Source organism: Triticum aestivum, chromosome 4B (genome assembly GCF_018294505.1).
Source record: "Triticum aestivum cultivar Chinese Spring chromosome 4B, IWGSC CS RefSeq v2.1, whole genome shotgun sequence".
Lineage (NCBI taxonomy): Eukaryota > Viridiplantae > Streptophyta > Magnoliopsida > Poales > Poaceae > Triticum > Triticum aestivum.
The window spans coordinates 34,986,510-35,058,598 of record NC_057804.1 but is presented as its reverse complement, the minus strand read 5'-3'; the positions used below and the strand labels follow the sequence as shown (position 1 = coordinate 35,058,598).

The 72,089-nt window shown below is 47.4% G+C and overlaps 2 protein-coding genes and 2 pseudogenes across 2 annotated transcripts; 3 read left to right on the top strand and 1 right to left on the bottom strand.

Annotated features, from left to right (window-relative positions):
* Nucleotides 1-46,804: 46,804 nt before the first annotated feature.
* LOC123094337 (uncharacterized) lies at nt 46,805-47,782 on the bottom strand. The gene has a single exon (XM_044516366.1). It carries the CDS (start codon nt 47,780-47,782, stop codon nt 46,805-46,807), a length of 978 nt encoding a protein of 325 aa, XP_044372301.1.
* Nucleotides 47,783-59,868: 12,086 nt separating this feature from the next.
* Nucleotides 59,869-62,268, top strand: LOC123089928 (uncharacterized; annotated as a pseudogene).
* A 2,283-nt stretch (nt 62,269-64,551) lies between these two features.
* On the top strand, nt 64,552-66,006 carry LOC123094336 (chemocyanin). Its single transcript, XM_044516365.1, has 2 exons — nt 64,552-64,822; nt 65,486-66,006. Exons 1-2 carry the CDS (start codon nt 64,648-64,650, stop codon nt 65,683-65,685), a joined length of 375 nt encoding a protein of 124 aa, XP_044372300.1. The 5' UTR covers nt 64,552-64,647; the 3' UTR covers nt 65,686-66,006.
* A 3,022-nt stretch (nt 66,007-69,028) lies between these two features.
* Nucleotides 69,029-70,005, top strand: LOC123094335 (chemocyanin-like; annotated as a pseudogene).
* Nucleotides 70,006-72,089: the final 2,084 nt, after the last annotated feature.

The following is a 72,089-nucleotide window of genomic DNA, read 5'->3' as shown; positions in this document are numbered from 1 at the left end:
AGTGGCGCGACTTATGCGCATGCCCATTGAACAATCCAGTGTAGACGGCGGTTGATAGTATATGGTAATTTGCCTCCGTTTGTTGAAAGAAAAACAGGCTACCCAAACTGTAACTTGCCCATACTCAATAAACAGCTCATGCAGACAGGTGCGGCCCGGTATGTTGATGTAGAGCAGACTGCGGGGGACGGCGGCCTGTGCATGCGTTATTGGATAATCCGTATGGTCCTGACGAGTTGACGCGGACTGAATCGTGATATAAACCGGCATGGGTTATCCAATAGCTCAGCGGTATAATAATCCCTTTTTGCAATAGACAATTTGTCCTACATTGGAAAACTTGCAAGCCAGAGTAATTTTGCTCTTTTTAAAGAAAGCAATATATAATATGAAAATATAGTGGGTGTATTTCACCTGATATGTTAGCCAGAAAATATCCACCGCGGAGTTTGACGATCACCACAGTGAAGCTGAAATCCATCATGAGCAAGTCGGCCATGTGAGCAGACAGTTGAACCGGCCGCGGTGTTGTAAACCGGTGCGGACGAGCAAATTATCCTCTGCATTGTAAACCGGTGCAGACACATGAACCGGTGGCCAGGGCAGACGGACGAATCGTCCGTGGTGTTGCAAGGTGGTGCGTTGATGTAACCCGGCCCGCGATACGCGTGTCCGTGAATGGCATAAAAATTGTCCCGTGTAAAAATATTACAGGACAGAGTAATTGTTCTTTGACAAAAAATAATAAGTGTTTAATACATAAATTTAGATGAATACCACCTGATGTTTGGGCGGACAATACAACCACCGCAACATCAGAAGCGGCTTCGGAGTGATGAATCAGGCGCGGCCTTGTAAGCCGGCACAGCCGAGCCAGTTGTCCTCCGCGTTATAAACCGGTGCGGACGCGTGAACCCGTGGCAAGGGTGGACGGGCGAGTCGTTCATGATGTTGTAAGGTGGCGCGGATGAGCAAGTTGGCCGGCGCGTTGATGTAAAACGGACCGCGATACGTGTGTCCGTGAAGCTATGCGGCACAGCCGAACGTGCCTTCGTAGTATAATACCACCCCTTTTTTTTAATAGCCTTCCTGCATAAAAATATTACAGGCCAGAGTAATTGTCGTCGGATGAATTAATATGTACTTATAAAATACATGAGAAAAAAAACACCTGGTATTTTTTGCCGGATGAATACGGACAGTGGATAATGCTGGATGAATAATTAACCGCATATACACTGAGGCGTACGTCTATCTCCATGTAGCATTACCACCCACTTGGGTTGCTTTTCTCTTTTCCTACTTTTCTGATTAATGATTGCCCTTGATTGTCTCTGAATGTACTCGCAAACATTATGAACACGGGTATAATAGAACAACGATGGTTCTGAAATATATTATGCTCACGACGTCAGACACAAAAGATAATAAAAATACTGATGCACACAAGCATGTTATTTATGAATGTGCAATAACAAGCAGTATTAAAATTATGAGATAATTAACAAGCATGCCACAGTCAGGCGTCTTAGCGAGCCCACATAAAGGGCTTTAAAAGAAATGCCGCAGTCGGGCGTCTTAGCGACACCACATAAAGGGCTTTAAAAGAAATGCCACAGTCGGGCGTCTTAGTGACACCACATAAAGGGCTTTAAAAGAAATGTCATAGTCGGGCGTCTTAGAGACACCACATAAAGGGCTTTAAAAGAAAATAAATATAGTGAATAGCCAGGAGGTAAAACCATCCCAGGGATAGTCACTATTTCAAATGATATAAAGGGGTTAGTCCGTAATAAAAATAATAATCATAATCATCATAAGCCACAAGTCACAATCCATGTTCCGGATTAACAGTTTTCTCCTCCGAAGACCGACACTAAGACCGACACTTGACCCGACCCAGACTGTAGTCCTTAACCATGGACACGACTATTCGAATAGGTTTAATCTCTGCAGAGGGTGTACTCTTTACCCACGAGTAACGGATTCCTTTAGTCCATCAAGACTAATTCCGTCTATGGTCTTTTAAATGAAAACACACCTGACTTGCACACACTAGCTTAACTTACCGGTGTCTGGAATCACCCACGACACTGTTAAGCAAAACTCTAAGTGGGGAGGCTACAACCTCGATTAGCATGGGATCACAAAATTTATACCGCGCGCAAAACTGGGGAAGCTACCCCCTCGGCTACAACCGAAACACCCATGCCCCCTGACCGGATGACTGGCTTTAATCCATGGCCATGGTACCCTCATCCCGGCCCCTCTGTACGGTGTGTGCTAGAAAGGGGTTGACAAATTACTGAACCGTACCCTACCTATGGCAGGGACAAGTGGTAGCACGAAACAAGTGTGGGGGTTACTGGAACAAGACTCGATCTACGGTTGACTCAAGAGGCTTATAGTTTCCTGCATGACATGTATAACAAATATATTTCAACCAATACAATCAACACACATTATATCTTACTATGCCATACCGGACATACCCGTCCCGACAGAGACCGACGACAAGCTCATGCCTACCCAAGGCAGAGGCTTTCCCGGATTCCCTTCCGGCATGCATGCAAGATACATGAGGATGATTACCATCACAAGTATACTCATTTCCAACAGCATGGAAATCACTATTATGCATCCATGCAAATGATCATATCACATGAAATAACAAGTCCTTCGAAATGAGGTGGTGTTATAAATGTGTCAACGAACACACGAAAAATATTATGCCGGGGTTCAGAATGTTTGCCTTCAAGGTGTGGAGAGGTGGGGGGTGCTCTCCAAAACTTTTGAAAGCTTTCTGCCTCTCTCCAAAATCCTATTTTGAAAATATTGGAATTAACACACATTTTCAAAACAGCACAAAAAAGGTGTTTGAAAATTTTCCAAATAAATCTTAAAATAAACTAGACAGAATTTGAGAGATGTAGAAAAAAAATCAATTCATTTGAAGTTATATTTAAAAGATATAGCCAGTCAAACATTTGGTCAAAATGTGTTTTTTTAAAAAAATAGAAAAGGAAAAATGGTTCAAACGGGATTACGCTTTCGCGCAGAGGAGATGTACTTGAGCTTTTACGCCTCCACTTATCCAGCATGGACCGCGCGGGGAGTCACTGACAGTGGGTCCAGGGGGGGCACTAGTCAGGTTTGACTAGTCCCCACTCCCTCCCCTTCTCTGCCCGATCAGAGGCGGGACATCCGGCGATCGTAACCGGCGAACGGAGGTTCTTCGCGGGCATCCGAGTGCAGGGATGGATCCGCCACTCCTAGGTGGTCCTTCCGGTGGTCGTAGGGTCGCCGGGGGTGGAGGGAGTCGCCGGCGGCGAGCTCCGCGGCGGAGGGGAGGCTTCGGTGGATTTGGGGATTCCGGCCATGGTGGTTCCTAGCTGTGTCTGGGAGGCTAGGCAGCTCCGCGGGTTCAAGTGGAGTCGGACGGTGGCGTTTGGGAGGGCAGGGGAGGTCTTGGTGCGTCGGAACTGACCGGGACGAGGCAGTGGCCGAGCTGACCGGAGAGGTTGAAGACGGCCTCCTCGCTTCGATTGACGACTAAGGGGGTACGAGAAGGACGGCGTGAAGCTGCCTGGGTGCTTGGAGGAGTCCGGGGACCTCCCTTTATAGCACGTCCAATTCGGTTCGCGGCGGCCGTGGATAAGCTCGTCGGCGAACCGCCCTACTGTACTGCAGGGCGACGTGGCGGTGGCTGGCCGGCTCCAGGAGCTACCGACGAACGCTCCACTATCGAAGGAGGCGAGCTGGCGCGCTGTGGTGGTTTGGGCGGTGCTGCCCATGGCGGTGGCGGATGCGGCCGCAGGCGTGCCGCCAAGGAGCTTGCTGGCAACACTGCAGGGGGCGAGGAGGCGGTCGGGGCTCTTGGCGCGACGTGGCGAGTGGGAAAGGATCAGGATGAGCTCGGGGAAGCTTATCCAGGGGCGCGCTGGCTCGGGCGCGAGCACGTGCAAAACGCGTGCTCTGCTCGTGCTCCGGGCGTGCACGGCGACTGCTCGACGAAATGCCAGGATGGCCAAAACTGCTAGAGAGCTAATGCAAATCCACAGGCCTGGGTTAGAGATCGTTAGCAGGCTACTTGACAACTTGGTTTGGACAGATGGGAAAGTTCACAACACAAACTTACAATCATGCCAAATCTGTCCATGCCCACAGGGTGTTTGACAAAATGCCAGAGGCATCTAGGCAGGTCTTGGAGTGGTCAAAAATTCCAGATGGTGGTCTCATTAGGTGAATAAAAGGGTGGTGAGGTTAGTTGGCAAAATACAGAAACTTGTTAGTGCAAGTTTTGCAAAAACTCAATTCTGGACAGGAGACAAATGGCATCACTTCATGAACCAAAAATGATCCAATGGGTGCATGCTCCTGGACGTAGGGGTTTAGTATGGAGGACTACAAGTAGGTAAAAGAATCATGGATAAAGGAGCAACTTAAAATATAGTTGCTGTACAAATCATCAAGTTGAACCAGAGTGGAAAAGAGGTTGATTCACTCAGATTTTTCAAGGGATAACACTGGGTTTTTGCAAAAGTTAATTAACATACTCATATTGACATCCCAAAATTTTGGTGGAAGTTTTAAAGAAATATTTAAATAGGTTGTAGTGTAAAAGTGCCCACTGGACCAGATTTGAAAATTTGGGATAGAGCTCAAAATATTAAATGAAAGAAATATCTCTTTGCATAAAAGTGATTTAGAAACATCACATGACATCTCCAAATTTTGGTGGGATTTTTAAAAGATTTTATCAAATGGTTGTAGTTCAAAAAGGACCACAAACCATAGGAAAAACCATTTTTAAAGGAATAAAGATCAGGGAAATAATTTATAATTAATCCCTCTGATAAAAGAAAAGTTTTATTTGAGAGGGTAAGAGAGTCCAATAAAATTGAGAAGTATTTCACTTGAGGTAAAAACTCCATGATGATAAGAAAGGAAATGTTTCAAAAATCAAAAGTGAGTCCAGAAAATAAGAGTTTTAATTTCCTGGCAAAATTTTAATCAACAAAACCAGGTTAAAATTTTGGGGTGTCACAACACTACCCCCCTTAAAAGAAAATCTCGTCCTCGAGATTTGTTAAGAGTTGTTTTGAAAATATCTATCCCGTGAGCTGGAAACAAAAGATTTATTCATAGCACAAACTTGCGTCGTCGAGGTTGGCAGCTACGCCCGGGATAAAAATGCAATCGCGCATCAACATACTCATGCATGACTTATAACAAAAATAGGGATGCACATGCAAACAGTATTTAATTATGGCGATATAGGATCACATAGTTACAAGGCGAGGACATACTAAGACTCGGTACTACTCGAGCGACTCAGTCTACCTCGTTCATATCTAAGCGGGCTTGCCTCGCGGACGTCGAGGTTTCTCCATGGTTTTCACCGTCGTGATCTACTGGAGGGTGTTGAGGGGCTACAAGGTCGGGGTAGCGATGATGACCATCTCGGGGATTGTTGGCCACAATCCCGTTGGAGCATGTTCCCAAAAGGCGACGAAACACTTCTGGGATCATCAAGGTATTTTGGTTGATGGCCGGGGATGTGCTGTGTTGAGGCTAGCGTGCCCTTTTTATAGAAAAAGGGAACGGAGTCTTCCTTCGCACGCTTGCGAATAAGACAAATTATTTGTCGGTCACCGGCGCGTGATCGACAGGCTAGGCTGATAGGTTGGGCACCGACTGCCAAAAGTGTCGGTGTCACTGTGTGGCTATCCTGCACGGGAAGCTTGGCTAGGGTTTTGGCTAGGGTCTGGTGGGTTGGTTTTCCTAGGTTTTTCGACCTGGCTAAGATAGGATTAGCCAATGGTCAGCCTGGCTCTGATACCAAGTTTGTCGCAACTGGTTTTCCGGGTATTAATTTCCAGAAAAAGGCCGTTGTGCTCACCAGCCCCAGGATTACTGTTAGCTGATGAGGCACCATTGATACAGAAATTCCAAGCAAAGTACAAAATATGTAGTACAAGACCATTCTGGCCTATGAGTACAACAAATGGTTTCTAGTGTTTGATGGTGGAAGCGGGTTGTGAATCGTCAGTGTCTATGGGACTCCATTTCCCACAGGAACAGCTGACTAGGCTAACTCCTATCTTCGCGAGGCTGCTATCACCGTTGCTTAGGTTCCGGAGCTGTCCGCACGGTCGCTCCTCTCCGTGCAAGAAAATCTGGTCAAGACAATAGCCAGGGACAAGCCAGTGAGTACTTTGAATGTACTCGCAAACATTATGAACACGGGTATAATAGAACAACGATGGTTCTGAAATATATTATGCTCACGACGTCAGACACAAAAGATAATAAAAATACTGATGCACACAAGCATGTTATTTATGAATGTGCAATAACAAGCAGTATTAAAATTATGAGATAATTAACAAGCATGCCACAGTCGGGCGTCTTAGCGACACCACATAAAGGGATTTAAAAGAAATGCCACAGTCGGGCGTCTTAGCGACACCACATAAAGGGCTTTAAAAGAAATGCCACAGTCGGGCGTCTTAGCGACACCACATAAAGGGCTTTAAAAGAAATGCCACAGTCAGGCGTCTTAGCGACACCACATAAACGGTTTTAAAAGAAATGCCACAGTCGGGCGTCTTAGCGACACCACATAAAGGGCTTTAAAAGAAAATAAATATAGTGAATAGCCAGGAGGTAAAACCATCCCAGGGATAGTCACTATTTCAAATGATATAAAGGGGTTAGTCCGTAATAAAAATAATAATCATAATCATCATAAGCCACAAGTCACAATCCATGTTCCGGATTAACAGTTTTCTCCTCCAAAGACCGACACTAAGACCGACACTTGACCCGACCCAGACTGTAGTCCTTAACCATGGACACGGCTATTCGAATAGGTTTAATCTCTGCAGAGGGTGTACTCTTTACCCACGAGTAACGGATTCCTTTAGTCCATCAAGACTAATTTCGTCTACGGTCTTTTAAATGAAAACACACCTGACTTGCACACACTAGCTTAACTTACCGGTGTCTGGAATCACCCACGACACTGTTAAGCAAAACTCTAAGTGGGGAGGCTACAACCTCGATTAGCATGGGATCACAAAATTTATACCGCGCGCAAAACTGGGGAAGCTACCCCCTCGGCTACAACCGAAACACCCATGCCCCCTGACCGGATGACTGGCTTTAATCCATGGCCATGGTACCCTCATCCCGGCCCCTCTGTACGGTGTGTGTGCTAGAAAGGGGTTGACAAATTACTGAACCGTACCCTACCTGTGGCAGGGACAAGTGGTAGCACGAAACAAGTGGGGGGGTTACTGGAACAAGACTCGATCTACGGTTGACTCAAGAGGTTTATAGTTTCCTGCATGACATGTATAACAAATATATTTCAACCAATACAATCAACACTCATTATATCTTACTATGCCATACCGGACATACCCGTCCCAACGGAGACCGGCGACAAGCTCACGCCTACCCAAGGCAGAGGCTTTCCCGGATTCCCTTCCGACATGCATGCAAGATACATGAGGATGATTACCATCACAAGTATACTCATTTCCAACAGCATGGAAATCACTATTATGCATCCATGCAAATGATCATATCACATGAAATAACAAGTCCTTCGAAATGAGGTGGTGTTATAAACGTGTCAACGAACACACGAAAAATATTATGCCGGGGTTCAGAATGCTTGCCTTCAAGGTGTGGAGAGGTGGGGGTGCTCTCCAAAACTTTTGAAAGCTTTCTGCCTCTCTCCAAAATCCTATTTTGAAAATATTGGAATTAAAACACAATTTCAAAACAGCACAAAAAAGGTGTTTGAAAATTTTCCAAATAAATCTTAAAATAAATTAGACAGAATTTGAGAGATGTAGAAAAAAAAATCAATTCATTTGAAGTTATATTTTAAAAGATATAGCCAGTCAAACATTTGGTGAAAATGTGTTTTTTTTAAAAAAAATAGAAAAGGAAAAACGGTTCAAACGGGATTACGGTTTCGCGCAGAGGAGACGTACTTGAGCTTTTACGCCTCCACTTATCCAGCATGGACCGCGCGGGGAGTCACTGACAGTGGGTCCATGGGGGCCACTAGTCAGGTTTGACTAGTCCCCACTCCCTCCCCTTCTCTGCCCGAGCAGAGGCAGGACATCCGGCGATCGTCGCAGGCGAATGGAGGTTCTTCGCGGGCATCTGAGTGCAGGGATGGATCCACCACTCCTAGGCGGTCCTTCCGGTGGTCGTAGGGTCGCCGGGGGAGGAGGGAGTTGCCGGCGGCGAGCTCCGCGGCGGAGGGGAGGCTTCGGTGGATTTGGGGATTCCGGCCATGGTGGTTCCTAGATGTGTCTGGGAGGCTAGGCAGCTCCGCAGGTTCAAGTGGAGTCGGACGGTGGCGCTTGGGAGGCAGGGGAGGTCTTGGTGCGTCGGAACTGACCAGGACGAGGCGGCGGCCGAGCTGACCGGAGAGGTTGAAGACGACCTCCTCGTTTCGATTGACAACTAAGGGGGTACGAGAAGGACGGCGTGAGGCTGCCTGGGTGCTCGGAGGAGTCCGGGGACCTCCCTTTATAGCATGTCCAAGTCGGTTCGCGGCGGCCGTGGATAAGCTCGCCGGCGAACCGCCCTACTGTACTGCAGGGCGACGTGGCGGTGGCTGGCCGGCTCCAGGAGCTACCAACGAACACTCCACTGTTGAAGGAGGCGAGCTGGCGCGCTGTGGTGGTTTGGGCGGTGCTGCCCATGGCGGTGGCGGATCTGGCCGCAGGCGTGCCGCCAAGAAGCTTGCTGGCAATGCTGCAGGGGGCGAGGAGGCGGTCGGGGCTCTTGGCGCGACGTGGCGAGTGGGAAAGGATCAGGATGAGCTCGGGGAAGCTTATCCAGGGGCGCGCTGGTTCGGGCGCGAGCACGTGCAAAACGCGTGCTCTGCTCGCGCTCTGGGCGTGCATGGCGACTGCTCAACGAAATGCCAGGATGGCCAAAACTGCTAGAGAGCTAATGCAAATCCACAGGCCTAGGCTAGAGATCGTTAGCAGGCTACTTGACAACTTGGTTTGGACAGATGGGAAAGTTCACAACACAAACTTACAATCATGCCAAATCTGTCCATGCCCACATGGTGTTTGACAAAATGCCAGAGGCATCTAGGCAGGTCTTGGAGTGGTCAAAAATTCGAGATGGTGGTCTCATTAGGTGAATAAAAGGGTGGTGAGGTTAGTTGGCAAAATACAGAAACTTGTTAGTGCAAGTTTTGCAAAAACTCAATTCTGGACAAGAGACAAATGGCATCACTTCATGAACCAAAAATGATCCAATGGGTGCATGCTCCTGGACGTAGGGGTTTAGTATGGAGGACTACAAGTAGGTAAAAGAATCATGGATAAAGGAGCAACTTAAAATATAGTTGATGTACAAATCATCAAGTTGAACCAGAGTGGAAAAGAGGTTGATTCACTCAAATATTTCAAGGGACAACACTGGGTTTTTGCAAAAAGTTAATTAACACACTCATATTGACATCCCAAAATTTTGGTGGAAGTTTTAAAGAAATATTTAAATAGGTTGTAGTGTAAAAGTGCCCACTGGACCAGATTTGAAAATTTGGGATAGAGCTCAAAATATCAAATGAAAGAAATATTTCTTTGCATAAAAGTGATTTAGAAACATCACATGACATCTCCAAATTTTGGTGGGATTTTTAAAAGATTTTATCAAATGGTTGTAGTTCAAAAAGGACCACAAACCATGGGAAAACCATTTTTAAAGGAATAAAGATCAGGGAAATAATTAATCCCTTTGATAAAAGAAAAGTTTTATTTGAGAGGGTAAGAGAGTCCAATAAAATTGAGAAGTATTTCACTTGAGGTAAAAACTCCATGATGATAAGAAAGGAAATGTTTCAAAAATCAAAAGTGAGTCCAGAAAATAAGAGTTTTAGTTTCCTGGCAAAATTTTAATCAACAAAACCAGGCTAAAATTTTGGGGTGTCACATTGGGCCACCGGGTCTTGTCGCTCCTCTGACCCGTCTGCCGGATTGCTAATGAATCATAAACCACCAGGTCGAAACGGGTCGCTAGTGAATCGTCAAGTCTCAGCAGGGTCTCAAGTAAACCGCCAAGTCCGTCCGGGTTATACTTCCGGCCATTTTACGCCGCGGGGTATATCCCTGACAGACTCCGTTTGATATTCCTTTTCTTCGAAATACTAAAATAGGAAAAAAACAGCAATACGGGTTGGGCCACCGGTTAGTAGGTTAGTCCCAAAAATTATATAAAAGTGTAAAATAAAGCCCATAAACATCCAAAAGGGGTAATATAATAGCATGGAACAATAAAAAATTATAGATATGTTGGAGGCGTATCAAGCATCCCCAAGCTTAATTCCTGCTCGTCCTCGAGTAGGTAAATGATAAAAAGAAATTTTTGATGTGGACTGCTACCTAGCATAATTCTCAATGTAATTTTATTCATTGTGGCATGAATGTTCAGATCCAAATGATTCAAAATAAAAGTTCATATTGATAAAAGAAATAGTAACACTTCAAGCATACTAATCAAAGTAATCATGTCTTCTCAAAATAACATGGCAAAAGAAAGTTCATCCCTATAAATTCATATAGTTAGGCTATGCTTCATTTTCGTCACATAAAGATGTTCCCAACTTCTATACCTCCGATGACAAGCCAAGCAATTGTTTCATACTTAAATAATCTCAAACTTTTTCAACCTTCACGCAATACATGAGCGTGAGCCACGGATATAGCACTATGGGTGGAATAGAATATGATGATGGGGATTGTGTGGAGAAGACAAAAAAGGAGAAAGTCTCACATTGACGAGGATAATCAACGGGCTATGGAGATGCCCATCAATTGATGTCAACATGAGGAGTAGGGATTGCCATGCAACGGATGCACTAGAACTATAAATGAATGCTCAACAAAAAAAACTAGTGGGTGTGCATCCAACTTGCTTGCTCACAAAGACCTAGGGCATTTGAGGAAGCCCATCGTAGGAATATACAAGCCAAGTTCTATAATGAAAAATTCCCACTAGTATGAAAAGACAAACTATGAGACTCACTAAATTAAAAACATGGTGCTACTTTGAAGCACAATATATGAGACTCACTACATGAAGAACAAGGTGCTACTTTGAAGCACAAGTGTGGAAAAAGAGATAGTAACGTTGCCCTTTTTATTTATTTTCTTTTTTTCCTTTTTTTCTTTCTTCCTTTTTTTGGGCCTTTCTTTTTTTTGGCCTTTCCTTTTTTTCTTCTTTTTTTTATTTTTGGGCAATGTTCTAATAATGATGATCATCACACTTCTATTGATTACAACATATGAATTACAACTCAAAACTAGAACAAGATATGACTCTATATGAATGCCTTCGGCGGTGTACCGGGATGGTGCAATGAATCAAGAGTGACATGTATGAAAAATAATGCATGGTGGCTTTGCCACAAATACGATGTCAAGTACATGATCATGCAATGGCAATATGACAAAAATAGTGTATGTCATGATGATGATGAACGGATTGGTGGAAAGTTGCATGGCAATATACCTCAGAATGGCTATGGAAATGCCATAATAGGTAGGTATGGTGGCTGTTTTGAGGAAGATATAAGGGGGTTTATGTGTGATAGAGCGTATCGTATCACGGGGTTTGGATGCACCGGCGAAGTTTGCACCAACTCTCAAGGTGAGAAAGGGCAATGCACGGTACCGAAGAGGCTAGCAATGGTGAAAAGGTAAAAGTGCGTATAATCCATGGACTCAACATTAGTCAAAAGAACTCATATACTTATTGCAAAAATTTAGAAGTCATCAAAAATCAAGTACTACGCGCATGCTCCTAGGGGGATAGATTGGTAGGAAAAGACCATCGCTCATCCCCGACCGCCACTCATAAGGATGCACAAGTCAGGTACACTTCATGTTTCAAATTTGTTACACAACTTTAACCATACGTGCATACTACGGGACTTGCTAACTTCAACACAAGCATTCTTTGAATTCATAATCACCCAACTAGCATGACTTTAATATCACTACCTCCATATCTCAAAACAATTATCAAGTATCAAATTGATCATAGCATCCAATTCACTTCCTATGATAGTTTTTATTATACCCAACTTGGATGCTCATCATTCTAAGACCAACTTTGTAACCATAGAAAATACCATGATGTTCTAAAAGACTCTCAAAAAGATATAAGTGAAGCATGAGAGACTAGTAATTTCTATAAAATCAAGCCACCACCATGCTCTAAAAGATATAAGTGAAGCACTAGAGCAAAAACTATCAAGCTCAAAAGATATAAGTGAAGCACATAGCAAAGTCTAATAGATTCGAATCAAATAGGCTTCTCCCAAAAGGTGTGTACAGCAAGGATGATTGTGGTAAACTAAAAAGCAAAGACTACTATAATACACGACGCTCCAAGCAAAACACATATCATGTGGCGAATAAAAATATAGCTCCAAGTAAAGTTACCAATGAACGAAGACGAAAGAGGGGATGCCTTCCCGGGGGCATCCCCAAGCTTAGGGTTTTGGCTATCCTTGAATATCTTGGGGTGCCTTGGGTATCCCCTAGCTTAGGCTCTTGCCACTCCTTATTCCATAGTCCATAAAAGCTTTACCCAAAACTTGAAAACTTCACAACACAAAACTCAACAGAAAATCTTATAAGCTCCATTAGTGAAAGAAAACAAAACCACCACATAAGGTACTGCAATGAACTCATTATTTATTTATTTTGGTGTTAAACCTACTGTATTCCAACTTCTCCATGGTTTATAAACTATTTTACTAGCCATAGATGCATCAAAATAAGCAAACAACACACGAAAAACAGAATCTGTCAAAAACAGAACAGTCTGTAGCAATCTGTAACTAACGCAAACTTCTGAAACTCTAAAAATCCTACCAAAATAGGAAGTCCTGGAAAATTTGTCTATTGATCAGCAGCAAAAAGAATCAACGCAAAAGCACGTTCCTGTAATTTAACAAAATTATATTCATGCGCGCAAAGTTTCTGTTTTTTCAGCAGAATCAAATCAACTAACATCATAGGTTATCCTATAGGTTCTACTTGGCACAAACACTAATTAAAAGATAAAAACACATCTAAACAGAAGGTAGATGCAAGATTTATTACTAAACAGGAGCAAAAACAAAAAACATAAAGAAAAATTGGGTTGCCTCCCAACTAGCGCTATCGTTTAACGCCCTTAGCTAGGCATAAAAGCAAAGATAGATCTAAGTAGTGCCATCTTTAATTTTCAGTTTTTTAGCGGAGTCATGCTTGAATCCGGGAGGTTCTATCCGTTGCCCTTCATATTCATAAATTTTTAGATCTAAAGAATCCAACCGCTTATTGCAAAGAGTAATCAACATATTCATGCAGTGAAGATTTCCGCTAACACTTTTAAGAGGCTCAAAAGACTTTTGCAAAAAAATTGTTACTTCGCAAATCTTTCCAAAATCTTGGGTTTCTTCTTGGGTAGGATGTGGTCCTCCCTTTTGAGGTAGTGTTCCACTATTCCCTCTATAATTTCATGAGCAATACTGGGATCAATTTCAATAAAATTTCCCTTGGCAATGCAATCCAAGAGTTGTCTATGCGTCATATTTAGCCCAACATAAAAATTGCGAAGAAGAATTCTAAAGTTCACCTCTAGGGTGCACTTGCGATAAGATATCATCATTCTATACCAAGCATCTTTTAAGTTTTCTCCTTGCCTTTGCTTGAAGTGAAGAACTTCAAACTCGGGAGACATAGGAGCGGATAAGGAACTAGCCATAATGACGGGGCAAACGAACCAACACACGAGCAAACAGAAAAAGGCAAGCGAAAAGAGAGGAGGAGATTGGGAAAGAGAGGGCGAATAAAATGGCAAGGGTGAAGTGGGGGAGAGGAAAACGCGAGGCAAATGGCAAATAATGTAAATGCGAGGGAGATGGGTTTGTGATGGGTACTTGGTATGTCTTGACTTGAGCGAAGACCTCCCCGGCAACGGCGCCAGAAATCCTTCTTGCTACGTCTTGAGCTTGCGTTGGTTTTCCTCGAAGAGGAGAGGGTGATGCAGCAATAGTAGTGTAAGTATTTCCCTCAGTTTTTGAGAATCAAGGTATCAATCCAGTAGGAGGCTCCTCAAAAGTCCCACGCACCTACACAAACAAACTGAGAACTCGCAACCAACGCGATAAAGGTGTTGTCAATCCCTTCACGGCCACTTGCGCAAGTGAGATCTGATAGAGATAGTATGATAAGATAAATATATTTTTGGTATTTGATAATATAGATGCAAAAAGTAAAGATGCAAATAAAAGTAGATTGGAAGCAAATATGATAAGAGATAGACCCGGGAGCCATAGGTTTCACTAGTGGCTTCTCTCAAGATAGCATAAGTATTATGGTGGGTGAACAAATTACTATCGAGCAATTGATAGAAAAGCGAATAATTATGAGATTATTTAGGCATGATCATGTATATAGGCATCACGTCCATAACAAGTAGACCGACTCCTGCCTGCATCTACTACTATTACTCCACACATCGACCGACTCCTGCCTGCATCTAGAGTATTAATTTCATAAGAACAGAGTAACGCATTAAGCAAGATGACATGATGTAGAGGGATAAACTCAAGCAATATGATATAAACCCCATCTTATTATCCTCGATGGCAACAATACAATACGTGCCTTGCAACCCTTTCTGTGACTGGAATAAGGACACCGCAAGATTGAACCCAAAGCTAAGCACTTCTCCCATGGCAAGAAAGATCAATCTAGTAGGCCAAATCAAACTGATAATTCGAAGAGACTTGCAAAGATAACTCAATCATACATAAAAGAATTCAGAGAAGATTCAAATATTATTCATAGATAAACTTGATCATAAACCCACGATTCATCGGATCTCGACAAACACATCGCAAAAAGAGATTACATCGAACAGATCTCCACAAGAGAGGGGGAGAACATTGTATTGAGATCCAAAGAGAGAGAAGAAGCCATCTAGCTAATAACTATGGATCCGTAGGTCTATGGTAAACTACTCACAACTCATCGGAAGGACAAGGATGTTGATGTAGAGGCCCTCCGTGGTCGATTCCCCCTCCGGCAGAGTGTCGGCGAAGGCTCCAAGATGAGATCTCGCGGATACAGAAGGCTACGGCGGTGGAAATTGTGTTTCGGGTGCTCCCTGGATGTTTTCGGGGTACGTAGGTATATATAGGAGGAAGAAGTACGTCGGTGGACGCCCTAGGGGCCCACGAGACAGGGGCGCACCCTACAGGGGGGGGGGGCGCCCTCCTATCTCGTGGGAGCCTCGACTGCTTCTTGACTTGCACTCCAAGTCCTCTGGATCACGTTCGTTCCAAAAATCACGCTCCCGAAGGTTTCATTCCGTTTGGACTCCGTTTGATATTCCTTTTCTTCGAAATACTGAAATAGGCAAAAGAACAGCAATACGGGCTGGGCCTCCGGTTAGTAGGTTAGTCCCAAAAATGATATAAAAGTGTAAAATAAAGCCCATAAACATCCAAAAGGGGTAATATAATAGCATGGAACAATCAAAATTATAGATACGTTGGAGACGTATCACACACGAGTAGCTCCAGCAGGTGCGCTATAAAAGCAGCATGCGCGAGCAGCCGACGCTTGCCATATGTTGCATTTTGGACACGAGATGATATTTCAAACATCAAAACAAAGACATGGCATAATTTAAATCACCCAAACAAGTTCATGACATAAAAGTTCATGCCCACAAGTTCAAATTCATGCCCACACCATCATCCAACCAAGTTCAAAATCCGAACCAAGTTCATGACACAAAAGTTCACACGAACGAATGGCCCATCAACAATCAAGCCTCGTCCTCGTCTTCATCCTCATCTTCCTCCGATTCATCCTCCTTCTCCGAAGACGATTCTTTCTCCTCCACTTCATTATCGCGTGCCGCATCATCATGTGAAACTCGGAAGGTGTTGGCAAGATCTTTAACTGCATCATGCGAAGGTGTGTGAGGCACACCGGAAGACATTCAGCCCATGCCGCCCGGAAGTGCTCCCATGCCTCCCATAAGGCGAAGCCAAAGCTACCCGAGCTAGGGTTTGCGGCAGCGGTGGAGGGGTCGCGGGTGTAGGAAGGGGTGAGGTGTGTGCCGGCATGGTCGTCCATCAGGTCAATTCGCCAGCGGCGGCATGGGCGGGGTGAAGGTGGCGCGGCAGAGAGAGTGCGGCGCGAGCGCTCGAGTTTGCGGCGCGCGGAAGCGGGCCACCAAATAAACAGTGCGCGATGGCATTCAGACCACGCGCTGAACTCTATATGTCGCGCGCGCGCTTATTGCACGTTCGCTGAAGCCTGGATATTGATTGCGCGCGCGCTAAAAAGCACAAATTTGCGACGCGGCGCTTATTTAGCACGGCTGTTGGAGATGCTCTTCAAGGAAATATGCCCTAGATGCAATAATAAAGTTGTTATTTTATATTTCCTTATTCATGATAAATGTTTATTATTCATGCTAGAATTGTATTGATCGGAAACCTTGATACATGTGTGAATACATAGACAAACATTGTGTCCCTAGTGAGCCTCTACTTGACTAGCTCGTTAATTAAAGATGGTTAAGGTTTCCTAACCATGGACATGAGTTGTCATTTGATAACGGGATCACATCATTAGGAGAATTATGTGATGGACAAGACTCATTCATTAGCACAACATAATGATCGTTCAGTTTATTGCCATTGCTTTCTTCATGTCAAATACATATTCCTCCGACTATGATATTATGCAACTCCCGGATACCGGAGGAATGCCTTTTGTGCTATCAAACTATTGGGGAACGTAATAATTCAAAATTTATCCTACGATCACGCAAGATCTGTCTAGGAGATGCATAGCAACGAGAGGGGAGAATGTGTCCACGTACCCTCGTAGACCGAAAGTGGAAGCGTTTAGTTAACGCGGTTGATGTAGTTGAACGTCTTCACGATCTAACCGATCGAAGCACCGAATGCACGACACCTTTGCATTCAGCACACGTTCATCCCGATGACGTCCCTCGAGCTCTTGATCCAGTTGAGGACGAGGGGGAGTTCCATCAGCGCGATGGCATGGCGACAGTGTTGATGATGTTACCGGTGCAGGGCTTCTCCTAAGCACTACGACAATATGACCGAGCACTACTAGAATCAGGAACTTTGCCGTCAACCGGTTATTTCCCATCAGCTAACTGATGGCAAAGATGGTCTTTGCCATCAGCTTGAGGAAAACGGACGGCAAAGAAGCAGGTGACGGGAAAGAAATTGTTTTTCATCCGCAATATCTTTGCCGTCAGGTAGCTGATGGCATAGAACCTTTGACGTCCGCTAGCAGACAGCAAAGAGGCAGGGTGGACCACTGGCGATAGCCACCTAACGACCACTTTATTTGACATCCGCTAGCTGATGGCAAAGAATCTTTGTCGTCCGCTAGCAGACGGCAAAGAAAGTGGCCTAACTAACGTCCCTTAGCTAGGCTCTTTGCTGTCTGCTAGCGGACGGCAAAGAGCCGTGCCCTATCTAACAAAACGCCTGTTGGGGAACACATTAATTTCAAAAATTTCCTACGATCACGCAAGATCTATCTAGGTGATGCATAGCAATGAGAGGGGAGAGTGTGTGCACGTACCCTCGTAGACCGAAAGCGGAAGCGTTAAGTAACATGGTTGATGTAGTCGAACGCCTTCGCGATCCAACAAATCAAGTACCAAACGCATGACACCTCCGCGATCTGCACACGTTCAACTCGGTGACGTCCCTCGAACTCTAGATCCAGCTGAGGCTGAGGGAGAGTTTCGTCAGCACGACGGCGTGGTGATGGTGATGATGAAGTTACCGGCGCAGGGCTTTGCCTAAGCACTACGACAATATGACCGAGGTGGAAAACTGTGGAGGGGGGGACCGCACACGGCTAAAAATCAACTTTTGTGTCTTTGGGGTGCCCCCTCCCCCCGTATATAAAGGAGGGAGGGAGGAACGGAGGAGGCCGGTTAGGGGAGGAGGCGCGCCATGGGGGGGGGCAATCCTACTCCAAGTAGGATTTGGCCCCCCTTTCCTATTCCAACAAGGAGAAGGGGGAAGGAGGGGGAGGAGAGAGGGAAAGGGGGGACGGCCCCCCTAGTCCAATTTGGTTTAGGCTTAAATTCATGTATTCAATATCTAGTAGAAGCACACATGTCCTTATTTGTTTTTCGCCCTTCTCTGTTGTGGATGAGTTATCTTGTTGTATGTTCACAAGTTACCAATGTATCATAAGAATATGTGTGCAACTATTAATTCAATAGATATGCATCCTTTATGCTCACTTTTTTCTCTTTGTTATTCTTGTGTGTCAGGTCACAATGCCAAGGAAGCGCAAATTGGATGATGACTTTGAGGAGGTGAACCCCTTAAAGAAGCATAAGCCTCCCGCATATCGGAACAGGGCTTCTCCTAGTGTTCTTGTGACTGCCTGTAAGGACATGTCACATGAGAGAATGTCCGCGATTAATGACATGGATTTCACTAGTCTGCGGAATATCAAGTGTGATAATCTGTTCAACCGGCTTTCTCAATGGCTTGCTGGTCTATACTGTTGGGGAACGTGGTAATTTCAAAAAAAATCCTACGCACACGAAAGATCATGGTGATGCATAGCAACGAGAAGGGAGAGTGTTGTGCATGTACCTTCGTAGACCGAAAGCGGAAGCGTTAGAACAACGTGGTTGATGTAGTCGTACGTCTTCACGATTCGACCGATCCAAGTACCGAACGTACGGCACCTCCGAGTTCAGCACACGTTCAGCTCGATGACGATCCCCGAACTCCAATCCAGTAGGGTGTCGGGAAAGAGTTTCGTCAGCATGACGGCGTGGTGATGCTGATGATGTTCTACGAACGCAGGGCTTCGCCTAAGCACCGCTATGATATGACCGAGGTGGAATATGGTGGAGGGGGGCACCGCACACGGGTAAGGAACGATCACGAAGATCAACTTGTGTGTCATGGGGTGCCCCCTGCCCCCGTATATAAAGGAGGAAGGGGGGAGGTGCGGTCGGCCCCTGGAGTAGGACTCCCCCCTCTTGCCTTGTTGGAGAAGGAAGGGGGAAGTGGGAAAGAGGAAAGGGGGGCTCCGCCCCCCCTTCCTTGTCCTATTCGGACTAGGGGGGAGGGGGCGCGCGGCCTGCCCTGGCCGGCCCTCCTCTTCTCCCTTAGGGCCCATGTAGGCCCATTAACCCCCCGGGGGGGAGGGTCCGATAACCCCCCGGTACTCCGGTAAAATCCCGATTTCACCCGGAACGATTCCGATATCCAAATATAGGCTTCCAATATGTCAATCTTTATGTCTCGACCATTTCGAGACTCCTCATCATGTCTGTGATCACATCCGGGACTCCAAACAACCTTCGGTACATCAAAAACTATAAACTCATAACATAACTGTCATCGTAACGTTAAGCGTGCGGACCCTACGGGTTCGAGAACTATGTAGACATGACCTAGAACAGTTTCCGGTCAATAACCAATAGCGGAACCTGGATGCTCATATTGGCTCCTAAATATTCTACGAAGATCTTTATCGGTCAAACCGCATAACAACATACGTTGTTCCCTTTGTCATCGTTATGTTACTTGCTCGAGATTCGATCATCGGTATCCAATACCTAGTTCAATCTCGTTACCGGCAAGTCTCTTTACTCGTTACGTAATGCATCATTCCGTAACTAACTCATTAGCTACATTGCTTGCAAGGCTTATAGTGATGTGCATTACCGAGAGGGCCCAAAGATACCTCTCCGACAATCGGAGTGACAAAACCTAATCTCGAAATACGCCAACTCAACATGTACCTTTGGAGACACCTGTAGAGCTCCTTTATAATCACCCAGTTACATTGTGACGTTTGGTAGCACACAAAGTGTTCCTCCAGTAAACAGGAGTTGCATAATCTCATAGTTATAGGAACTTTGTATAAGTCATGAAGAAAGCAATAGCAACATACTAAACGATCAAGTGCTAAGCTAACGGAATGGGTCAAGTCAATCACATCATTCTCCTAATGATGTGATCCCATTAATCAAATGATAACACATGTCTATGGTTATGAAACATAATCATATTTGATTAATGAGCTAGTCAAGTAGAGGCATACTAGTGACACTAAGTTTGTCTATGTATTCACACATGTATCATGTTTCCGGTTAATACAATTATAGCATGAATAATAAACATTTATCATGATATGAGGAAATAAATAATAACTTTATTATTGCCTCTAGGGCATATTTCCTTCATATACGATCCTCATTCCTGTGAGGTCGTTGTACCTGGTCGTAGTCTAAAAATTTACCCAAACTCGCCCTAACTGACCAGCTCCTCCATTCACGTCTTATAGACTAAGACAATCCACAACTATCTCATGGTTGTTTTGATTTCCATTGAAATCATTTAACCTACAATTGCTTAATTTTCTATAAATTATTACAAAAATCATAATTATTCTACAATTAGCTTGAATGATACCATAAATTGTTTCAATGAAAACAAGGTTCAGTAAATTGAGTCTCCACACTCTTCACATGAAATGATGAGAAACAATGTACGAGTATTCATGGAAATATATATGCATGAATCACCATGCACAAATAAAATGTGTATATATCATGTTATAACCTGATTTGTCACCTCGTGACTCTACGATGGGACGCAGCATCAACAAGAAACTTGGGCCAAAGAGGGACATAGTGAGGCCATGTCTGTCAACGGGAAGTGAGTTTTGTGCTTGTGGGGCCAATGGTCAGCCCCTGTGATGTGTGTGTGCGTGCGTGCATGTACGGTGGAGGTCAGAGCCCCCCTGCAAAAAAAAGGTGCATGATGAGCTGTAAATGTGATTCGAGTACATTTTACCAATTAGTACATAGACTTTTATTTTAATTTGACTGGAATGTTTGATTGGAATATCAAATGATATTTAGGAATGATCCAACATATTTATATGACTTTATGGGGTTTTAGAAGCATTATCATTGACATGCACGGCGGACTCCCGGCCATGTTTTCTGTGAACATTGTTGGTTGGCCTCCCGCACATCAGGCACAAATGATCGGTATTGTCGACCGTTATTTTGTGTTAAAAAAGATTAGATGGTGGTAGTGGGCAGGTGTGTTGGACAGAATAAAAGGATGGAAGCAAAGGAATCGGTGTTACGTTTGATGGCTAATCTACATGAGCTTTATTCGTCCGCGTCGTTAGTCTTAAGACCAAATTCGAACATGATTCCCAGCTCTTATGCCCTTCCTCTTACTTCATACATATACATAGGAGGATTTCACTCATGTTGCCATTGTTGGCGTTGGAACTATAAGTCCAACGCCATTCATCTGTTGTTTATTGTGATGTATATATTGGAGGGCTATAGTTGATGGACGCATGGCAAAGAAAATATCATAAAATGAAGGCGACAAAGTCACTGATTTGTGTCGTCCCGAAAATCGATGAAACGGGTAATAATGTTAATTAAATCCACTCTTTATTATGTATAGGCTTTCGGTTTATTCATGATGCTACTTGTAACATTTCCTTTTATTGGATATGCATGATGTTTTATCATTTCTCTTTGTTATGTTCCTTGTAGAAAAAGAAAGTATAACGATTATTATTTCATTTGTTATGTTCCTTGTATAATTTCCACTCCTATACCTTTACTAAGATAACACTGTGACTACCTGTGGTTCATGCATATCGTTATTTGATGTGATATATTCCCCCCACCTTGGCATGTTTGATATATGGGGAAGTCCTCTTTTTTCTTCTAGTCTAACTAGGAAATTACCCGTGCGTTGCTACGGGGTATAATTCCAATGGTTATTGTGAAAAAAGATCAGATATGCACATGTGTGATCTTCATGCATATTCCACATCTATCTTTCCCTATCCATTGCCTCTTTCGCTTTTGGGACATGTAGATTGTCTGTTATTTGACATGGGTGCATTGTTACTGCAAGGAAAATTAATAATGTTTTGAAACAAGAAAAAAGAATTGCAGGTGCAGGAAACCATGTACATTGTTATCTTATTTATCAATAAAATAACATCTAACTTAAGCATAATCTATGAATGTTTCATATTTCTATATCAGGACTTCGTTGTCATTTCTATGCTTACATTTGTTAATACTTTCTTTTTTACTACCATTTAATAAATTTTAGCGGAAAGGTACCATGCAATTCTATTTCATATTGTTCTTCAACTATACAATGGTTGTATGCATCAAAGTATTATACTGATTTTCTTATTTAAGCAAGAAAATTCAGAAAAGAAATTGAGGGAGGCAGTCCAACATTGTTCATATGGTTAGAGCATCTCCGGCCGTTGTGCCACCGGGAGGCGTTTTTTCGGCCTCCTGGGGTTGCCCTGGTGAAATTTATGCACTGGGGGTGAAAACTTTTCCAGTAGTCCTCCACCCAGCCGACACATGCGGAGAGAAAAAGAGAGAGAGAGAGGAGAGATTCCTTTTTGGATGCACATGAGTGGTCCTAACAGAAAAAGTGAGGAGAGAGGCTGACAGGTGGGGTTTTGGCATGCAAAAAGTAGCACCGGCGGCCCCATGGGGGCTGGGTTTGGCCTGAGGTCGCCGGGGCTATTTTTTCCAAATCCGGCGCAAAAAGACGTCTTGGGGGCATGGCTGGGAGTTTTTTGTACGGTCGGTGCTAAAAAAAGTGTTTGGGAGGGCGTCCTGGGGGTGCGGCTGGAGATGGTCTTACTTGAAAAATCCAGGGCACAATATTTGCTAATATTCTTCTGTATCATTTTGGCCATGTAATAAATTTTGTCGAAAAGTTACCATGCAATTTTATTTATTATATTATATTTGAACTATCCCACGGTTGTATACATCAGATTATTATGTGCTGATTTTCTTATTTAGGCAAGCAAATTTAGAAAAGAAATACAGGGAGGCAGTCCAACATAATCCATGTGGTTACCTGGAACGAGTAGAAAACCAAAATGCATGGCACACACTGATGAAGCTATGTACCTAGGGTAGGGTCATGGGCCTGTCAACCACTCGACAGTCAGGAGATCTAAAGTCACTCTGCATGCAAACGGTCGGTCATTGAGTAGCTTTTATGGTCATCATAGCACTCGACAGCCAGGAGATCTAAAGTCACTCTGCATGCAAACGGTCGGTCATTGAGTAGCTTTTATGGTCATCATAGAACTTTATTTATGGCGTTCCCAGTAACGCCTGATCTTTATTTGTGTCGATTCGCGACGCTGCAACCTTCAGTCGAGCAAGGTAGTCAACCACACCAGCAACATGAGACTCCAGTCGGAGCACGTTCATAGCAGCTTCATCCTTCACAAGAGACTTAATGGGGTCCAAGCTTGTCTCCACTCGACTGGTCTCCTCCTCGAAGTTTTGGCAGAATTCTGTAAACACAATTCAAAGATAAACCAGCAGTTCTGCGATGAGTCGATGATAACAAGTCAGTCGGGTAGGGGAGGTTACCCTCAAGCATGATGAATAACTTCCTGGCGAGCCCTCCCAGATAAGCCTCCAGATCGTTCTTCTTCCCCACCAGTTCACTAGCCTTGTCATTCAGAGCTATCTTATCATTCTTCAGACGGCTGATCTCCTTGTTGGTCGCATCGGGAGCAGCTTTCAGATTGGCATTCTCCTCTTCAAGTTTACCGACTGAAGCCAACTTTTCTTCCGCAAGTTTTGTTTTATCCAAAGCCGCCTTCTGTGCCTCGGCAAGTTCATGGTCCTTCTTCTTCAGAGCCTCCTCCATTTCACCTGCAAAATGACAATGAGATCAGAATCAAGAATGGGCAGAAAGATAAAGACAGTCGTCAAGTTCTCACCAGCCATGCCTTTTGCTTCGTCTTTTGCCTTCTGAAAGTTCTCCTGAGCAAGCTTCAAGTCAAGGTTGAGATGGATCTGTTTGTTTTCCAATTCAGTATAGCGAGCCACAAGCTCGCAGGATTTCTGCAAAGTGTCAGTCGATAGACATCAAAGATAGGTTACTTCCGAGTGACTAAGAGAAAAATCGTAACATTTCTAAGACTACAACCGAATCAAAATATTCAACAGTAGTCTCGGGGACTACACCCAGTGGGTGCACTCAGCGTGCCCCCACTGGTTCTACCGACTTGGTCCGATCATTCGACCGAAAGGGACAAAGAGGTTATGATCCTAAACCATAGCTAACTGTTAGCAGTCAGCCACGGTCTCATCATGATCTACCAAAAAACAGGTTCTTCAGACCTTAGTCGACTGCCAGCAGTCGACCATGGTCTAGGGGACCACACACAGTGGGTGCACTCAGCGTGCCCCACTGGTTCCAAGATTCCATTCGACATGGTCCGACCAGACCGAGTGAAGAAGTTAGAGTGAAGAAACGCAAAATACAAAGACTACAGTCGACTGCCAGCAGTCCACCATAGTCTCGGGGACTACACCCAGTGGGTGCACTCAGCTTGCCCCTACCAATCCAAAAATTCAATCGACACACCCAGTGGGTGTACAGATACAAAGATCTTCGGAAAGAGAGTCTTCAGATAGCATATCCTAACAGAACAAGTGGTGACCAACTAACCTGGACGTTGCTCTGAAGGGCTGAGCTAGCATCATAGGCCGCTTGGCTGGCTTTCTGGACCAACTTCACCTACTCCATCATAATCCCCGCCTGGCGTATAGCCTCCTTAGCAGCACCCACTTGGTCCTCTGGGACGTGGTGTGTAGCGAAAAGGGAGGGCGGGGCAACAGTCGAAGATGAAGGCCGAACACTCGTCAGCGGCACAGCGAAGGACACGGAAGTCCGAGTGATAGTGCCACCCTCCTGAATCGGTGTCTCAGGCACTGATGCAATCCGAGTAGTCTTGCCAGCCGGCGCCTTTCTATTCCTCCTCGGCCTCAGCGGTGCCTCGTCGTCATCATCAGGGAGATCAATGACATGAGGAGGAGCTAAGGGAAAAATCTAAAGTTAAAATCGAAAATCCAATCAACCAAAAGTGAAATTACAGAGCCCGTACCAAGGTTGGAGGTGGCAGCGTATTCCATTTCCTGGTCTTCGTTCTTGGTGGAGGTCTTGGAGGTAGCAGCACTGCGGATTTCAAAAACCAGTCGATTAATCAATGAGTCGACCAAGAGTCTGTCCATGCTAAACGAGAAAACACAAGTTCTGCTGTTACCCGGAAATGGTGGGAATGGTCATTCTCATCTTGGGCAAGGCCTTCGGCGGCTTTGATGACGCCGCTTGTGGATGCTTCAGCAGTTTTTCAGTCGGCGCCGGAGAAGCCGCCTGAGGGTGTTTTGACGGCTGCCCAACAGGCGCAGTCGCTTTTCCACGCTCTCTCGCGGGGTCATGTGTGAGCTTGGATCGTCTTTCCGTGTGAGGACGATCGACTTCCTCCTCCTCCTCTTCACTGGAGCCGTCGTCATCCTCTTCACCCTCACCATCAGATTGCCACTCCTCCTCACTTTCACCTCTGCTCGCCTCTCCCTCCTCAGCCTTTTCTTGCACCCCGTTGGGCATCGAGTACATCTCAGTAATGGTCTAGAAGACAACAAATAAGACAAAAGTCAGTTGACTGATTTTAGGCAAACAGAATGAAGAAAACAAGGTCACAGTCGGAGATGCAGAATTGGACCTGGTCTACTTCGTATGATTGGTCGAGTGGAGGAATCCTCCTGGCTCCTCGGGGGTTGTCTTTGTTCCCTGTGATACTCGACAACCACCCCTCCAACGTAGCCTCTTCGACCTCCTCCGGGTGAATCCGAGTGGTGTCATCGAGACCCGAATACATCCACATCGGATGGTCACGAGCTGGGAGTGGTTGGATACGTCTCCTGAGGAAGACCTCTAACAAATCCATACCAGTCACCCCATCGCGGACAAGCTGAACCACTCGACCAACCAACACTTTGACTTGTGCCTTCTCTTCCAGTGTCACTTTCAGAGAAGAAGGTTTTTCTGCTCGATTCAGGGAGAAAGGGGGAAGACCCGTCGCCTGTCTTGGAGTCGCCTGGTCTTTGCAGTAGAACCAAGTTGATTGCCACCCGCGGACTGAGTCAGGAAGAATCATAGCTGGAAAAGAACTTTTGCTCCTCATTTGGATCCCAAGGCCCTCGCACATCTGAATCACTTGCATCCTATCGTCACTCGACTTGGCTTTCTTAACCGACTGAGAACAACAAGTGAAAATGTGCTTGAAGAGGCCCCAATGAGGACGGCAACCCAAGAAATTCTCGCACAAAGACACGAAGGCAACAAGATACACGATGGAATTTGGAGTAAAGTGATGAAGTTGCGCTCCGAAAAAGTTCAAGAAACTCCGGAAAAAAGGATGAGGGGGTAGGGAGAATCCGCGGTCGACGTGAGTGGTGATAAGGACACACTCACCCTCGCTAGGCTGCGGCTCGATCTCATTCCCCGGGAGGCGCGCAGATTCGTGAGGAATGAATCCCCCCTCGCCCAGGTCATCAATGTCTTCCTGACGAATCGCCGAGGGCATCGAATCGCCCTGGATCCAACCCGACGGCAAGGCGGACCTTGAGGAAGATCCACCCCGACCGGACTTCCTCGCCTTCGCCTGCGACATCGCCTTCTTCACGCACTCTAGGGCCGCCGTCTTCTCCTTCACCATCGCCGCAGACGAAGCTCGAACAGACCAACGACACCGGGACGAGAGCAGAGGTGACGAAGGAATTCGAGAAGAAAGGGAAAAATGAAGGCGCATTGTTCAAAAGCCCTAAGCTAGCGGCTTATATGGAGTTGCTTCCGAGTGACTGACCTATGGGCCCAGACGATCCTATCAAATCCCGCAATAGTCGCGTGTGCGATACATGGCGAAAAAGGTGGCATGTAGATCGAGGCGTCTCCGCCCTATCCCATCCAATTACTATGGCCTCCTCCGCCCCGTGCGCTTCCCAAAATTCAAATCCCGTGAAATCCGCGAGCAGCAGAACAACTTGTCAGACGAAGGATCTCCTTCACACCGTCACTCGGAGCTCTTCAAGTAAAGAAACTCACTCGAATGAAACCAAGAATGGATCAAGGCGACTGAAAAAGAAGTTGGTGTCGTTACTTAAGTTCATGGATCCAGAACAAGATATACTCATATCACGAAAAATGGGTCGGAAGAATTCTCGTCTCCTTCCCCACTCAAACCTCGATCCATTCGGGGGCTAATGATGAAGTTATGTACCTAGGGTAGGGTCATGGACCTGTCCAAACTACCCTCCCCAAGGACATCTCTAGAAGAAACCACCTGTCAATCGACTGAGAAGTATTCCACTCGACGGACTCGAAGACACTCGTCCATGAAGCCAACCACTCGACAGCCAGGAGATCTAAAGTCACTCTACATGTAAACGGTCGGTCATTGAGTAGCTTTTATGGTCATCATAGCACTTTATTTGTGGCGTTACCAGTAACGCCCGATCTTAATGTACCTTAAACCCCACATAACTGAGGGTCGGAGAGGTCTGGCAGACTCTATATAGGCCACCCCCCTCCTCAGTGTAAAGGGTTCGCACCCCTGTAACTCATACACACATAATCCAGTCGACCGCCTCCGGGCTCCGAGACGTAGGGCTGTTACTTCCTCCGAGAAGGGCCTGAACTCGTAAACCTCTTGCGTATACAACTACTCCATAGCTAGGATCTTGCCTCTCCATTCCTACCCCCTACACTACTATCAGACTTAGAACCACGATAGTTGGCGCCCACCATGGGGTCGGTGTCTTAGCGACTTATTGGAGAAGTTGCGATTTTTCCGATCTCCTTCATCATGGTTTCGGGCGGAGTTTTGGTTGAGGGCCGCGAGATCCGTCTCGGCGCGCTCATGTTCATCCCCGACGACTCCGCTTGGCTTCAGGAGGCTCCGCTCGACATCGACACACTCCCTGTCCGCGGGGCGACGCACTTTCGGGCGTGCGTCTGCGGCGTACTCCTGCGGCAATCGTCGACCCACTATCGGTCGGCCCCTGTGTCGTCCTCCCTCCCTGTTTCCCGCCGGCGCAAGCGTTCCGGTCGGTCGAGGCTTCAGCGGTGGGTGAAGCATGTGGTGGCTCGCCAGTCGGCCACCCCCCAAGTCGCGGCAATCGAGCCCGACGAATCTCTCTACGGCCTGTTCGACTGGCTCCGCAGAGACTACATCCGAGTGCGACAACAGTGATCCAGCGGCGGAGGTTCTGATGGTCGGTGGACCATGCAGTCCTCCCGGCTTTCCCCGCACCAACGGAGGCGACGACGGAGGCGATCCGTCGCATGCCCACGAAGAATATCTCCCCAAGCCCCTTACTTTGCTGCAGAGGGAAGAACTTCGCCGCTGGAACATGGATGCGCTGCACACTCCTATCATTGGAGAAACCCCCGAGGCTCGTGCCTTAGAGGACACGCGCTTGGCCAACTTGGCTAAGCGCACTCGAATGGAGAACCTCCAGCGAGCACTCGACGAGCGTGCGCGGCAACGGGTTCCAGAATCCAGTCGACGTCAACTCTTTCCACCACCGACTCAGGTATATCGAACTCTGATTCAGAATTTAGCAGCTGCAGCCCGTATAGCAGAGTCGATTCAGCCTTCCCAGTCAGAGGCTGGCAGAGGCTTGTTACAGATCAGAGCATTACTCCGGGCAGGAGGAGATCAAAATTCAGCTGTATCGCAGTCGCGGAATAGGATACACAGCAGATCCGTCACTGCAAATACAGTCCAGTCGGCCCATAGCCCAAGATTGCCCCCGAGGCGTGAGGGACGTGGAGATCAGCGTGATCAGTACAAGAACCATGAGCAGTATGATCACCGACTCGATCATGATGATCGACGTTGAGTGCCCACCCCTCCCCCAAGGAGTGTATCATACGCGCCTCGACAGCAGGATGACAGACGCCATCATAGTGTTGGGCGAAGGATTCCAGTCGACCCCAGGGAACCAGGCTTTGATGCGAGATCCATTATCGTTCAAGGTTTGTTCGACAGGAACAGAGCTCACCGAGAAGGTCATGACAAAGATGTACGCACCAGCAGTAGAGTACACGTCTCAGGACCAGAGTGTTTCAGCAGAGCCATGAGGGCCGCGGTGATTCCTCCCAACTTCAGGTTGGCGACTGGAGTCAGTAAGTTCACTGGTGAGTCCAAGCCTGATACTTGGCTTGAAGACTACCGAGTGGCTGTTCAGATTGGCGGCGGCAAGGATGAAGTGGCCATGAAACACCTGCCTCTTATGTTGGAGGGCTCGGCCAGAGCATGGTTGAATCAGTTAGCACCCAGCAGCATTTACACTTGGGAAGATCTTGCCTGAGTGTTTGTCAGAACATTTGAAGGAACTTGCAAGCGACTAGCAGGGTTGACAGAGCTGCAATCTTGTGTGCAGAAGTCGAATGAAACTTTGAGGGATTACATCTAGAGATGGATCATGTTGCATCACACGGTAGAGAATGTATCTGATCACTAGGCAGTCTGTGCCTTCAAGGAAGGCGTTAAGTACGGAGAGCTAAACCTAAAATTCAGTCGAACCGGAGACATGTCTCTGAGTCGAATGATGGAGATTGCCACCAAGTATGCCAATGGTAAAGAAGAGGATCGGCTCCGGAGTGGCAAGCACAAGTCAGTCGCCCACGAAACCGAAGGATGGAACTCCAGTCGGAAGCAAAAGCGGAAAGCCGAGCCAACTGCTCCTGGAGAAGCCTTGGCCGTGACTCAAGGAAAGTTTAAAGGGAAGCCCAAAGGGTCTTGGAACCCTAAGAAGGTGAAGGACAAGGAAGGGAATGACGTGATGGATTTGCCGTGCCACATCCACACGAAGAAAGATGAGGAGGGTAAACTCATTTACCCGAAACATACCAGTCGACAGTGTCGGCTCTTGATCCAGCAATTCCAAGGGAAACAGCCCAAAGATAAGGAAAAGGAGTCGAACAAAGTTGAGGACAAAGAAGATAGTGATGATGGATATCCCCAGGTCAATTCCACCCTGATGATTTTTGCTGATGTTGAAAGCAAAAGTCGATTGAAAGTTATCAACCGAGAAGTGAATATGGTTGCTCCGGCGACACCCAGTTATCCGAAATGGTCTCAGACTGCCATCACATTCGACCAGTCCGATCATCCGACACACATAGCCACCCCTCGGAGGCAAGATTTGGTGGTCAACCCAGTCGTCGAAGGCACTCGACTGACTAAATTTTGATGGATGGTGGCAGTGGCCTAAATATACTATATGCAGAGACGTTGAAAGGGATGGGCATTCCGATGTCCAGACTCAGTAACAGCAACATGAGTTTCCATGGAGTCATTCCTGAAAAGAAGGCTGAGTCACTCGGCCAAATTGCTCTTGATGTGGTTTTCGGTGATTCCAAGAATTACCGCAAAGAAAAGTTGACATTTGAAGTTGTGGATTTCAAGAGTGCTTATCACGCTATTTTGGGCAGGCCAGCTTATGCACGTTTTATGGCTCGACCATGTTATGTGTACCTCAAATTGAAGATGCCTGGTCCCAAAGGTGTGATCACTATTACTGGCAATCGGAAGAAGGCAGAAGAGTGCTTTCAGAAAGGCTCAAAGATTGCCGATGCTCAGATGGCAGTGGTAGAGCTGCAGGAATACCAGAAAACTGCAGACCCAAGTGATTTGTTGCGAGCCAAGAAGCCCGCTACGGAATCAGCGTTTCAGTCGTCCGGTGAGTCAAAACCGATTCACATTCACCCGACCGACCCCAGTACTGCTCCGACTCATATCTCTACAACACTCGACTCCAAATAGGAAGAAGCGCTCATCCAGTTCCTCCGTGAGAACTGGGACATCTTCGCATGGAAGCCTTCTGACATGCCGGGTGTTCCCAGGGGGCTGGCTAAGCATCGTCTACGAGTCGACTCAAAAGTGAAACATGTCAAAGAACATCTTTGACGGTCCGCCGTCCAGAAAAGAAAGGCCATTGGCGAGGAGGTGGCTCGGCTCTTAGCAGCGGAGTTTATCCGAGAGATTTACCACTCCTAGTGGCTCGCCAATGTTGTCATGGTCCCCAAGAAGGACAAGTCACTTTGCATGTGCATCGACTTCAAACATATCAATCGGGCCTGCCCGAAAGATCATTTTCCTCTCCCCCGCATCGACCAAATAGTCGACTTGACTGCGGGATGTGAGCGCCTGTCTTTTTTAGACGCCTATTCCGGTTACCATCAGATCCATCTGTATGGACCCGACGAGATCAAAACAGCTTTCATCACTCCATTCGGGTGCTTCTGTTATGTCACCATGCCATTCGGCCTCAAGAATGCCGGAGCCATGTTCATGAGGATGATTCAGAAGTGTTTGCTCACTCAAATCAGTCGGAATGTGGAAGCATACATGGATGATATTGTGGTCAAGTCACGGAAAGGTTCCGACCTGCTGACTGACCTTGCTGATACATTTTCCAACCTCAAGAGGTATGACAAGCTTAATCCATCAAAGTGCACATTCGGAGTTCATGGCGGAAAGTTACTCGGTTTTCTCGTTTCCGAACGAGGAATCGACGCCAATCCAGAAAAAGTTGGTACTATACTCCGAATGAAACGTCCTGTGCGTGTGCACGATGTCCAGAAGCTTACTGGTTGCTTGTCCGCTTTAAGTCGATTCATCTCTCGTCTCGGTGAAAAGGCATTGCCTCTTTACCGACTGATAAGAAGTCAGACCAGTTCGAGTGGACTCATGAAGCTGATGCAGCGTTTACAGAGCTAAAAGCCCTGCTCTCCACCCAGCCAGTGCTTGTTGCCCCAATCAGCAAAGAGCCTTTGCTGCTTTACATTGCAGCCACGGGACAAGTCGTCAGTACAGTACTTACGGTCGAGCGGGAAGAAGAAGGAAAAGCCTTTAAAGTTCAGCGCCCAGTATATTATGTTTCTGAAGTTTTGACCCCATCAAAGCAAAGATACCCTCATTATCAGAAGCTTGTATATGGGATTTATATGACCACGAAGAAGGTTGCTCATTACTTCTCTGACCATTCCATTACAGTCATCAGCGACGCTCCATTGTCAGAGATTCTGCACAACAGAGATGCAACTGGTCGAGTGGCAAAATGGGCGATTGAACTCCTTCCCCTAGATATCAAGTTTGAGGCAAAGAAAGCCATCAAGTCCCAAGCAATAGCAGATTTCATCGCCGAGTGGATTGAATAGCAACTGCCGACTCAAGTTCACTCGAAGCACTGGACCATGTTCTTTGATGGTTCTAAGATGCTGAATGGTTCCGGTGCTGGGGTAGTGTTGGTTTCCCCCCGAGGAGATAAACTCAGATATATGCTCTAGATTGACTTAACGAAGCAGAATACGAAGCACTTTTGTATGGGTTGCGTATGGCCATTTCACTTGGCGTTTGTCACTTCATGGTATATGGCGACTCAGATTTGGTGGTTAATCAAGTGATGAAGGAGTGGGACATCAGAAGTCCGGCCATGACTGGTTATTGCAATGCAGTGAGAAAGCTAGAAAAGAAATTCGAGGGGTTAGAGCTTCATCATATACCCCTACTGAAAAATCAAGCGGCTGATGATTTGGCAAAAATAGGTTCCAAGAGAGAAGTCGTTCCCAGTAATGTGTTTTTGGAACACATCCACACACCATCAGTTCAAGAGGATCCTTTCACTGAAGAAGCCCCGCAGCCAAAAAGTGCCACGGATCCGACTGAAGTTGAAGTTCCAGTTGTGGTCGACCCGATCATGGAAGTTTTAGTCATCACTCCCGACTGGACAGAGCCGTACATCGCGTATATCCTAAGGCAAGAGCTCCCAGAGAATGAAGAAGAGGCTCGACAGATCGTTCGTCGATCCAAGGCCTTTACTGTGATAAAGGGACAGTTGTACAGGGAAAGCACGACTGGAGTCAGCCAGAAATGTATAACACCAGAAGAAGGTCAGATAATCCTTGACGATATCCACTCGGGGACCTGTGGTCATCATGCATCCTCTCGGACCATTGTGGCTAAAGCATACCGAGCAGGGTTTTACTGGCCAAGAGCAAATGAAATGGTGAAGAAGATAGTCGGCAAGTGTGAAGGATGTCAGTTCTATTCCAATATGTCACACAAACCCGCCTCAGCCTTGAAGACCATTCCACTCGTCTGTCCATTCGCTGTTTGGGGATTAGATATGGTTGGACCACTGAGAACTGGCAGGAGCGGCTTCACCCATGTACTGGTGGCAGTCGACAAGTTCACTAAGTGGATTGAAGCTAAGCCTATCAAGAATCTTGATGCCTGCACTGCTATCAGCTTCATCAGAGAGTTGATATTCAGATATGGAGTTCCGCACAGCATCATCACTGATAATGGGTCAAACTTCGATTCTGACAAATTCAGAGCCTTTTGCGCTTCTCAAGGCACGTGGGTCGACACGCTTCCGTCGCTCACCCCCAGTCGAATGGACAAGCAGAAAGAGCAAACGGCCTAATTCTCAAAGGACTGAAACCCCGGTTGATGCGTGATCTCAAGCACGCAGCAGGCGCGTGGGTCGACGAACTTCCTTCAGTTCTTTGGGGATTGAGGACCACTCCTAATTGCTCAACTGGGCGAACTCCATTCTTTCTGGTCTACGGAGCTGAAGCAGTTCTGCCGAGTGACCTGCTTCGCAATGCACCCCGAGTCGAGATCTACTATGAAGATGAAGCAGAACAAGCCCGGCAGGACGCAGTCGACCTTCTAGAAGAAGAAAGAGAGATGGCCATAATCCGATCGACTATCTATCAGCAGTACTTGCGTCGATTCCATGCCAGAAACGTGAAGAGTCGAGCCTTCCAAGAAGGAGACTTGGTCCTCCGAGTGGATCAACAGAAACCGCACAAGCTCGCTCCTACTTGGGAAGGCCCCTTCATCGTCACCAAAGTTCTCCACAATGGAGCATACCGTCTTTACAATGTCGATCGCCAGATTGATTAGCCACGAGCTTGGAATGCGGAGCTGCTCCGCCCCTTTTATACTTAAGTACTCACTCGGATGAGATGTAATAAAAAGTACCTCCGTAGTTTGTTTATCAAAGACAAGAGTGTTATAATTTTCCCAGTGATTGTTGTTGCTTTTGTTTACGTGAGAAACCCTCCCACTCGGAGGCTTAGCTACGAATCCGTTTTGCCTAAGTATCTAAAAATCCTACCAAGTGGAGAGCAAACCTCCCACTCGGGGGCTTAGCTGCGGTCCAGTACTCGCCTAAGTATTTGAAAATCCTACCGAGTGGAGAGCAACCCTCCCACTTGGAGGCTTAGCTGCGAATCCATTTCGCCTAAGTATCTAAAAATCCTACCGAGTGGAGAGCAACCCTCCCACTCGGAGGCTTAGCTGTGAATCCGTTTCGCCTAAGTATCTAAAAATCCTACTGAGTGGAGAGCAACCCACCCACTCGGAGGCTTAGCTGCGAATCCGTTTCGCCTAAGTATCTAAAAATCCTACCGAGTGGAGAGAAAACCTCCCACTCGGGGGCTTAGCTGCAGTCTAGTACTCGCCTAAGTATTTGAAAATCCTACCTAGTGGAGAGCAACCCTCCCACTCGGAGGCTTAGCTGCAGTCCAGTACTCGCCTAAATATTTAAAAATCCTACCGAGTGGAGAGCAAACCTCCTACTCGGGGGCTTAGCTGCAGTCCAGTACTCGCCTAAGTATTTAAAAATCCTACTGAGTGGAGAGCAAACCTCCCACTCGGGGGCTTAGCTGCAGTCCAGTACTCGCCTAAGAATTTGAAAACCCTACCGAGTGGAGAGCAAACCTCCCACTCGGGGGTTTAGCTGAAGTCCAGTACTCTCCTAAGTATTTAAAAATCATACCGAGTGGAGAGTAAACCTCCCACTCGCAGGCTTAGCTGCAATCCAGAACTCGCCTAAGTATCTAAAAATCCTACCGAGTGGAGAGCAAACCTCCCACTCGGGGGCTTAGCTGAAGTCCAGTACTCGCCTAAGTATTTAAAAATCCTACCGAGTGGAGAGAAAACCTCCCACTCGGAGGCTTAGCTGCAGTCCAAAACTTGCCTAAGTATCTAAAAATCCTACCGAGTGGACAGCAAACCTCCCACTCGGGGGCTTTGCTGCAGTCCAGTACTCGCCTAAGAATTTGAAAACCCTACCGAGTGGGAGAGCAAACCTCCCACTCGGGGGCTTAGCTGCAGTCCAGTACTCGCCTAAGTATTTAAAATCCTACCGAGTGGAGAGCAAACCTCCCACTCGGAGGCTTAGCTGCAGTCCAGAACTCGCCTAAGTATCTAAAAATCCTACTGAGTGGAGAGCAAACCTCCCACTCGGGGGCTTAGCTGCAGTCCAGTACTCGCCTAAGTATTTGAAAACCCTACTAAGTGGAGAGCAAACCTCCCACTCGGGGGCTTAGCTGTAGTCCAGTACTCGCCTAAGTATTTAAAAATCCTACCGAGTGGAGAGCAAACCTCCCACTCGGAGGCTTAGCTGCAGTCCAGAACTCGCCTAAGTATCTAAAAATCCTACCGAGTGGAGAGCAAACCTCCCACTCGGGGGCTTAGCTGCAGTCCAGTACTCGCCTAAGTATTTGAAAACCCTACCGAGTGGGGAGCAACCCTTCCACTCGGGGGCTTAGCTGTAGTCCAAGTACTAGCCTAAGTATGAAATCCATTCCAATCCGCAAGGACGACGAGGTGCAGGTCGACTGCTACCTTCTCCTTCGGAGCTGCGCCACGAATACAACGTGCGCTCCATTCCGATCCGCAAGGACGACAAGGTGCAGGTCGACTGCTACCTTCTCCTTTGGAGCTGCGCCACAAATACAACGTGCACTCCATTCCGATCCGCAAGGACGATGAGGTGCAGGTCGACTGCTACCTTCTCCTTCGGAGCTGCGCCACAAATACAACGTGCGCTCCATCCTGATCCGCAAGGACGCAGGTCGACTGCAATCTGTGCTCCATCCCTACCTGCAAGAATGATGAAGTGCAGGTCGACTGGATTTTCCACCTCATAGCTGCATCTCAAGAACTAAAGTATATTCCGAGTGAAGAACAAAGTTCGCTCGAAGGCAAATGCAAGCATATTCAACGATAAGCCAAGTTCAGATAACATCCTACAGATTCAGAAGTGCTCAGGCGTCAAGCCTGTAAAAGTTTATCGGTTACAAAACCACTCGGCATTCCGAGGCAAATTTAAGGCGAAGCATAGAAGTTTTTCTTACTCCTCGGGTGGAGGACTGGAAGGCGCGACAAACTGGTCCAAGTCAATTCCGTTAGCGATCCGAGTGGCAGCAGCAATGAAGGTGTCACATCCCTAGTTCTGGTATGCACTAGGCTAGCCTTCATGTGAGCATCATGTTTAAATTCTAATGAAATTTGAATTGAGGAATTTTCAAAAGCCTTAGAAGACCTCTAAAAATAACCAACATTTAAATATCATCAAATGAGTCCAAGAAAATGTTCCTGTTATTCTATGAAAATATTGGCAAAATGTAAAAGCCAAACCAATATTTTTGGTATCTCAGAAACATTTATTTTGGGCCTTTGAATTAATTCAATAACTATTTGCATTGGATATATATTTCTTATATAATTAATATATGTCCAATAATTCTGGAACATTTTATGTGGTTTGGTATATTTTAGTTCTAGCCATATAATTAATTTCAGCATTTTATCAAGTGGTTTAATATTTTTACTAAATCAAAACAAAACAGAACAAAATAGAAAACGGAAACAAATAAAAGAGAGAGGGAATTTTTACCTGGCCTCACCTGTGTAGCCCACCAACCGGCCCAACACTGTAGCTGACCGGCCCAGCCCACCACCGCCACCTCCCCTGTCGTCTTCCTCCTTTGCCAGGAGGACGGGCGCGTGCCCGGCGCGCGAAGCCACGCGCCGCGCCACCTCCTGCTTCCCGCTGCTTCCTCGACGCGGCTGTGAATGCCACGACACCCCCGGACCCTCTGCACCTCTCCCCTCTCTCGCTGGACCTCCTCCCCCTCCTCTGTTTCTCCTCCCGCGAACACCCGAGCGCGCTCGTCGCCACCGTTCGCTGCCGCCGTGTCCACCGTATCCACCTCGCTCCCCCGATCGGCCTACGAGCTCGGCCTGGTCCCCCTCTTCCTCCTCACCAAGCCGCACGGCGCCAGAAGCCCCTGGACGCCGCCAGCGCCGCCATCTCTGTCCTCGGGTGCCGGAGATCCCCGCCGACGTTCCGCCGGACCCCGTGTCTCCCCTGCCTCTCCAGCAGCACCAGAAGAACCGCGGTGAGCCTCTGCACCGTTTCCCCCATACCCCGTCGCCTAATTCATCCTACAGCCGCCGTTTCCACCGAAGCCGTGAGCTCCTCGCCGCTGGCAATGGTGCAGACGAGGCCATGGGCACTGCAGCCCGTATCCGAGCACACCAGCGTGCTCGGCGCGCCTCCAGGAACCTGCAGCCACCAGTAGCTCCCCCTCCCATGCCCTCTAGCACCGTACTCGATCGCTCCCGAATGCCGGCCGCCGCCACGAGCTCGACTCTGGCGAGCTCGTTCGACCCCAACCCCTCCTACTTGGCTCTCTGGATGCGCAAGAGCAAGGGCTATGCCCTGGTGCCCTCAGTGCGCTAAACCGACGTCTCTAGCGCAAGTCCGGCGTGCCCCCGCCGTGTTCTGTGGTCGCTGCCGGCTGGTCTCCGACGTGCTGACATGGCGACATCATTAGGGGCTAATGACCCTGCTAATTAAGCCCTCTCTTACTGATGTATGGGCCCCATGCCCTTAATTAATCTTTGTTATTTTCTATTAAGTTTAACTAACCACTTGGGCCCCACCCGTCAGCTTTGACCATGCTGACATGGTTGTTGACTGGCCCCACATGTATGTGACCCAGAGAGCACTGTGTCACTGACCAGTGGACCCTACTGGTCAGTTTGACCTGGCCGACCCAGTTGACTGCTGACATCACAGTGACGTCATGCTGACGCAGTAAGTCATTTTCTGGATTTAAGTTAATTCAGGAAATTCCAGAAAATAGTGCTAACTTCTAAAAAAATCATAGCAATTCAACCTTAACTCCAAATCAAACAAATTATATATGAAAAATGATCAGAAAAATCCAATCTATCCATCTGTACCATTTTCATGCATGTTATAACAACTTATACCTGCTGATCAGGTCAAATCAATTAAATGGCATTTAAACTCTCACATATGGAGTTTGAATTTGAACCTAGTGTTCAAACCAACCCCATTTAACTTGTTGCTAGATGCATTAGGCCAATCAACAGCATATTGCCATGTCATATTCATGCATCATATTGTTGCATGGCATTGATTGTGTTTCTCCTTTGTTTGTCGGTGTTTGTCCCCTCTCAGTAGACGATGTACCGACGATGAGTTCGATGGCACCGATGAAGAACTATATTATCTTCAGAAGTGCCAGGCAAGCAAAACCTCCTTGTTCATTCCGATACAATCCTACTCTCTCGCTCCTGCTCTCTTTTATTGCATTAGGACAACAATGATTCATCTGTTACTTGTTGCGGTAGCTGAACCCCTTTATCCTTTGCATGACCTGTCATTGCCACAGTAAATAGATGAAACCCACTAGCATGAGTAGGAGTTGTTTGAGCCCTGTTGTGCCTACTCATTCATGCTTGTTTGTCATGCCTGCTACTGCTTAGAGTTGAGTCAGGTCTGATTCATCGGGGATGAATCAGAGGTGTGTGAACATGTCCTACTGTTGAGAGCTAAGTGTGTGAACACGATTTGGTAAAGGTAGCGGTGAGAGGCCCTGTAGGAGTACATGGTGGGTTGTCTCATTGCAACCGTCCTCAGGAACTGAGTTCTGTGTTTGTGATCCATGAACAGCTACTACCACACATTGGGATCCTTAATTGACTCTCTCGACTTATTAATCAACATGATCTCTGTCCAGGAGTTGCAACTAGTTTCTGGTGTTTGTAGGTAGTGTTAGTAGTCTACCAAGTGGCACCCGGTACAGGTGGGCTTGGGACAGACTAGGCACAGTGGCACGGTGTACCAAGCATAGATCCACCTGTCGAGGTGGGCTTGGGAACTCTGCACACATCATTTGGGGCCGTGAGCGACACCCCGGCCGGATCTCCTTGCGGATGGAACCCGAATAGGCGATAAACCTGGACAAGAGACTTGTGTGGTTAGTCAGGTCGTGGCCGACACCCTCGCTGGGCTTCCGCTTGAAGGTTGCCGAGTACATGTCGTGTAAACGGCGGTAAGTGGTGAGAGCGTGTGTGAAGAAGTACACCCCTGCAGGGTTAACATTATCTATTCGAATAGCCGTGTCCACGATAAAGGACTTCTGGGTTGCCTGTACAGTTCATAGACAAGTGAAAGTGGATACTCTAAAATACGCAAGATAAGCGTGAGTGCTATGGATGGCGTTCTCGTAGGGAGACGGGAGCGGATCCATAGTGGTGTATTGATATGGTGAATATGTGGACTCGTGTGCGCCACCTCAAAAGAGTTACTTGCAGTCGTAGTTCAGGATAGCCACCGAGTCAAAGCTGGCTTGCTGCAGTTAAACCCCACCATCCCCTTTGTTGATAATGATGCATATGTAGTTAGTTCTGATGTAAGTCTTGCTGGGTACATTTGTACTCACGTTGCTTAATTTATGTTTTTGCATAGAGACTTCATCTCGCTAGTAGTACCGCGTGGACTTCGACGTTTAGCTTTTTACCTCAGCTACGATCTTGTGCCCTCGGCAGGATCTGGTAGATAGTCAGGCTTCTCAGCCTTTTTCATTTGTAGATGTCTGTACTCAGACATGTTAAGCTTCCGTTTGTGCTTTGACTTGTATGCTCTGAATGTTGAGTCATGAGACTCATGCTTGTAATATCTCGCTCCTCAGAGCCTATTGAATAAATACTTGAGTTGTAGAGTCATGTTGTGATGCCATGTTGTATTTGCACATATCGAGCATATTGTGTGTATGTTATTGAAATGCTTGGTATGTGTGGGATCTGACTATCTAGTTGTTTATCCTTAGTAGCCTCTCTTACCGGGAAATGTCTCCCAGTGCTTCCACTGAGCCATGGTAGCTTGCTACTGCTCCGGAACACTTAGGCTGGCCAGCATGTGTCCTTCTTCGTTCCTGTGTCTGTCCCTTCGGTGAAATGTCACGCGATGAATACCGGAGTCCTGTTAGCCCGCTACAGCCCGGTTCACCGGAGTCTTGCTAGCCCAGTGCTACAGCCTGGATTCACTCGCTGATGACCGACACGTTTGATGTTGGGTCATGGATGCCTGTCCCTGTAAGTTTGTGCCACTTTGGGTTTACGACTAGCCATGTCAGCCCGGGCTCCTTATCATATGGATGCTAGCGACACTATCATATACGTGTGCCAAAAGGCGCAAATGGTCCCGGGCAAAGGTAAGGCGACACCCGTGGGGATACCGTGCATGAGGCCGCAAAGTGATATGAGGTGTTACATGCTAGATCGATGTGGCATTGAGTCGGGGTCCTGACAGAAGGTCTCCATGAAAGATTGGAAGTCGTGCTTCTTGGTATTGGCAACTTTGATGGACGCCAACTTTTCCTCTCACGCATCCTTGCAGTGAACACGGACCAGGGACAGAGCAACGTCAGCGCTGCACCTGGCAGAAGACTTCTTCCATTCTTGCACTCGACCTGGAACTTCATTCAGTCGAGCCATTAGAGACTCGAGGTCATTTTGAAGCATTGCTCCTGGCCAGAGCATCGTGTCGATTTGCGACGCTGCAACCTTCAGTCGAGCAAGGTAGTCAACCACACCAGCAACACGAGACTCCAGTCGGAGCACGTTCATAGCAGCTTCATCCTTCACAAGAGAGTTAATGGGATCCAAGCTTCTCTCCACTCGACTGGTCTCCTCCTCGAAGTTTTGGCAGAATTCTGTAAACACAATTCAAAGATAAACTAGCAGTTCTGCGATGAGTCGATGACAACAAGTCAGTCGGGTAGGGGAGGTTACCCTCAAGCATGATGAATAACTTCTTGGCGATCCCTCCCAGATAAGCCTCCAGATCGTTCTTCTTCCCCACCAGTTCACTAGCCTTGTCATTCAGAGCTATCTTATCATTCTTCAGACGGCTGACCTCCTTGTTGGCCGCATCGAGAGCAGCTTTCAGATTGGCGTTCTCCTCTTCAAGTTTACCGACTGAAGCCAGCTTTTCTTCCGCAAGTTTCGTTTTATCCAAAGCCGCCTTCTGCGCCTCGGCAAGGTCATGGTCCTTCTTCTTCAGAGCCTCCTCCATTTTACCTGCAAAATGACAATGAGATCAGAATCAAGAATGGGCAGAAAGATAAAGACAGTCGTCAAGTTCTCACCAGCCATACCTTTTGCTTCGTCTTCTGCCTTCTGAAAGTTCTCCTAAGCAAGCTTCAAGTCAAGGTTGAGCTGGATCTGTTTGTTTTCCAATTCAGTATAGCAAGCCACAAGCTCACAGGATTTCTGCGAAGGGTCAGTCGACAGACATCAAAGATAGGTTACTTCCGAGTGACTAAGAGAAAAATCGTAACATTTCTAAGACTACAGCCGAATCAAAATATTCAACAGTAGTCTCGGGGACTACGCCCAGTGGGTGCACTCAGCATACCCCCACTGGTTCTACCGACTTGGTCCGATCATTCGACCGAAAGGGACAAAGAGGTTATGATCCTAAACAATAGCTAGCTGTCAGCAGTCAGCCACGGTCTCATCATGATCTACCAAAAAAACAGGTTCTTCAGACCTTAGTCGACTGCCAGCAGTCGACCATGGCTAGGGGACCACACCCAGTGGGTGCACTCAGCGTGCCCCCACTGGTTCCAAGATTCCATTCTACATGGTCCGACCAGACCGAGTGAAGAAGTTAGAGTGAAGAAACGAAAAATACAAAGACTACAGTCGACTGCCAGCAGTCCACCATAGTCTCGGGGACTACACCCAGTGGGTGCACTCAGTGTGCCCCCACCAATCAAAAAATTCAATCGACACACCCAGTGGGTGTACAGATACAAAGATCTTCAGAAAAGAGAGTCTTTAGGTAGCATATCCTAATAGAACAAGCGGTGACCAACTAACCTGGACGTTGCTCTGAAGGGCTGAGCTAGCATCATAGGCTGCTTGGCTGGCTTCCCGGACCGCCTTCACCTACTCCATCATGATCCCCACCTGGCGTATAGCCTCCTTAGCAGCACCCACTTGGTCCTCTGGGACGTGGTGTGTAGCGAAAAGGGAGGGCGGGGCAACAGTCGACGATGAAGGCCGAACACTCGTCAGCGGCACAACGAAGGACACGGAAGTCCGAGTGATAGTGCCACCCTCCTGAATCGGTGTCTCAGGCACTGATGCAATCCGAGTAGTCTTGCCAGCAGACACCTTTCTATTCCTTCTCGGCCTCAGCGGCGCTTCGTCGTCATCATCAGGGAGATCAATGACATGAGGAGGAGCTACAGGAAAAATCCAAAGTTAAAATCAAAAATCCAATCGACCAAAAGTGAAATTACAGAGCTTGTACCAAGGTTGGAGGTGGCAGCGTCTTCCATTTCCTGGTCTTCGTTCTTGGCGGAGGTCTCGGAGGTAGCAGCACTGCAGATTTCAGAAACCAGTCGGTTAGTCAATGAGTCGACCAAGAGTCTGTCCATGCTAAACGAGAAAACACAAGTTCTGATGTTACCCGGAAATGGTGGAAATGGTCATTCTCATCTTGGGCAAGGCCTTCGGCGGCTTTGATGACGCCGCTCATGGATGCTTCAGCGCTTTTTCAGTCGGCGCCGGAGAAGCCGTCCGAGGGCGTTTTGATGACTGCCCAACAGGCGCAGTCACTTTGCCACGCTCTCTCACAGGGTCGTGGGTGAGCTTGGATCGCCTTTCCGTGCGAGGAGGATCGACTTCCTCCTCCTCCTCTTCACTGGAGCCGTCGTCATCCTCTTCCCCCTCACCATCAGATTGCCACTCCTCCTCACTTTCACCTTCGCTCGCCTCTCCCTCCTCGGCCTGTTCTTGCACCCTGTTGGGCATCGAGTACATCTCAGTAATGGTCTAGAAGATAACAAACAAGACAAAAGTCAGTTGACTGGTTTTAAGCAAACAGAATGAAGAAAACAAGATCACAGTCGGAGATGCAGAATTGGACCTGGTCTACTTCGTATGATTGGTCGAGTGGAGGAATCCTCCTGGCTCCTCGAGGGTTGTCTTTGTTCCCCACCCCTCCAACGTAGCCTCTTCGACCTCCTCCGGGTGAATCCGAGTGGTGTCATCGAGACCCGAATACATCCACATCGGATGGTCACGAGCTTGGAGCGGTTGGATACGTCTCCTGAGGAAGACCTCTAACAAATCCATACCAGTCACCCCGTCGCGGACAAGCTGAACCACTCGACCAACCAACACTTTGACTTGTGCCTTCTCTTCCAGTGTCACTTTCAGAGAAGAAGGTTTTTCTGCTCGGTTCAGGGAGAAAGGGGGAAGACCCGTCGCCTGTCCTGGAGTCGGCTGGTCTTTGCAGTAGAACCAGGTCGACTGCCACCCGCGGACTGAGTCAGGAAGAATCATAGCTGGAAAAGAAATTTTGCTCCTCATTTGGATCCCAAGGCCCCCGTACATTTGAATCACTTGCGTCCTATCGTCACTCGACTTGGCTTTCTTAACCGACTGAGAACGACAAGTGAAAATGTGCTTGAAGAGGCCCCAATGAGGACGGGAACCCAAGAAATTCTCGCACAAAGACACGAAGGCAGCAAGATACACGATGGAATTTGGAGTAAAGTGATGAAGTTGCGCTCCGAAAAAGTTCAAGAAACTCCGGAAAAAAGGATGAGGGGGCAGGGAGAATCCGCGGTCGACGTGAGTGGCGATAAGGACACACTCACCCTCGCGAGGCTACGGCTCGATCTCATTCCCCGGGAGGCGCGCAGATTCTTGAGGAATGAATCCCCCCTCGCCCAGGTCATCAATGTCTTCCTGACGAATCGCCGAGGGCATCCAATCGCCCTGGATCCAGCCCAGCGGCAAGGCGGACCTCGAGGAAGATCCGCCCCGACCGGACTTCCTCGCCTTCGCCTGCGTCGTCGCCTTCTTCGCGCGCTCTAACGGCCGCCGTCTTCTCCTTCACCATGGCCGCAGACGAAGCTCGAACAGACCAACGGCACCGGGACGAGAGCGGAGGTGACGGAGGAATTCGAGAAGAAAGGGGAAAAATGAAGGCGCATTGTTCAAAATCCCTGAGCCAACGGCTTATATGGAGTTGCTTCCGAGTGACTGACCTGTGGGCCTAGACGATCCTATCAAATCCCGCAACAGTCGCGCGCATGATACGTGGCGAAAAAGGTGGCGCAGAGATCGAGGCAGCTCCGCCCTATCCCATCCAATTACTGCGGCCTCCTCCGCCCCGCGCGCTTCCCAAAATTTGAATCCCGCGAAATCCGCTAGCAGCAGAACAACTTGTCAGATGGAGGATCTCCTTCACACCGTCACTCGGAGCTCTTCAAGTAAGGAAACTCACTCGACTGAGACCAGGAATGGATCAAGGCGACTGAAAAAGAAGTTGGTGTCGTTACTTAAGTTCATGGATCCAGAACAAGATATACTCATATCACGAAAAATGGGTCGGAAGAATTCTCAACTCCTTCCCCACTCAAACCTCGATCCATTCGGGGGGCTAATGATGAAGCTATGTACCTAGGGTAGGGTCATGGACCTGTCCAAACTACCCTCCCCAAGGACATCTCTAGAAGAAACCACCTGTCAATCGACTCGGAAGTATTCCACTCGACGGACTCGAAGACACTCGGCCATGAAGCCAACCACTCGACAGCCAGAAGATCTAAAGTCACTCTGCATGCAAACGGTCGGTCATTGAGTAGCTTTTATGGTCATCATAGCACTTTATTTGTGGCGTTACCAGTAACGCCCGATCTTAATGTACCTTAAACCCTACATAACTGAGGGCCGGAGAGGTCTGGCAGACCCTATATAAGCCACCCCCCTCCTCAGTGTAAAGGGTCCGCACCCCTGTAACTCATACACACATAATTCAGTCGACCGCCTCCGGGCTCCGAGACGTAGGGCTGTTACTTCATCCGAGAAGGGCATGAACTCGTAAACCTCTTGCGTATACAACTACTCCATAGCTAGGATCTTGCCTCTCCATTCCTATCCCCCTACACTACTGTCAGACTTAGAACCACGACACACACCACGAGCAAGAAACGTTTCTTGTATCCTCTTTCTTCAATAGCACAACTACTGCAGCCAACGATCCTGCTGCCCCTCACCTTATATCTCTCGTTCCTGTGCCTAGCAATGGCGGGGCATGCAGCAAAGCCGCAACAGCCAACGAACTTGCCGCCCCTCACCTTGTCCGACAAGGTTCCTGCTGCTACCATGCAATACTTGTCAGCTCTTATGATTGGGCCCTGTAAGGCTCTTGCTTCTCCTTCATTAACAACATACATGCATTGGCAAGCAGCTAGTAGCAAAACTGAAGGCTCACACAGCTAGAATTGCAGCAGCAGTTAGCCTTTTTGCGGCAGTGGAGTCATCGCGTCATTGATGGCTGTGGCGATGAAATCATCGCCCAGCAAGCAGTGCGGTCTGCGGCATCTGGAGATCTGCTGGTGACGAGTGTGGGGAGGTAACGGATTGGAAGGGGGAGGTGGCGCTGGCGGGAGGGCATGCTGCCAGGCACCATCACCGATCTATCCTCTGCTACTGGCCGTAAGTGACGTTTGGGCGATCCTCCTTCTCTCGATTGGAGGTCTGCATTGCCAAAGTGCCAGTCGTAAATAGGATCCGGAAAACACATGAAGTTTTCCCTATTCATGGAGGAGGCTCCATGGGAGAGGATCACGAGGAGTTTGTGATTACAGGCTACGGTGAGAAGATTGGTTGGAGAGCAAGGGTAGGGAGTCAGGGTTACCAGGCCATTGTTCATCGCTGCCGCTCCTCCTTGTCGAGCTCCAGCAAGATAATGGAGGGCGTGGGCGAGCAGTGCTCAACGGCGAGAAAGAGAGATCCCATGGGTGAGAGGAGAGAAGTAGTCGTCGGCGGTGGCGATTCAGGAACAAGGGATTTGGGGAAGGGAGTGGGAGGTGGGAACATGACGTGTGTACGTGGGCTGTTTACTTTCCTGCTTATTTTTTCGTGCGGGGCTGGGTGAGAAGGAGGTCCGATTTTTTCGGTTGTTGGGATCGTGCCTCTCGCGCGAGGCGAGGTTATTTTTTATCGATCGATCTTGTAGGGGGAGGGGAGGGAGGAGGTCGAACCATCACAAGGACGGCAGATTGTCCTTTAATAATAGAGATGTCACTTTCTATAAATCTCGACTCTCCCGACTCTGGCGTCACACCCTCACGGGCGACTCGAGAGGTTCCCAACCCTAGCCGCCAGGTCCTCTATCTCGAGCGCGGGCCTCCTGCAGCTCGGGGAGATCCCCACACCGAGCGGCCGCGTAGCATAGCCCCGCCGCCGCCTCCCGCGGCTCCTCGGGGCAGTCGTGGTGCGCGTCGATCGGCGCCGCCTCCTGCGTGCAAAAGTTCAACCGCTATCAATCAATACAACTAAATCTAGAAACCATATCTGCTGTGGCCATATGGCTGCAGCTAAACTGTGCTAGAGTCTTCTGTCCGTCCTGACTGAAGCCGGCAACTACCGTGCGCGGCTGCGTCCTGATGAATCCACCGCCCACGTCGTGCTGCTCCTCCTCGATCGCGGGGGCGGCGGACGATCTTGAGTTGTTGATGCACGCACACAAATCGATAGATCATCCTTCCTTCACGTACTGCATGCTACTCCATGCATGCATATATATCTGCTTCAGCCGCACAAGCATGCATGCCTCACCCGGACTAGCTCCTGGGCGTATCCTGCTCTTCTCCGTGTTTCTTCTCCGGGAGATCCTCTGCGTCTGAGCTGTAGTTCCGAACATGTCCAATCCTCTTGAAGGCCTTGCGATCGGCCAGATCATCGCCGCCGTGGAGCACCTCGTCGTCGGCATGCGCGTTCCTCCGGTACCTGTCGTCGGAGCTCCCTGGCCCGGCTCGCGAGAGCTCTATGGCAGCCTTGGCGGCGGCCGCTGCCGTGGCAGCCGATTCGAACGCGGCCTGCGCCGCCTCTTCCACGTCTTTGAATGTCAGCTTCGAGGCGGCCTTGTCTCCCTCCGGCTGGTTGGCCCGCGGCGTCGCGTGCCGCCGCTCGTCGTCGTCGTGCCTCTTCTTCCTGTGGCCATGGTGGGAACGGCCGTCCGAATCCTCGTGGCCGTAGGAGTCGGCGGCGTCGCTGTGGATGCGCACGGGGATGTCCTTGTCGGCGCCGATCTCAAGGAGCACCATCTGGCGGCTCTCGAGGCTGGGCAGCGCGGTGGAGAGCCGCTGCACGAGCTTGGCGCTGACGCCACAGCCGGCGCGCAGCTCGGCGGCGCCGGACGCGAAGCCCCGGCCGAACCTGGCGGCGAGGAGGGCGCGGGCCTCCTGCAGCTCGGGGAGGTCCCCGCAGCGCGCCGCCGCCTCCCGCAGCTCCTCGGGGCAGTCGCGGTGCGCGTCGTCGAGCAGGGCCGAGCGGTCGGCGAGGAGCGCGCAGTAGGCGTCGAGCAGGAGGAGGGCGTCGAGCGTGCCCCGCTCCCGGATGACCTGCTCGGCGCGGAGGAGGGCGCGGTCCGGGTGGCCCTGCCGCAGCAGCTGCTCCACGTCCCCCCGCGCCTGCGCGCACCGCACCTCCCGGTGCGCGCGCACCACGGCCATCCGCTTCGTGGCGAGGTGCAGCAGGGACTTGAGGCGCGCCGTCTGCTTGGTGGTTCGGCCCAGCAGCACGTCCAGCGTCCTCCCCATCGCCGCCGGTCGAGTCGGTTGGCAACCGCTGGCTGGGCGTGCGGCGTGCTGCTGACGATGGCTGATCGAGCGGAGGGCGCGAGGTGCGTGGTGATCAGGTGGTTTTGGGCTGGTGTTTTATACTACCCCCGTGCGGCGCGGGGTGGCGGGGAGGGGAGGTGTGAGTCGGAAGGAGAAAAATAATTAATTCGGACGCGGGAAGGAGTTGCTTTTCTTCAACTTGTACTACGAAGCTTGGGTGCATGAGCATGAAGAAAACGGCCAAGTAGGCGTGTGGAACATTTTTCTTTTCTTCAACTTGTGAGACACTTTTCGAGTCATGCTCCTCCTCCACGAGTAGTCTCGCTCGCACAAGCGCACGCAGTCGTCCGGCGCTGGAATCTCCAAATCAGCACTCGACCGGCTGCGTGCGTGTGCTCGCGCTTTACGTACAAGTGGCAGGTAGGACTATTCCGGTGCGCCTGATTCCTGTTGCTGATAATAAGAGAGTGTTGTTCCATTCGGAGCGTTGATCCGGCCCAGACAGACCCAAGTGGCCGGAAACCATCGGTCACAAGTCAAACTTCTCCAACGCGAAACGGTCACAACTCACAAGCCCTGACAAGTCTTTCTCTTCTCAGGTTTGCCTAAATTTACACCATCTTGAACTAAAACCACGACCAGTAATTTGAAACGGAGGGAGTAGATCGATAAGCTACTAGTAGCACAAGCAATTAAGTATATAGACGTGTAGTTCAAGAAGAGAGAAAAATAGGCATGTAATGTTCAGTCACTTGTGCGATTTTTGGTTGGTCCCTTCTGGGTTGTTTGGCACTTGTGCCCTGAGCTTTGTATGCCGCTCTTTGTATTTTGATCACACGTAGTTTTCCTGCATGGGTTGAAAATGTACTAATAGTGTGTTCCACTTGATTCAAAAAAAAAAGAGGTGTATTCCACTTTGCTGTTTATCAGTCAGCTACAGGCGATCATCCATGCAACTCATCAGTCTGTCCCCGGCACAGCACCGTGCTCCGTGCTGCGCTACTGGCTCGCTTGTTGTCTTAATGGAAACTAGTAGTATTAGATCAAGAAAGTTCACCAGCTAGCTGTTCAAACCTTTGACATATGGAAGTCAGAGGTGCAGCATTGCCATCTTTGGAGACTTGATTTGGTTTTGCTGCTAATGGATCCTTCTTATTCTTGATGACTTGCATGAACAAGTGCGCTTGCAGATGGTGGTCACAGTACTGAAGTATAGATGAATAAAGAAACGGATAAATAGGCATGTGGATTAGGGACGGCTATTAAGGCAGGGCTAATATGAATCGAAGAATTGGTCACGAGAGCAGAGTATAAACAAACCGCAAAAAAATAGATACGGCACAATTATTAGACTCAAAGTAAACATGTAGGGCGGGTTTTCTAGTTAAGTACATTTCATAAACTGTGGGCAGAAAATATCTTGAACCAAGTCTTTTCGGTACACAACCTGTCTTCTGAGATTATAATAATGTACTACTCCCTCCATCCTAAAATTCTTATCTTAGATTTGTCTAGATGCAGATGTATCTAACACTAAAACGTAACTAGATACATCTGTATTTAGACAAATCTAAAACAAAAATTTTGGGACGAATGGAGTAATTCTCAAACGCAATAAAGTTGTACTACTGTACTTAGGACTTTCTTGATGCCCCACAGTGTACATATGCTAAAAATGCCACATACGAAAAAGTTCATGTGGCAAAGCAGTTAAATCAAGGAGGAGAGAGAGCACTTAGGGCATCTCCAACACCGACTCTCAAACCGTCTTCGAACGTTTTTTGTCATCCAACGTGGTCCTGCATTCGTCCGCAGGCCGTCCGGATGTGTTTTCCCCCATAAATCGGAGACAATGGGAGGGGGGCAGTGGTTGTCGGACTCCGGACCGCTGCCGTGTCCGCGTCTGGATAATTAAATAATAATAAAACAGCAAAACCAGAAAAACAGAAGAAAAATAGGAAAGAAGAGGGAAAAGGCGTAAGAAAACAAATGATAAAAAGTGAAAAGATCAAAGCGAAGCCTCATCTATACCTACTAATAAAGGAAGGTGATGTTTTTGGTTATGTCTGTCATGACATTTGCATAATACCCCTAACCTACTTGGTAAACAACCTGCAGTACTAATTTAATGAGTTTGAATTGTTTTGAAATATGCGGAGAATATTTGTAACAACCTTGACAGTTATTTTTGTATGCGATCATCCAAATGCATGTTGAAAATTTTCGGATAAACACAATGATTATTTTTAAATATACAATGGACCTTACACTATGGACATTTTTTAAAAGTCTCCATGGATAAAATAGTTAAAACAGGAAAAAAATTGTAAAATATATTAAGGAAAGATAATAGAAATTAGTACAAATTATTTAAGAAACGAAGGATAAAGTAAAAGAAAAAGGAGACAAGCTCACGAAGAAAAACCTGCTTGTTTACGGAAAACAGATTGGCTAGTCGGCCCTCGGCCCGGGAAGACCTGTGTCTGAGGCCCACGGCCTACTTATGGCAGCTTCACTTCAGGAGGACGGTTCTAGGCAGAAGCAACACCCTCGCCCGCGCGCGAGCTCGACCTCACGCTAATTTATGTTTTCGTATTTTCGTTAATTATTAAAATGAATATATTTAGATATTGGAATTTTATTACAAAAATGTTAATCATTCATATGCTAAATGTTAAACATATATAAGAAAAATGTTTATTATGTATACGAAAAATGTGCAATATGTATAAAAAAGTAGACATCAAAATATATATCTGAAAAAATGTTAATTATGTATTTGGAAAATTTTGAACATGTATAACATAAAACAATTCTTGAACATACAAAAAATGTGAAATCTGTTGGAAAAAGTGAACATAAAAAATATAACAGCAAAAACTGTTAAACATGTATTTGAAATTTTTAAATAAGTATAAAATATTCCTACTGTATACGAAAAATGTAAAATGTGTACAGAAAATATATCTCAGATTTCTTCAAAAAGTGTTAACCATGAATATTTAAAAAAATATAAACCGATATAGAAATTGTTCGTACTGTATACGAAAATGAGTAACATAGATTAAAAGTTATAAATATACACATATATTTACAGAAAATGTTAAATATGTGTATATAAATGTTTTCGATGTATACAAAAAATGTACATTGTGTATGAACAAATTTTTATTGCCATAAACAATGCTCGCCATGTATTTTAAAAAATGTTGGACATGTATTAAAAAAGGTGTACAAAACATGTATTTAAGATGAAAAAAGAACTTCAGGTACTTTTAAAAATTAGCATGTATAAACAAAATATTTGAAGTGCATGCTTAAAATGTACATTGTGTAATGAAAGAAGTAGACATGCGTGTAAAAAGTAGTAACCGATGAAAAGCGACAAAGAAGCAATGAGAAACAAAGAAAAGCAATGAAAATTGGAAAAGAAACAATAAAATTAGAAAAGGAAACCAATCAAAAAGACTAGAAACAAGAGCAATATAAAAAAACAAAGAAAACCAACAAATTAAAAAAACAAAGATACAAAAAAGAATAAAAAAACAGTGAAAACCGAGAAAGAAACAAAGGACCAAAGAAATCGTAGAATAAAAGAAAGAATAGGGAAAACCCCAATGAAAACCGAGAAAGAAACGGAAAATATCAGTGAAAGTGGCAAAGAAAACAGAAGAAAAAAAACCCAAAGAAAACCAAAAGAAGACAGCAAAAAGAAGCGAAAGAAAACTGACTAAACAATGAACAACACACGATCGATCAAGACAATACGAGCAAATGAACGAAAAAATAGTACCCAAGCGGGACGGCCAGAAACAACCGGGAAAGAAAACCTTCAGGCGAGATGAGAGCTATATCGATATAGCCCTCACGCTCTACATCGACCTCGCAATATGTGATATTTAGCTTTTGCCGGCACACCAAGCTTGTATGCATGGTTTTTCCAATTTTATTTTGGTCGGGGTACACCCACAACATATTTAATGGATCGCGATAATTGTGGCCTCACTATTTTTTCCTTCCATTCAGCCCTGCCACATGGGCAAGTCACCCATGTAATCATAAGTTACATCTTTTGCAATAATTTATCCATGTAACCATGCCAACAAAAGTTTTGTGTGGTCACGGGTCATATATGTGTTGGACACTTGGAGCAAATCTATATAGTTCGTGCATATTTTTGTTAAACAAATGGTATTCCGTTAACTTCAACCCCAACAAAAATCTCCTTTTGTATATCATTTATCACATGATTCATATATTTTGATTAAAATGTATAGCGAGAACACTATTACATTTGCTTTTGCATTAGTTTTCATTATTATTGTACCACCTTATTTATGCAGGGCATCATCTAGTTATAAAATATCCACTCAAAAAAAACTGGAAATCTTTATGTACTTACAGAAGTTGTTCATCTATTCTTTTTAAAGATTGATCATGTATTATTGTTGAATTGAAAAATTGTAAGTCTTTTTAAAAGGCTGGCTCAACTAGAACTTTTTGTATGTATTTTATAAAAATGTTTGTGCAATTTTTAGAAGTGCTCATGTATTTTATATAAAAACAATCACATAATTTTATAAGTGTTCATACATTTTACGAAATGCTCACTTAATTTTGTAAGTGTTAAGACTTGAGACATTAAAAAAATCATGGGTGGACAGCGGTGTAGTCCAAGGCGGGCAGGCGGGTTCGTGGGGTAGGATATGACCCGTGAACCCGCCTACTCATCCCTATGAATGCACGAACGCATATCCTACCCATATGAATAGACTGAGCCGGCACGTCATCTCAAGATTGACAAATGTGGCATAGACGTCACATTTTCTCTCACTGGACGCACCTTGCCGGAAGGCTTAAAATAGATTCAGAAAGTACGAGCAGCGGTATCTTAAGTTCAGAAATTTTTACCCCGTGGGTTGGAATATCACTCTTCTTCTAATGATCCAGTCACATATTTTTGACACGTGATCTGATTCATGACGCACGGCCCTACTCGCAACAACTCCACGCGATCGTACGTACTAGGAGGAGTAGCCAACACAAGTTTTCAATCGCTATGCATCGCGCGGCACGGCAAGCAAACTGGTGAAGCATCACGCGCACGGTGGTGAGCGGGGCGCTCGCAAGCACCCTCCGTGCACCCTCACACCGACCCCCCTCCACTACCGTTCGCTCGCTGGCCTGCACGGTGGCATGATTGCGTCGCGTCCTCTTCCCCATGTTCCAAGGACAAAAGCCGACGACGGGCCGGCGACCCGCGCGGCCATCCGGCTCGACTTGACATGCCCCCCACCTCCACCCTCCCGACTGGCCTGGGTAGTGCGCGGTCGAGATCGGCTGATCGACGTGTACTATGGTGATGGCGTGCGTGCGCGCGGGTCGTACGTGGTTGGTTGTTCGCGGATGTTTAACCAGGTGGAACTACGTGGAGCGCTGGCTCGCTAGTGCCCGGCACATCAGGGAGCTGGAAGCGTCTCACTGATTCTTCAGATGTGTGTTCGGTGGTACTAGTTGAGGTCCCTACGTGGCATCGAACATGGCGCAATCTTTTGGCAGAGGCCACTAATCCAATCGTAGTAGCTTATCTTTGTGAATGATGTGTGGGAAGGGCTCAAGGCATTGCACGTCAATCTTGTCTGCATCTTGTCGGTTGCCGTTGCCCGTCGTGCCGATTACTTCTGGGAGTGAAGTCGTTGTCGAGTTCGTGGCTCCGTTGCTGCAGATTATGCCCGAGCTGCAGAAGCTTTGTGGGGAGCCCCACTTCGCCTATTTCGATGGTGCTTCCTAAGGGCATCTACAACGCAGGCACTTAGAGGACGTGCTAGGCTTTGATTCCTGACCGTTTTGATGTAATCCGGTTCGATCCTGGGATTTTGGCTGGCGTCGATGCCAAGTCTGTCGTCGGGCGCCTGGTCTTTTTTTTCTTTGCATGCACCTTTCTAATGAGTACAATCCCTATCCTCGAGCCAAAAAATCGATTCGGTTAGCGCCTGAATAGGCGCCCGTGCGTTGGGCTAGCGGACTCTTCCTTCCATTTATTTTCCTTATTTAATTAGTTGAATGTTCTAAGCGCCTGCATAGGCGCCTCTCCATTGTAAATGCCCTAAGAAGACAGGGTCGCTTGGTGGGGACTTGGTGATGCAGACTGCGACCACACCGTTGTCGTTGGAGTCCAGTCAGCCACTCGCCTATGTGGAACGTGAAGGTTTGGATGTTGCTATTACTCTCTCATCTGAGGTTGTTGCCCGGGTGGCATCCGTGGGTGCGAGGTTGATGAGATATATGATTTGGTAGCTACTTCCGAGGCGCCGAAGCACATGCGGTCGCCCATTTTTGACCGTGACGCTATGTTGACATGCATTGACGAGGTGGTCTTTGTGAAAAAGCTTGACCGTTTGCTCGCCTCCTTGGAGGCAACTTGTCCTAGATCTTGCAATGTGATTGCTTGCCTCCTCATGGATGAGGTTTCTACAGGCAAAATAAAGAAGGTGAAGAAGGCTCTCAGGAGCATAGGCAAGAAGAGTGGCGCCATTGATAAGGCGTCTGCGGCTGCTTAATGGAGAATACTCGGTCTCTTCGTCCTCCATCTCCGAGTGGCTCGTCTCCGTGGATTTCTTGGCGTCTGATGTGTTCAACATTGGTTTTGTTGAGGGTTTCTTTGTGACATAGAAGTGCCAGGGTTTGTGATTGTTGCGTGTTATGTATGTTTGTCGGGTTGACCGTGAGGTCATGGAGTCTCTTTGTTGGCAAGTAGTCCACTTGTGATCTATATGTATCGATTTTTGCCCGGTTTTCTGTTAATTAACCGGCCAATTCTCTTCTTATTAATTAATCAATGAGGCAAATCTTTTGCCTTCATTTCGAAAAAATAATCTTGTCTGCAATATGCAAAAAGTTGCGCATCTTTCTGTAAGAAAGGCAGCCAGAGACAACAGTTGGGCGTCCTAAACAAGTTCTGAAACACTTGTTGTTCATTACTCCCTACATTATGGTATCATATACAGAGTACAAAATAAAGACACCCACAATCAAATCATTATAAGAGATGAATAAAACACTATGATTAAGTCGACTTCTTCCAAATCAACATTTTCAAGAAGGGATACACGACCTTGGGCCATCATGATCGCCAATTCGCCATGACATGCACACAAGTTTGAATTCAAGTTGTGCGGTGTGGACCTGAACGGTGTAGAATCACAGACGCAATCTTCTCGTCGTCTCCATTGTTTTGTCAAACATCAGGTCGGCGCCGGCGACTCCGGGCCCCATTGCTCTTACTACCCAACCAGAGTGCGCTTTTACGAAAGGCGACCGCTAGGCGCCGGCGGACCGGCGCAATGGTTCGGCCGGTCGCATCTGGCACGTCGGTTTGTCTTTTTGCCTACCGTCAGATCAATCTTTGAATCATTTTTTTCTCAACAAAAATCACATCCAATCCAAACACAGCCGTTCATGTTGGACACCCACCATGGACGCTTCGAAGTCTGACCTTCACCAGCTTGCCGCCGGTCGTCGTCCTCGTCGCCGGTCGCCGGTCGCCGTCCTCGCCGTCGGTCGACATCCTCGCCGCTGGTCGCCTGTAGCCATCCTTGTCGCCGGTCGCCGTCCATCGTAGTCGTCGTCGTCGTAGCACCGCGATCCCATCGGCTGCAGCTCCCGGTATCGACGCTCGCCACCATCGTCTCCATGCCACGCCGATTGAAGCTTTTTTCCATGCCGGTAGAAGCTTTTCCTGCGCCGGTTGGAACTTTTTCCATGGTTTGAAGCTTTTATCTTCACCCATTGAAGCTTTTCCATGGTTGAAGCTTTTCACACAACGGTTGAAGCTTTTTCCATCAACAGTTCCAGCTTCCGTGGTTTCATGGTGGCCGGTCCACAAATTCTGTCGCCTTCGATTGAAGCTTCCTATGACGCTGGCTGTAGCATTTTTTGGTAATGTTTGCAGTTCCTTCAGCGCCATTCACAACCTCCTCTTTCTTTCTCTCTTTGAGTGGATCCAGCAATAAGTCGGATCCAACAAAAATAGCGAAAATGGGGTAGTACCAAAAACAAAGACGGTGGTAGCAAAATACAAAGACCATGGTAGCAAAACTTGAAGTGGTTCCAGCAAAATATGATGGATCCAGCAAAAAAATAAAAAAGGGGATGGTAGCAAACACTAAAGACGGCAGTAGCAAAACTCAAAGACCATGGTAACAAAAGAGATGGATCTAATTAAGCAAAAAAAACCAAAAAAGATGGACTGCAACGGTGGTAGCAAAATACAAAACGATGGTAAAAAAAATTTGAACTGGATGCAGCAAAAAGCATTCAAAAGGATGTGGATGCTAGCAGAAAAAAGCTCCTGATTCAGCAAAACAAGAAACCAGAATGTAGCAAAAAATACCGCCGATTGAAGCTCATGCCGACACCGATTCCAGCATCCCATTCGCTCGTGGTTTTAGCACCTACCGCCGAGGTGTGTGGCGGTAGGGTCTGGGCATTTATAAATCGCACAGCCGCCCGCCCCACCCCACCCTCTTATCCCCCCCCCCCACTCAGCCGCCCCCTTTCTTCTTCCTCTCGCCCCCTCTCTCATCTGCTTCACTCCCTCCTCGGATCTTCTTCATTTCTTCACCGTTTTTGCGGATCGAGGTGCCCCTTAACCCAGAAACGTAAGCTCCTCCGACCCCCCCCCCCAATTACTTTGAGTCAAATCACTCCCCTTTTTGTAGCCTAACAATGATTTATGTGTTCATGTTCATGTTAAAAATCATAATGAACCCTACTTTAGTTGATATGATGAAACTTGGTGATTGCATCTAGATAATACAAGTTAGGTGATGATCCTTGGTGATGAATCATGATGAACCCTAATCGATATTTTTTGACCACATGATGAACCCTAATTCATATTTCCTAGGTTTAGATATTTTTGTGAGGTGATGAACCCTAATTGATATTTCTAGATGATACAAGTTAGGTTTAGAAATTTTGACCATATGATGAAGCCTAGGTTTAGAGTTTTGACCATATGATGAACCTTAGGTTTAGATTTTTTTTGTAGATGATGAAACTTAATTTGTGTGATGCATCCATATGATTAGGTACCCGACCTTCCCCGAGCACACCTCGTCTGCCATGCCGCTGTCGTACGTGTACGGGTCCTTCCCCAAGCTGCTGCAGCCGGTGGAATTTGTCTCAGACGAGGTCCTAGAGGAGACGAGGGCAAGGCGGTGGCAGGAGAGGGCAGAGCGGATCTTCGACGATGTCAAGTGTTGGTCGCAGAGTGTGAAGGAGTGGAAGAGTGTGATGGCAGAGATGGAGGCAGATCCAAATATCTCCCGTCTCCGCCGAGAAGAGACCAGTGAAGCTGCCAAACAACACTCCAACTAGGAGCTGCACAATTTGGGCCGGAGAATCTACTTCAAGAGCAATGCGGAGGAGAGAGCCAGGATGCCGCCCACAAGTGCATCGGCTTTCGACATCATCAACCGGGGTAGAGCGGAGGCGAAAACTCCAGCGGGCAAGGCAAGGTGGGATTGCTTGAATGGTCGGATGTCGACCAGCGTTCCGCCTCCGCCTGAACCGGTGGATCCGCTGCCTTATCTGTCTCCACGGCCAGGCCTAACATACGAGGAGGTCTAAACTTGTCTGAAGAACTTGTTGCACCATTTGTTGGCTTTCCGAAAGCTTTTTACAAAACTAATTGCCGTTAGTTGGGGTTGTCAATGTGGATAAGTTTGCTATTTGCTACTTATGAAACTATGTGTAAACTATGTGGACAAGTTTGTTATTTGGCCCCTTTATTAATATGTGAGCTCATATTTTGCTATTTGTGAAACTTTGTGAAACCTGGTGATAAAACTTTACAAAAGAAACAATCACTAAAACTTGTAAAAAAACAAATCCACAGGACCTACCGCCAAGCCATCCGGCGGTAGGGTTCAATAACATACCGCCATGGACCATGGCGGCAGGCCCTTTTCCACGTCAGCACGAGCAGACGGCCGTCAGTCGCCGTCAAGGGACCTATCGCCAGAGCCCATGGCGGTAGGTCGTGCAAGCCTACCGCCGCGACCCCTGGCGGTAGGCAAAAGGGTCAGATCCCGAAATTTTTCAGAGGGGGGTTAGATCTTGAATTTGTTAGCCAAAAGGGTCAAAACACGAAATTCGGCCTCGCGCGCCACGGCAAGCAAACTGGTGAAGCATCACGTGCACGGTGAGCGGGGCGCTCGCAAGCACGCTCTGTGTTCCCCGGTGACACACACCGTCACATCACACACTCACACGGAGCGAACCTCCTCCACTACCGATCTCGCTTGCCTGCACGGTGGCATGATTGCATCGCGTCCTCTTCCCCACTCTTTTGATCCCTTCTTTCCGCCAACTGGTCCTTCTGATTCTAATAGTTGTTCCCTGTGATTGAGAGATTTGTTCTTAGTGATTGTGAGAGTACTTCCGTGTGATCAGTACCCCTCCCCGCGGATCTCTATGAGAACGGAGTGGCCTTGCGTGAACAAAGAATAGAGATGGTCACGTGGTGGCAGTGGCGGAGCTTGATGAAGATTGTTGCAGGGGCGAATAAGATAAGTTATGCATGAACTCTGAGAAATCTTTGATATTAAAGCCTAATAATATTAGAGGCACACTTAAGAGTTTTCCTAGAGTGGGGGGGGGGCAATGGCCCCCTTTGGCCCCCATGAAGCTCCATCATTGCCTGATGGCTTTTGGTTCGTCATGTGGATGTCCAAACACGGGTCCGTGTTGGATAACTCGGTCTGAACGGTTGCGGACTATTTGATGGTCTGTGTTGGAGATGCCTTAAGTCCCATATTTCCAATACAAGAGGAGCCACACCTAAAAGGTGGAATAGCAATTTTTGAACCAAATTTGGGAACTTGCATCTGTTGATGAGTTCCTTTTTAATATATCTCCGTATACAATACAACCGGACGTGAATTATGCGTGTATTCCAGAGGTAACAACCTCCAAGCAGTCCATCTCCGTGAAGACATTAGCGAAGGCTACGATCTTTGCAAAACGGAAGCCATCACAGAGAGCCAATGCTTCAACAATCATCGGGTTCGTAACCCCATCATGGGGTTGGTACCAAGCTCCCAAAAACCATCTAGCCGATTGAGCACCCCCCCCCCCTTCTGAACATGTCGGAGCGGCAACTACGGGGTCGAGGTGCAAGCATGACATGTGGTAGGTGGTTTCTTTGGCGATCATTCGCGACGCTAGCTTGACATAGTTCTTCCTCATAGCTCGTTGTCAGGATCGAAGATGCGTTGTCACCGCCACTGGTGACTGATTGCTTGCGACGACTCTTCATGTGGCTTACCACCATCTTTCTTTTGCGAGCTTAGTCAGCAATCGCATGTGGTGAAGTCGGAGTCACTTGCTCGAGGAGAGGTAATGACTATGATGTCTATGTGCAACCTCAACGAGGTTTCCATCGCAGCGGTGTTTGTGATGCATCTTGTGCGTGTGCCCAATTAGCGGGTTGTGATGGTTTTCATCTGATATTAAATTAATTACCCAGACAAACCTCTTGTGTTTAATTAACAGGCTGAGCCTGAAGGCTCAGGTTTCAAAAAGGAAAAAAAAATTGTCTACAATATGCAAAATTTGCGCACCTTTCTGTAAGAAAGGCAGCCACATACAACAGTCAGGCAGAGATGCGTTTAGAGCATGTACAACCCCGCTGAGCAAATCTCATCCCTCAAACGTTAGCGGATCCGTCCGGTGAGTGTTCCCGTGTTTTTTTTTGGACACTATTTGTCCGTGCATGCAGCCATATTCCTCATTTTTTTTCTTGCACATCTGTTCACTTGCATTCATTGAGAGATGAACAAAGAGAGAAAAGAATAAAGAAAGAGAAAATGTGATCCGGCATGGACCGCATGTACATGGCAGACTGACCTGCGTGCTCGATAGCATCCGCGAGCCCTCATATTTTTATTATATTTCGTCTCAATACGATGATTTGTGGATAGCCTGGCCATATAAAAATAATATCAGACACGCGATTGGATCAATTTTTTCCCCTCTCTCTTCTGTCCGCTACCTGAGTCATGGACAAAAGTTTGAATTCAGCTTGTGCAGTGCAGTGTGGACCTGAACGGTGTAAACACACACGCAATTTTCTTGTCGTCTCCATTGTTTTGTCAGACATCAGGTCGGTGCCGGCGACTCCGGGCCCCATTGCTCTTGGAGGTAATAGCACCAGGAGTCCTACAACTTGTCCTAGATGTGATGATCTAGTCCAAAACTTGCAAAAGCAAACTATTGCATCCTACAACTTGCAGCCAATGTGCAAATTTAGTCCTAGCCAATCAGACGATGACAAGTGGAGCCTAGTCAGCACAGCCGGTCAGCGCCGCACTTTTTGCAATTACCCCCCTCGCCTTAGCACAAAATAACCCGCACTACACCTCACAAAGCACCTCACAAAGCACGCTGTCGACTATCGACCGTCCGTCAGACAGCGCAGGGGCCACTGCTGCTCCTTCCCTGGCGCTGTTCCTTCCACGACGCCGCAGGAGTTGGTAATTTTCCTACCCAATCAATCAAATCCTGCCATATGCATCAGTTCAGTCAACTAAGGGAGGAGACAATCAATTCCGAGAATAATTAATCAAATCCTGCCTAATATTACCTGCCTAGATCAATCAAGGGAGGAATCAATCAATTCAGAGAACAATTAATCAAATCCTACTCAGATCAATATCACCTGCCCAATTTTCAGTCAATCAAGGGAGGAAATTGTTGCTGTTTTGAAGTAATCAAGGCAGGAAATTGCTACTGACAAATTGGTTCCAGTATTATTGGAAACAATCATTTTGTTTCTGTTTTTGAAGTAACCATAAATCACTTCACAGGGCTAGTGTATAGCAGAATTAACACAGGGAGGAATCAATCACTTCACTGTTGATTTGTGTGCAGAATTTGTAACTGACAAATTTCACAGTGATCAATTTGGATGGCGTGCAGAATTCCTGTGTATGACAGTTTCAGAAATTGTAATTTGTGTGCAGATCAGAAGGTCATCAGTTCGAACCTTCTTGGGCCCTTTTGTTTTAAATTTTCTTCCTTGCTTTCTTCAAAGAAACATGGTGATGAATGGTCAAGATTTCATCATTGCTGCCATAAGGGCAACAAGCTGGGGCTAGCTCACTATGAATATACTGTTAAATGAAATTCTGTTCACTATGTAAATGGTCAGATTTTGCAAGCATGATTTATCAGATTGTAATGTCATGATTTGTCAATATGTGAATGTTTTCAGTATGCTGCTGTACAAAAGCTGAAAAATTAATTCAGTTAAAGCAGAAATGCAGAGTGTATGTAACAGAAAATTCAGCTAAAGAAGAAGTGTAGAGTGTATGTAACAGAAAATTCAGTTATATTGAAACACGAATGTTTTCAATATGTTGCTGTACAGTGTATGCATATTTTCATTGGACAACGCATAGATAGACCAACGCATAGATAGACCAATTGTGAGACCAAGAGAATTTAGCTAACACTGGATAGATATGTCTCCTTGCAACAATCTCTAAGCTAATACTGGACAGAGATATCTTAGCTCTTAGCTAACACTGGACAGAGATATCTTAGCCCTTAGCTAACACTGGACAGAGATGTATGCTTGCTTCAGTTAAACTAGAAGTGATGTTGACAGCACACTTTACTAGGGTACATCTCAGTTTACAAGAGTACATCTCACATTCACTAAAATTCAGTAATCAGGGAAGAAGTGGTTCAGAGACTACGCACATTCAGTAAATTCAGTAAACATGAAGTAGAGAAGAGCGGTTCAGACCCAAGCTGTAGGCGTTGGTGATGGAGATGACCCAGGCTGTAGGACTTGGCGATGATCTGCAGCAGAGGATAGAATTTGTAGCGGCCGCCGCTGATAACTAGATCTTCAACTGCCAGATCATGTGGTAGCTTCAGGTCTCCAGCCCCTGCGACACGCTTAACCATAAGATATCCTCTTCATGCTATGCAGATTTCAGTCCGTCCCGCGGCAGCACTCCGGTCCATCAACCCAGGACGTAGACCGTGATGAGCAACGTCTTTCTACCTGACAATGCCGCGCACAGCCCAATTCTTCAGAGGCTTCTCCGACCGGACGGAGAAAACTAGCCGACCTACTGCAAGAGGCGACGCGGAACGACACCGGAGAGAGTGCCGCCGCTGCCGCTGCCGGAGAGCCAGACAGCAGCAAGAGCGGACAGCAGTCCGTCGCTGCAGCAGCTGGGAAGTCTGTGTCGGAGCCCAGCTCCGGCTGCAGCACGGAGCCGACACCGGTGAGGGAGGCCAGGAGCCGGAAAGAGCGGGCCTGGTACGCCGGCCGCTGCTGCCTACCGACCTTCGTCCACAGCCTGGCTCTAGATGAGGAGGGGCGGCAGAAGACGGGCCCTTGCCCCTGCGCTGTCTGACGGACGGTCCGCAGTCGACAGCGTGCTTTGTAAGGTATAGTGCGGGTTATTTTGTGCTAAGGCGAGGGGGGTAATTGTAAAAAGTGCGGCGCTGACCGGCTGTGCTGACTAGGCTCCACTTGTCGTCGTTTGATTGGCTAGGACTAAATTTGCACCTTGGCTGCAAGTTGTAGGATGTAATAGTTTGGTTTTGCAAGTTTTGGACTAGATCATCACATTTAGGACAAGTTTCAGGACCTGCGGTGCTATTACCTCTTGCTCTTGCTACCCAACCAGAGTGCGCTTTTACGGAATTCCTGAACATGGTTCGGTTCTTACGCATAGCTGCCTCATACAGAGACCCAAAATCCAGACACGATCACATGACTTGCTTTCAACTAGCCTCTTTTTTCTCTCTCGTTTTCCGGAGCCGAACATTCAACCATAGATACGCCGCTGGCGTACGTTGTGGGAGTGCGCCCAAGCCGCTTGCCTCCACTGTGAATCTGTGATTTGAAAATTGACGATAGCTAGAGTACTGACTTCGATCGGGGACACGTATTGAAAAGGCCGGGCTTTGCATGCGTGATTAATTTCTTCGGGGCCTTCGCATTAGCATACAAGATTATGAAAAGGAGTATGAGAAGGAGAGCGGTGTTTTGGCTCCTAGGTGCATATGCATCACATTTTAAAAAGTTAAAAAATTTGGAACAAAAATTCCACGTGTATATCCGGACATTTTATGTGCGTTCACAAGGTTTCGGTGAAAAACGACGTTTTTTGTGGCTTGTGTAAAAAAGATAAAGAAATGCCTCATGAATAGTTAGAATGAAGCATCAGAAATTGTCTTTTTTACACAAGCCATAAAAAACGTCTTTGGCTCCTAGGTGCATACAGAATTAGGTTTTCCTGAAGCAAGATCTCGTTGGTGTTCGTCTACGTTCGTGTGTCTTCAGATTGGATCCTTCCGATCTATGTTATTCTTCGTCTGCGGCGATTGCTGTTCTGGTGCGTTGGTCCTATGGGGCCTTAGCACGACGACTTCCCGACTGTCTACTACAACAAGTTGTGCCCGACTCTGATGATGGAGGGGCGATGACGGCGGCGCGCCTTCGGCTCGCTTCAGTGCTTGTAGTCGTCACTAGGTGGTCTACGGATCTGGATGTAATTTTTATTATTTCTACTATTCGTTGTACTGCCATGATTGAAGATGAATAGATCGAAAGATTTCCTGCAAAAAAAAAGCAAGTCTCAGTGTATCTGGCGTACGTGATGGGAGTGCGCCCAAACCGCTTGCCTCCATTGTGATTTGAAAATTGAAGATACGTAGCTAGACTACTCCAGAAAGACTTCGATCGGGGGCACGTACGGGTTGACCCGGGCTTGCATGCTTGATTTCTTCGGCGCCTTCCCATTAGCATATACTACCATTACAAAAAGGAGTAGCAGAAGGACAAAATTAGGTTTTCTGGAAGCAGGAGGAGTATGTTCAAAGCAAGTCTCAGTGTAGTTGGCGAACGTGATGACTGATGCGGAGCTTTCAATTCTGCACTGAGCTCTTGCTGTGTTTATGGCACCAGTACTACGTACTTACGTAGTGCTCACATGCCTAGCTGCATGCATGCTGCAGTGCAAGAAAAACATTCACTTAATTAACTGTACGCATGAAAAATAAATCTAGTACCTACTACATGCATGGAGTATATCACAACTGCATGCATGCAGTAAGTGTGTCGTGTACGCTCAACCCTGAAATTAAGGAGGACTGACCTCCCCTCCCGGTTGAACTCGCCGAATCCACTTGACCTAACTCGAAGGTCGGAGCATGCACGCATGGTCGAAATGGAAACGTACCGGACGGCCTCCGACGGACAGCGAAACAGCTCGGCGTCCTCTAGCTTAGCCAGCTCCCCGTCGACCGGGTCTCCCTTCTCCTTTCCATTCCCATCGATCAGCGTTCAGCAGCACCGTTCACTCGCCGCTTTCCACGCTCGCTTGACTAACTTCACGATCCATTTGCCCTGCCAGTAAACTAAGCCGGTCCAGAGGTATGGCCACCTCCATGTTGGGTTTGGGTGGTTGGCCGGTTTCAACCCAAGTAAATTCCTCTACGACCACCAACCTTGCCCAGCTAGGAAGCCCGGTGTGGGCTCTCCCCTTAGGCTTGGACCCGCACCGGCACGGCACTGCACGGCTTCCACAATGGCTCGACGTTCACACGCGCCGCGCCGCTGTGGCAACCCGTGTGGTAGCAGCCACACTCTTGGCCTCTCAGTCTTTGCCATGCGCTGGCACGGTGGGTGGCCGCCTATAAAAGGAGGCCCCGAGCACCACCACCCACCCAAGCCTCCACTCGTACCCACGCACTCCTCCCAGTCTTCACTTCCTCTGCTCCTGCACCCCCCTTCCCGAGCTCAGCAGCTAGCCATGGCGCAGGGAAGCGGCAGCGCTACCGCCGTGCTCGTGCTGGTCCTCCTCTGCGTGCTCCTCCACGGCGACTTCGCCGAGTCCAAGGTGTACACCGTCGGCGACCGCGCCGGCTGGGCCCTCAGCTCCGGCGGCTGGCCCAGGGGCAAGCGCTTCCGCGCCGGCGACGTGCTGCGTGAGTGCTCGCCCTCCCACCCATGCGTGCCACGTTAATTACTTTCTTCTTCCAGCTTCACTCTCGTCTCGCACTACGCTACAAGCTCGATCACGGCAAGCATAGCTAGCTAGGGTCCCGTTGCCCTCAGTAGTCAGTAGAGCAGACGTAACATGTCTGTGGCAAGAGTACGCCATGCACTGTGGGTCGTGCATGCTTGCTGAGTCGCATTCGCTGCCAAGAGAAGAGACGCATGCGCGCCTCAGTGCTCCACTGCGGTGAAAAAGAGTGACTTTTCACTCCGACGAGCCGGGAAACGCCACGCGGGCTTCCTTGCGCCACTATAGCAACACTCTGGGACGGAGCCAGGAAATTTTGCTAATGGATTCGCTAAGGGTTTAAGTATGAATTAACTATTGTATGCAGTGGTGGAGTTTGCTAGAAATTTCCATATAATCTCGCTAAAAAAAATATCTGATCCATGGTTGGGGGCCAATGCCCCCCTCCCCCCTCATAACATTATTCGAAGGGGTCATTCTAGACCTTCTATGTAGGTGGCAGATAAATTCTATTGGGTTCACTTGAACCCAACCTTTCTACGCTGGCTCCGCCGTTGGCAACACTGTTTATTTTCTCGTACGTCCGTGCTAACTTGTGGGCTGAAATAAATGTACGTGGGTGCAGTGTTCAGGTACGGGCGCGGGGCTCACAACGTGGTGGCGGTGAGCGCGGCGGCGTACAAGTCGTGCAGCGCGGCGAGGGGCGGCAGGACGTACAACTCCGGCAGCGACCGCGTCACGCTCTCCCGCGGCACCAACTACTTCATCTGCAGCGTCCCCGGCCACTGCCAGGCCGGCATGAAGATGGCCGTCACCGCCGCGTGATCCGTCTCTCCGACCACCGGCCAGCCGGCCGGCCGGTGCTTATTAATCAACTTTAGTTTACTTTCCGTCTTCGATTTACTGAAGCTACGAACTGCATGATGCGTAGTACGTGTTCAAATAAAATGCCCGCGTCCCGGCTCTCGAGTTCGTGGGTGTTGGGCCGTCTGGCCGCTTGGTACTAGCTCGAGAGAAATTAATAGAGCGTGTTTTGTGTGCAGTGCACGTGAGCAAAGGAATAACTCTGGTGTTCCGGTTGTGTGTGCTTTAATGCTTGTATATCAGATTTTTGAGTTGTTGTGTGATTACTCATCCGTTTCTTTTTACTCTGTGCATAAGTTATGTTTAAGGCCGAGCACTCCTTTGGCTTGGCCGCGGCCGCCGGCTAAATTCGCTGCATGGACGGTGCTTTCATGTAGGAGGACGGGTCTGCTGCGGTGGGTATGATCCTTCGGCGTCAAGATGGAAGTGTAATCTTTACAGCATGCAGGTGTATATTCAATTACAACGACGCATTGAAAGCGGAACTGCATGCGATCACGCAAGGCATGGCACTAGCCGTGCAGCATTCTTGCATGCCAATTGTTGTACAGTCAGACTCAGCATCGGCGTTGGCAGCATTGATCGGGGAGAGCTTAACCCGGTCAGCTTATGGACACTTGGTGACGGAGATCAAGCATCATATGGAGACTCGGTAGTTTGTTCCATCAAAAATCAAGCGTGAGCAAAATAGGGTAGCACATCAGTTGGCATTGTATAGTCGTACGAAGTTCATTACTGCTGTATGGCTAGGGAGAAGCCCTCCTTGTATCAAGGATTTGGTGCCTCTTGATTGTAACCATATGCATATGGAATAAAACTCTCTTTCTATCGGCAAAAATAAATAAAAAATAAGTTATGTTTAAAGTCAAATTCGTAAAGTTTGATCAAGTTTATATTTTAAAAAATATCAACATCTATCTAAAATACTAAAGATACAATATGAAAATTAAATCTATGATACTCCTACATCTAATGACATTGATTTGGTAGATGAATGTTGACAATTTTTGTTACAAATTTGTTCAGACTTTACGAAAGTTGACTTAAGACAAATCTTACATCATGTCTGGAGTAAATACAAGGGCCGTAATATCTAGCGATCGGTCGAGAGGGAGAGAGGCCGATCAAACGATTTAGTTCGCCAAGGACCCAAATATCTCGTGGAGACACAGATATGTGCTTGTCGAAAAGGAAAAAGTAGAATAAAAAAACCGAGCTTCCGGCTACGGGTTTTATCTTATGCTTTTCTTGTGAAAAAAACGTCAGTCGAAATCTATTAACATGGGACCTAATTTCAAAGATCTCGACGTGACAAATCCAACGCATGAAAAAAATTAAAGATAGAAGTGACCTTTGCATGGGGTACCACTTTAAGAGTAATTTTGCTCCCCCTCTCTATGTGGTAGGAGAGAGCCCAACACAGCGCAACTAGTGTGTTCCCAACTCGTGACAAACAACGGGACCTCATATATGTCGCTCGCTGCATCCAGTAGTAGCTGAGTGCATAGGGTGATCCAACTAGGCCGACCTACCAACCGCTAATGTAGCGCAGAGACGTAGCATAGTTGCATGTGTTTGTATTATATGAACAAAGTATTGAAAAACACATATATGTAGCCATCAGTCAAGAGGTAGAGAGACCGATCAAACACTTTAGTTCACCAAGGATCCTAATATCTCGGGAGGCACATATATGTGCTTCTCGAGAAGGAAAAGAAGTACGAAAAACCATGCTCCCGGCTATGGGTTTTTTCGTGAAAAAAGTTTTCCGTTGAAATCTATTAATATGGGATCTCGTTCTGAAGATCTCGACGTGAGAAATCCAACGCATGATGAAAATGTGATATGGAAGTGACCTTTCAGGAATACCTCTTTAGAAGTAATTTTGCTCCCTCTCTGTGGTAGGAGAGAGCTCAACACCTTCTCTCTATATAAACAAAAGGAGAGCCCAACACAACGCAACTAACATGTTTTCTACTAGTAGCAAACAACGGGACCTCCCGCATCCAGCAGTAGCAGGGTGCATAGCGTGATCCAATTGGGCCGACCTACTAGCGGCTACTGTAGCACGGTGCCATAGCATACTTGCATGTGTTTGAATTATGTGAACTTTTTTTTGGAAAACACATAAAAAATTTGAACAGTTTTTGAGAGCACAAAAAAATTGTTTTTTTTAAAACACGAATTCAAATTTGGAAGAAAGCCGAACATTTAAAAAAAACGAACAAATTGTTAAAACTTGAGATTTCTTAAATTATGTTCATTTAAAGAAATCAACCAAATAAAGATTATAAACATTTCTGAAATTGAAACACTTTTTGTAAAACATGGACACATTTTTGAATTTACAAATATTTTTAGAATCTTTCAAAAAATGAAGATTTTATATTATTTTTCGAAAAATTGTTTATTAAAATACAGAACATATTTTAAAAAATGAATAGATATTGAAATACTAAATAAAATTTGATGATTTTTAACATTTTTTGAAATTTTGAATTGTTGAAAAAATGAAAAGAAAAGAAAAACGAAACCAAGTAAAAGAAACTAACAGACGAAACAGGTTCAAAAACCCTAAAGAAGGTTCCCCAAAACGGAAGAAAACCAAACAGAAAACACTATTCTAAAGCTGGATAATGGGCCGGCCCAGTTTGCCGCTAGCTCGGTCGTTTATATGTGTTGGATTGACTATTTGACGCAGAGAGCGTCATATAGGAAATTCGGCAAACAACAGGGTTTCAGACAACAGAGCAGATGACATTTTGCTCAGTTGGCGTAAACGGCAATACAAAACAACCAAGCAGGTCGGTGAAGAAATGCTGAAGCTGCTAGTGGGCATTCGGTTGTTCAAGGGCAAGGAAAACATACCGCGTCTCCGATACGGATGCAACCTCATGACTTCATGAAGCCAAGTCTCACCATGACTTACCCCTCTTTATCAGCCATTCATTAAAGATCCGACGTATCAAATTGGCCCATATTCCGAACTAAGAATCTTAAAAGTGTTTAGATTTTTTTTTTGAATAAGTCATAAATGTTTCATTTGTATCATGGGAAAGTTTCAACCCACTTGGATGTATGGTTTGTGATTAAATAGCCTTTTGAGCTCAAATAAATAAAAATGTGTATTCACAAATGAAATATTTATGTTTTTCCAATTTCTTTTGAACATTTTAAAAAATAATTTGGAACATTTTAATGGATGTTGAACATTTTAAAAAATAGTTTTGAATAAGTCATAAATGTTTCATTTGTATCACAGTGAGACTTGGCTTCTTGGCATCCCTCCGATCGATGCCAGTAGGCCGGCATCGATGCCATGAATGTTACACTGGTGCGATCACGGGCTCGCGTCCTATGCCGCATTGAAGCCATCCACTACACTGCGGCCTCCTGCGACGCCACGCTACGGGCATTGATTGTACTGCGCTCCCGCGCCCCGAGGCGGCCTGCCACCGGCCAGCTGCACCACGCTCCGGTTCCCTTCCCTTCACCTTCAGCTGCTGCTGCCTGCTGGGTCTACTTCACAGCATTGCCACCTTCATTTGTGAGCGCCCTCCTTCGCTTGCATCACCAGTCACCACTCACCACTCCCTCGGAGGTGAAAGCGCTCCGGCGGGTGGCTAGCGAAATGGCCGGGGGAAGAGGCGGCGCAAGGCGAGGCGCCGTCGTCGCCGCCGCGGCGCTCGCCGTCGCGTGCTGCTGCATGGGCGTCGCCAGCGCGCGCGGCCCCCTACTACGTCGGCGACGGCGGCGGCTGGTCCCTCAGCAGCGCCAGCTGGCCCAACGGGAAGCAGTTCCGCGCCGGCGACGTCCTCGGTAAGTGAAAACCTAATTAACGCACACATCTTGCGTTCAGATGGGGTATGGCTGAAGGTTTATGACGGTTCTCTTCTTTTCTGGGCGCGGTCGCGCAGTGTTCAGGTACAACCCGTTGATCCACAACGTGGTGGCGGTGGGCGAGGAGGGGTACAGCCGGTGCACCACGCCGGCGGGGTCGAGGACCTACGAGTCCGGCAACGACGCCGTGAGGCTGGCCAGGGGCGACAACCGCTTCATGTGCACCCGCCTCTACCACTGCAACTTCGGGATGAAGATGGTCGTCAACACCGCCTGACAGTCTGCACTGCATTCCTCTGTTACATTTGGTTGCCGTGAGGGATTGTTTTGCTGTGTTTCTGTGGGTGTTAGACGACTATCTGCGTGTGGTGTATTGACTCTGACGGAATGTGAGTGTTCGTTATTATTATTTGTGATGAATGGGAAGTTCATTGCCTATCCTACGACGACGACGACGATGTTTCCTTCCTTTTATTCATTTTCAGTGACTCGTTTAGTCATTGTGTTCATTCCAAAGCACGCACTGGTTGTGGTTGGTGATCCACCGGTTGGTCATTCAGACCTGAAAATGTGATGCACTTCTGAGTTCTGACCGGCTGGTTGCAGTTCTACACTGCTTTTTTGCTGTGTGACGGCGGGCGTTGCGTTCCGCGGACACGGCCATGCAGGCGTCCACCACGCTCGAGTCCTCGGACTCCGGCGGGACGACTAGCGCCTCCGTCGGGTTATCTTGCAACGGCTCCGTCGAGGGTGGAACGGACTGAAACGGTGGGGGAAAGCGTGATCGATGTGGAGGTAGTGGGAAAGGGCATGCATTGGCATGGAAAACAATGGTGGGAATATCCAAGTGTGTGGGCTCCGGGTGGGCCAGGCGTGTCGGATTCTGATGTGACGCGGGTCCGAATGCTCACAAACCTCCACTATGTTTGGTTCCACTTCTGGATATTTTTTATAACCGTCGTTAGATGGCAAAACTTTTCAGACCGTCCAATCCGAACATCTAGAACGATTTGATGATCCACATTGAAGTTGTCATTGCGTTTTTATATCAGTAGTAGGTGATAAGGGAATTGTGTGTGTGTGTGAGAGAGAGAAAGATTCGGTGGTGTTAAACGACGACTATATGCATGCCTGGCAAAATGTGTTTGTTTTTACTATTTTCTATTTTGCTAATATGTTCTTAGTATTTCTGGTGATGGTAAGTTCATGCCTCTGCCAACGCCGACGATGATCCCTTCCTTTCAAGCATTTCCAGTGACTCATCTTAATCCTCGTGTTCGTAGGAAAGCACACTCTTTCTTTTGACAAAAAAAAAATTCAGATCTATTATAAAAGTTCATCGAAAGTACAAGCATCTTAAACATAATAAAAAACTACATCGAGATTTCAGACCACCGAACGACCACTATCGTCGGCGGAACGAGCCACCGACGCGTCACTGTCCCCGATCAGACCTTGGCCTTGTTCATGACCTCTTGATTATTCAGACCTGAAGATGCGACACACTCTTGAGAGCATCTACAGCCGAGCGCCCCAAATCCGCCACAAACGTCTGGGCGGATGACCCGTTCAGTACCCGGTCACGAAAATGCGACCCAGACGGGCTCCTCAAATGGGTCATAAACGCTTGGGCTGACTAGCACCCCTCATATCCAGCCCGAATATGGGCGGATACGGAGGAGGGGGTGGGGGCGCCCGGGCGCATCTGCCACGTCGGACGGATGTTGGGGTCCCATAGGAAACACTTCAAAAACCCGACAGTTCGAAGCTCGTCTCCTCCATCGAACCGACGACGCCACGCGACGACACTCTGGCGGGTCGCATAGTAAGCCGACCATCGACACCGAAACCCTACCCGTCCACATTTTCCCCCTCCCGTCCGTCCCGCCGCCACTTTCCACTCCTGTATGGCACCACTAGTAGCCATCCCCCACGCCACTGGGTAAGGAGCTGTCCATATCTAACGCCAGCAGAGCGCCTGCTGCATCTCCTTGAGTAGATCCAGGCAAGGCGTGAAGACCGGATCGCCGCGGGGTTACCTTCGGATGCAGTGGATCTAGAGGAGGACTTGGAGGAGGAGGAAGAGGAGGAGGAGACGGAGGAGGATGTGGGGGACACTAGGGACGCGGATCTACAGGCAGAGCAGCATGTCATCCTCGATTCCCTCCGCTTGGAGTCGGATGCGGACGCCAGATGCCGTCGTCGGTGGGAGATGGAGGCGGAGCACGCCGCGGAGGAGGAGGAGATGCTCGCGTATATGGATGAGGTCAAGTAGGAGGAGGAGGATGAGGAGGATCCCTCCTACGCGCTCGTCCATCCGACGCCCCGCACCGACGTCATGGACATCTGGGACGACGGATCGTAGGGAGGGTGTCGTAGTACGTAAATTTGTTTTACATGGTTTATATGGATTTAGGGGATGAAATACGAGAGATTTGGATGCAGATGAGCAAATTTAAGACGTGACCGATTACTGTCCGCGGACGCGTCAGATCGCATCCGTGGCCGTTTGGCGTCGGATTTGT

What these genes read in the sequence shown, in the direction of transcription:
- LOC123094337 (XM_044516366.1), bottom strand. Translation starts at nt 47,782, where the DNA reads ATGGGGAGGACGCTGGACGTGCTGCTGGGCCGAACCACCAAGCAGACG.
- LOC123094336 (XM_044516365.1), top strand. Translation starts at nt 64,648, where the DNA reads ATGGCGCAGGGAAGCGGCAGCGCTACCGCCGTGCTCGTGCTGGTCCTC. An exon ending in CCGCGCCGGCGACGTGCTGC is followed by an intron (nt 64,823 to 65,485) that starts GTGAGTGCTCGC and finishes ACGTGGGTGCAG; the next exon opens with TGTTCAGGTACGGGCGCGGG.